This window comes from Coturnix japonica, chromosome Z, assembly GCF_054131305.1.
Source record: "Coturnix japonica strain WE chromosome Z, WE-NBRP24, whole genome shotgun sequence".
NCBI classification, from domain to species: Eukaryota; Metazoa; Chordata; class Aves; order Galliformes; family Phasianidae; genus Coturnix; species Coturnix japonica.
In genome coordinates, this window is record NC_140702.1 from 66,816,885 (window position 1) to 66,880,238 (window position 63,354).

General features: G+C 52.9%; 3 protein-coding genes across 7 annotated transcripts in view; 2 read left to right on the plus strand and 1 right to left on the minus strand.

Moving 5' to 3' along the window:
• LOC107305824 (C-C motif chemokine 21-like) overlaps nucleotides 1-2,696 on the plus strand; it is a 2,808-nt gene extending 112 nt beyond the window's left edge. The window contains exons 1-4 of the mRNA XM_015848430.3: nucleotides 1-79; nucleotides 769-889; nucleotides 974-1,127; nucleotides 1,334-2,696. The exon at nucleotides 1-79 is cut by the window's left edge and continues 112 nt beyond it. Of these exons, the coding sequence (XP_015703916.1) occupies nucleotides 13-79; nucleotides 769-889; nucleotides 974-1,112 (327 nt within the window). The 5' untranslated portion in view covers nucleotides 1-12 and the 3' untranslated portion in view covers nucleotides 1,113-1,127; nucleotides 1,334-2,696. The remainder of the gene's footprint in view (nucleotides 80-768; nucleotides 890-973; nucleotides 1,128-1,333) is intronic.
• Nucleotides 2,697-6,741: 4,045 nt separating this feature from the next.
• Nucleotides 6,742-9,146, plus strand: LOC107305825 (C-C motif chemokine 19). The gene is made up of 4 exons (XM_015848431.3): nucleotides 6,742-6,885; nucleotides 7,379-7,502; nucleotides 7,684-7,780; nucleotides 8,160-9,146. Exons 1-4 carry the CDS (start codon nucleotides 6,828-6,830, stop codon nucleotides 8,178-8,180), a joined length of 300 nt encoding a protein of 99 aa, XP_015703917.2. The 5' UTR covers nucleotides 6,742-6,827; the 3' UTR covers nucleotides 8,181-9,146.
• Nucleotides 9,147-23,365: 14,219 nt separating this feature from the next.
• IL11RA (interleukin 11 receptor subunit alpha) lies at nucleotides 23,366-43,778 on the minus strand. Of its 5 annotated transcripts, none has more exons than XM_015848449.3 (13): nucleotides 43,677-43,778; nucleotides 27,402-27,501; nucleotides 27,115-27,175; nucleotides 26,789-26,955; nucleotides 26,535-26,649; nucleotides 25,657-25,689; nucleotides 25,243-25,406; nucleotides 24,987-25,150; nucleotides 24,760-24,901; nucleotides 24,320-24,415; nucleotides 24,122-24,221; nucleotides 23,866-23,948; nucleotides 23,366-23,774 (listed from the first exon to the last, which is right to left on the minus strand). In XM_015848449.3, exons 2-13 carry the CDS (start codon nucleotides 27,499-27,501, stop codon nucleotides 23,755-23,757), a joined length of 1,245 nt encoding a protein of 414 aa, XP_015703935.2. In that variant the 5' UTR covers nucleotides 43,677-43,778; the 3' UTR covers nucleotides 23,366-23,754. The 5 variants fall into 5 exon arrangements, with proteins under 5 accessions (XP_015703935.2, XP_032297279.2, XP_015703932.2 ...); XM_032441388.2 differs by having other exon boundaries at nucleotides 43,563-43,778; XM_015848446.3 differs by lacking the exon at nucleotides 43,677-43,778 and adding an exon at nucleotides 34,318-34,490.
• Nucleotides 43,779-63,354: the final 19,576 nt, after the last annotated feature.

The following is a 63,354-nucleotide window of genomic DNA, read 5'->3' on the forward strand; positions in this document are numbered from 1 at the left end:
TCAGCACCCACCATGGCCCTGCGTGTCCTGCTGCCTCTGCTCCTGCTGGCGGCTGCTCTCCTGCTCCACCAGGCTGAAGGTGAGGGCTGCAGGTGAACGTGGGGCAGGAGTCAGGATAAGGGTGAGGGCTCTGCACAGAGTGCAGTGGCCCTGGGAGCACAGGGTGGTGGTGTAGCATAGGTGGGGTGTTTGGGTGTCAGGGTGGGGTGTCAGCACTCCAATCTTGGGGGCAAAGCAGGAAAATGAGGTCCTGTTGCAAGGAGCCCATCCCTGCCTCAGTTTCCCCCCAGTAGCAGCAGGGCAGGGGTGACATGTGAATCGCATACCCCTGCAGCAGGGCACTGGGGGGCAGAGCTCCCACCCTTGTTTTGATGCCCCAACATCACTCCCCTGCATTGCTCAGGGGAAGAGGTAGAAGAGGTTGGATGGGAGGAAGGGGGGTTTAATTTGCCTTTAGATTTTCCCAGCTCTAATCTGTTAGGAATAGGCAATAAACTGTACGAATCTCTCTTACATTGAGATGTTTTGCCCATGACTGTAAATAGCCACACTGTTCTTAACCCATGAGCCTTCTTTCATCCTGTTTTCTCCCCCTATACTTTTAAGGAGCAGTGTGTTGGAGCTGAGCTGCCCATCAGTGTGAAACAATCACAGCATCACTCCCAGGAGCACTGCCAAGCAGTCCCCTCACACCGTGCTCCCCTGGGGTGGGAAGATGCCTTGGATCAATGGGGGACCAAAATCTCATGTGCCCTCTCTATCCCACAGGAGTGGACAATCCAGCCTCAGACTGCTGCCTGAAGACTAGCCAGAGGACCATCCCCATCAAGTGGGTGAAGTCCTACAGCATCCAGGGCCCCGAGTCAGGATGCGTGCTGCGTGCTGTTGTGTAAGTGCTCCATTGTGGTCTGAGCCCTCCCTCCCTGTATGCTCCCTCTGATTCCACAGCAAACCCCTCTGCCCATACACCCAGGTTTACCACCAAGAAGAACAAGAAAATCTGCTTCTCTCCTACTGACCCCGCTGTCCAGAAGCTGATCAAGGACCTGAAGAACCCAAGAAGAAACACTTCCCAGGGCAAGCCCAAGAGGCAGAAGAGGAAGCAGGTCTAAGCCAGGCCTGGAGATGTAGGTGAGGGGCACCCGGGAGATGGAGGGAATCACAAGGTGGGGGAGGGATGGCAAGGATGCTATCCCACATCCCAAATCCACCCCCTTAGCAACCAGCTCCTGGGGATGAAGCTGGCAGCAGAAATGTCTGGGGACAGTGTCCCACAGCCGCAGGTTGGGGGGTGCTGAGACGCTCACTCTCTCCTTGCTCTCCTCTCCCCTAGGACAAACACTTCCCCAATGACCACCGCCCAGCAATGGACACCTGCAGCGCACTCACCTTCCAGCAATGGGGCAAGAGGGGACTGTGCTCTGCTCCATGTCCCCCTCCCCACTGCTGGCACCCCCTCTCCCCAGCAGGGAGCTGAGCCCCAGCAGTGAGCACCTTCGCCATGGTGGGGGCATTCCTGCAAAGCACCTGGTGGGATGGCAGCTTTATTTGGGGATATTATACATTTGTATTTATATTAAAGACTGCTTTACACAGAGGGCTCTGCTTTACAACCTGAAGGGCTCTGCTTGCAGCTTCACAGAGCACCCTTTATGCTGCAGACTGGCTTTTCTGGAAGATGGCTCTAATTTTTATACCAAATGAATGATGGCTGCATTTCATTCTCCTCTAGCCCTCTTGCTCCTTTGCAGCTTGCAGGCAGTGATGCCCAGGCAGGTTACTGCCTCCCACAAACACACACAGCAGCTGAGAGCATCATGGGGACTGCAGGTTATGCTTCAGTGCTGGGCTGGGGCTTATCTTTGGCTTTTACAACAAGCTGTTGCAGTATCACTTTTAGGAAGACAGGTTTTTTTCCCAAATATCCTTAGATTTATTATTTTTTTTCAATCCTTTTTAAATTTTTAAAAAATTTTTTAATTTTTTTTTTAATTTTTAATTTTTTTAGGTATAAAATTGCCATGAAGTCAAAGCAAAGTTTTCATTTTAGTGCAGTTTTACTGCTTTGTCCTCACTTGTTTTTGCTGTATTCAGAGATTCAGACATTATCAAGCAAACTGCTTTGCTTTCAGGAACGATAAAAGAAACTCTCTTAGGCTTTCTTCTCCAAAATGAAATGTGTGCACGGTGGAAATAGTGCACGGCAGGCTCTGCAGGTGCAGGAATAGAAAGATCTGCAGAATTCATTGCAGAGACGACGAGCAGCTCTATCAAACAAACTGAAAGGGGGGGCTGCAAGCAGGTGGATGGACAGATCTCCTGTCTGCAGCTCCCTGCTGTGCTGAGGAATGATGGAAAGTCTCTGCAAAAGCCACAGTGCCGTTTGCTTGTGGACTTCAGTCAGCAAGGGTCTATTAAGCAGTATGATTGCAGTAATAGGATTTGTGGGGCTTAACAATTTCAGCATAGGAAGTGTGCTGGCTGGGGAACACTTGTAGCTGAGTGCTTCTATTGCGTACATTTATATGGCTGATTGCTTTATCCAGCGCGTGTTGAGGTGTATTCCTTTAAGACTGTAAAGAAACTGTGAAGAACCCGATACCGACCCTGGGCACTGAGCCGGCCCAGTGCCACAGTGCGGCTGTGCGGGCTCCAGGCAGGATGCAAGGCAATAAAACATATCCTTCAAACACCAACACAGTCCTTCTGGTGCTTGTGATGGTCTTTGGGAAGAATGGAAAGGATGGGGAAGATGGGTTAGGGCGGAAGGCTGAACTGCATGTCATCCCTGCAGCCATGACTTTGACTCAGAGCAGTGCTCCTGCTGCTCTCTGGGGTGTTAAAGGAGTTATTAATGGGGCTGTGATCTGCTTTGGGTATATGCCATTGTCATGTGTAGGAATCTGGCTGGGGCTGACATGGCACTGCTGCAGGCACACAGCAGTGATGGCTTTCTGCAGGGGTGGCTCTTGTGCTGGCTGCAAAAGGGAGAATGATTGCAAAACACCCCGGTGGGGAGGGCTGGCCAAGTATGTCTGCAACCACAAAGGGCAAAGTGGGAGGAAATGGGTGGAGCTGGCTAACACATGAAGCGTAGCTCTTCTTCTCTGCGGTGATATATGCGTGTGGCTTTGGTCCCTTCTGGTGTGAGATGGGCATTGGGCTAAGACAGGTGAAAAGCATGGCCCTACAGGTGTCCTGTAGTGATTTACCCTAAAAGAAGAGCGTGTGGCAAAGCTGTAAGTGGACACAGATACCCAGGTAGCAAGGCATACATCAGCACAAACACAGCCTGCATGTGCCCCATACCTGCACATACACAGGCATTTGCATGCCATCTTCACTGCAAAACAGCGTTATAGAGGAAAACAAGGTGAAAAATGTAGCAGAATCCTCAGATGGGAGCAGACCAAAACTCTGCTGTCAAACATGTCAGGTGTGATGGCACCAGGGAGCACTCCAAGGATGCTCTGTGAGCAAAAGGCTGGAGTAACAGCACTAGGCTGGGGGGATTTCCAGGAGCTGGGCCACCCTGGAGCAGACAGGATTAGGTGACAAGAAGTAAGTAGCCAAGCAAGAGAGAAACCACAACCTGCAGCCAAAGGAAGGGAAGTCCTGAATGTGGGCCAAATGATCAGCTCAGCAATTATCCAGTACAGACATGGCTCCTGGCAGCACAGCGTGCTGGGCTGGGATGCTGGGCTGAGCTCCAGTGATGCTCACCTGGGGACACATGCCCAGGGATCAGCCCTCCATGCTGCACTGCTAACAACACATGGGAGCATGCACACTGCAGCTCTGCAGACTGGAGCTTCTGGGGCAACATGGGCACTAAAAGGGTGGCGATGTCCCAGACTGCAGTGTGTAGGTGTGCCTGCAGGAGAGTGGTTTCCTCTGGACCTTGTTTCCTTCCGTGTTAGAAACAGAAGAGGACTTTGGGTTGTTAAGTGGGAGATATCCTCATGGAGTGCCAGTGTTTCCAACCACACCACCCTCCTGGGCTCTGTCCTCCTGCTTCAGCATGGAGATGGAGAGGTGGATGGTGAGCAGCGGAGGCTCCCAGTCTCCCCAGTGTCCATCACTTAAGAACTGGTGCAGGACTGCATCCGCCTTAGCCAAGACCTCAAGACTCTCTTTGCTCTCTTCTGGCCAAAGTCAAGTGCTCACTGTTTTTTCCTTAATTCCATTTAAACCAGACAAAGTTCCCTCAGCTTGGAGATCCCAAGGAGATCCTGGGCACCATGCTGCAGTGGAACTGAGATGCTGTGGAAGACGTGGAAGCTTCCCATGTCATAAAGCAGAGGCATGGAAATCAAAGCAGCTGTGATGTAGTCTCGTATTTCAAAATGAGGTGTATTCAGCCAGGCCAGATGCTGCCACAGGGGCTGGCTGTGTCTGGAGCTTACTGGAATTCCCCCTTTGCCCTTTCTAGCTCCCTGGCTTGGAGATGGGGAGATGGGGATCAGAGCACTGCACAGCACCCTGGTGAGAGCTCAGAGGGTCTCAGGGAGAACAGCAGCATGGCTGGTGCATCCTGAACAGAGCTGAGGGATGGATGTGATGATGTATGATGGTAGGTTGTATTTCCTATGGGGCTCCCCATGCTCTCATGCATTGTTCCTGCTCTCATTAAGAAATTCTTCCTCAGGAGTGAGAGCTCAGGGATGCTTCTGCTGCCTGTGGTGTCTGGTGCTGGATGATGTTCAGATAGCTCAGTGCAAATGACATCCTGTCCTCTTCCCAAATCACACCAGAGTGGAGGTGGGGGGATGGTCGCTTGGATATTCTTTGTGGCTGACCACATTCTTCTTAGAAATCTCACTGACCCCAGCAGAGGGGGAAAACCGTCACATCCCCTTTTCCCAACGTGGAAAGCCCCTTTCCTCACTCTCTCAAGGCCCTCCTGGGGAGCAGAAGTGACTCCAGCAGCCATGCTTTCACCCACTTGGCACTGGGAAAGCTTCATGTCACACACAGGAACGCAGAGCCTCTGTGTCTCTCAGGGGCTGAGGGCTGCTGGGAGTGTTGCAGGAGTTAACACCCCCCCAGGATGCACTCCCAGCTCTTACATGCTACCTTCTACTCATATTCTGTCCTTTGTCTTGAGGTCAGGGTCCACAGAAGTGCCCAGATTTGGGGGGGGTCTCACAGGAGGGAACCTCCAGCACTCCCTGTTGATCCTGCACCACCATCCTCCTCTTTGCCAGCATCAAGGGAGAATGAGTGGAGATGAGGTTCCAGCACCAGCCTGCATCCACATGGGACTGATGAATGACGTTAATCCTCTGCTGCCTAAATTCTTCTTCCACCCACCAAGATTTCTTTGCAGTTAATAAGCTTGGAGAATGATGAAAGTGGGAGGGTCTGGCTGCAGCTATGCTTGCATGCCCTGTTTGCACTGCTCCTTCTGCCTGCCAGCTTCCTCCTGTCCCCTATGGCAGTACTGACATGCTGGGTATGGGTGCAGCTGGAGGCAGGGCTGTCCCGATGGAGAGCTCTGCTCTGTGCACAAGGTGGCACAGTAGCCACACAGGGATGAAGCACTTTGGCAGATGGCATGTCTTGAGCTTCCTCTTATTTCTTATCCTGGAGTATGGAAGGGGCAGTTCATTATCTCCTACTGCTGAGAGAAGCAGAGGGACCCAGGAGTTCCTGTCCACAAGAAGAAAATTGTCTCTGTGTAGTGACCTCCACTGAGGTGCAAGGAAGCACTGAGGCTGAAGCAATGGAGAGGGGAGAGGGGTGGAGATTTCAAAACAAGATTTGACTATCCTTGTGGGGAAAGATTTTTCCTGATATAAACGGGCATTTCCCTGAGTGCAGTTGGTGCTTCTCTCCCTGTCCTGAGCTCCCTCCAAGAGGATCCTGGCTCTACACCTTTCCACATGCCCATGGGGCAGGGGTGAGATCCCTTCCACCATCCCTCCCACACGTTGCATCCCTCATGCCATCCACCAGGGCTGGAGCAGGCTGCCGAGGGTGGTGGTTGCAGTGGCACCATCCTGATGGTGGCCTCAAGGAGGGACAGCCTCTGTCTCTGCTCTGCTGTGAAGGTTTGCAGTTCTTTTCTCACGTTTGCATGCTCTTTACTCCTGGTGATGCCTGCACGAGCAGTGAGTGCTGGCAGCCAAGCCTCCCTTTGGGGATTTCTGCTCGTGTGCTGAGAAAACACATTTGCAGAAAGATATGCAGCTCTCTTTGGCCATGAGCCCATTTGCTCCAGGGACACCTGGAATCCACACTGTCTTTTGGCATGTGAGCTGAGCCAGGCTCCATCGACCAGCACTGCACAGACGTTCCAAGCTCAGGCAGTTCTGAATGTGTCTGGCAATGGGGAGGGCACAGAGGTGGAGGGGCAGCCAGGATCCTACAGACAGGTTGGAGGCTTTAGGGGGAGTCAAGCAGCCCCAATATACACTCACAACTGGGTGATGAGCCTCATCCAGCGGGGATGTTCCAGAGAGGTCTTGGAGGAGGGAGTGGGAAATGCACAGGATGAGATCCCATAAGTTTTTTTCCCAGGGGCCAGGGGTGAGGATCCTGGCCACAGCCTCCATGCCCTGGAGGGTGCTTGGCTGTGAGGAGGCTGAACAGCTGGCTGCAGGGAAAGCTGACGGGATGTTCGGGAACTGCACAAAGATCAAAATGCTGCCTACTGTGATTTCCCACCCCTGTCTTCACTAAAAGAAAGTGAAAGCCAAAGGCTGGACAGATAAATAGGCAGTGGGGAACAGCAGCAGCAGAGCGCAGCAAGCTGTGCAGAGCTTACCTCTCCTGTACAGAGCACCACAGCCTGCAGCCCATCCTCTGCCTGACTCAGCGACACAATGCAGCAGCTGCGTCTTCTCTGGTTCAATCTCCTGGTGCTGGGATGTATCCTGCATGGTAAGAAGGAAAATTTACGAGTGCTTTTCTTGCAGAAGGGCTAGGAGACAGCTTCTTGTTTGCTTTCGCATTTGCAGAAGAAATACAGGGATTCAGTGCTGGGGCTTTGCAGCAGCTCTCTTGAATGCTCTGCTTGTAACCTGTCCCAGAGGGACTCTGTCCTGCCCAAAGTCCACAAAGGATCCTACACAGAAATCTGTGCTGGGAACAGGTGGTGGAGCATTCCTGCCCCCCAGTGCCCTAGCCTAGTCCATGCACAATGGATCTGCATGCTTCCTTTTGCCCATGTGCTTCCTTTTTCCCCTGTCTAAGAAGTCCCTACCACTACAGGGAGCATCCCTGGCACTTGGGGTACCACCCTGGGGACACGGGAGGGCTCCAGGCATGCGGGGTTGCCCACACCAAGTGGTCATTATTCAGCCCCACTTCATGGCCCCTGTGTCCATGGAGCCCAGGAGCGACCTCAAGAACTCACGTGTTGTTCCTCCTCCAGTGGACGCTGGCAACAACGTCCTTGACTGCTGCCTGCGGACAAGAGAGAAGCCCATCCCATGGCGGATAGTGCAGGACTACCGAATGCAGCTGGTGCAGGATGGCTGCGACATCCCTGCCACTGTGTAAGCCATAGGTCCTTGGGGGGTGAGGGATGGCGCATGCAGGAGGCTGGGAGGGAGGCAAAAATCAAGTCATCAAAAAGTGGACGTGGAGGAGGGCGGTGATGGAAGCAATGGGTGAGAACTCAAGCTGTGCAGGAACATCTTCAGGACATCTCTTTCTTTTCCCCTGTGGACCTGGCAGGTTCATCACTGCAAAGGGCAAGCAGCTCTGTGCCCCACCACAAGCTCCGTGGGTGCTGCGCCTCCGAGAGAAGCTGGATGCCAGCTCTGCCAGGAAGGTGGGAGCTGGGCCCTGCTCTGTGCATGCACTGGGAAATGGGAACAGTGTGGGGTGGGTTGGGTCTGCCCCTAGACAGGTTGTCCCAGTCCTATCGGGACTGCAAATTGCACTGGGAACAAAGCAGAGATCCCTGCTTCTGCCCTGCTGCCTTGGAGCTGGCAATGTGCACCTCCATGGGGAAGGTTTGGGATGAGGTTTGTGTGTGCTTTGCAAGCCCTCTTCTTGCCCAGAGAGGTGTTGGATGCCAGTCTCTGGAGACAGTCAAGGTGAGGCTCTGCCCATAGTCCTGGTAACTACTTCAGCTGCGGGGAAGGGGCATTGGGAAGGCTCCTGCCCCAGAATCCCACTCATCCCAGATGGGTTTTTCTCTTTCCCAGGTCCCAAATCAAAGCAATTAGGCTCTGCAGAAGTGTGTGCCCAGCCCCAGCACCCAGAGCAGGGCTGACTCCCAGCTTTGAATCTGAAGCTTGTGAAGCCATGAAGCCAACCCTGTTCTATGTCCTGCTGTGGTGCACAGGACCAACCCTCCTTGGGACCTGTGTCAGTGCACAGCGCTGGGCACAGATCTTCTGTTCTCTCTTCTCCCTTCTGCCACTGTTGTGACCGAGAAACCTGCATCCAGCTGAGCCAGGGGCTGCTTGACGGGAGCCTTGAAGGTTGTCAGCATCACCTCTGCCACCAACAAGGACAAGGAGCTGATCTGAGGAACTGATCTACAAATGAGTTTGTTGGGGTCTCAGCCTTCCTGTGATCTCATTTCCACCACTGTTCTGTTCCTTTGGGTTTCCATCATCAGCCTCAAGCCTGAGACCTTCTGTATCCCTGGGAAGGGCTGCTCAGTAAAGACTGCACAGGGATGAATGGGAGAGATGGGGATGTCCCTTGCCACCATGCTGATTCCATGCTGCCCTCAGGGAACTCATGATGTCGTTTCTTTCTTGAGCCCTGACTCCCTTGCAGCTTTCCCCTGGTGCACTTTCCTGACCAGGTGGAATGGAGCCATGGCCAGCATCTGGGACAGCCAGGCAAAGGTGCACTGGGGCAGATGTCCCATCCTGGCACTGCTGGGTGCTGTGGCACAACTGGTGTCCACTTGGCCAGGGCCTGGCCTGCAGGATGCAAGTGGTGATGGGTATCACTCAGGGATACTGCCATCCTTCTCGGTTCCTGAGCCTGCCACCATGGTCAAAAGCTGCTCTTGGCAATGACGTGGGAGCAGTACTCACACCATGCTCAGGTACTTGCTGCTAGGTCTATTCAGTGCAATAGTTACAGGCATTAGTTGCTTCCTTCCTTTCTTCTTAAGAAAATAAAATTTTAAAAAAAGCTGTAATTTTGTTAAATAATAATAATAATAATAAAAAGCCCATGGGTTGTTGGCTTGCTTTGTGTTTGAGCCTAAAGAACAGTGCAGAGTATGGGAGTGTGTGGAGCATAGGGTGATAAAAAGGGCTTTCAGGGGTGTGGGATGATTTCAGAGGGTGAAGGGTGGGAGGGAGCATGGAAGTAGTGCACCTCCCAGCCCAAACCACTTCAGTGCTGCCAGTACAGCTGCTGGGAATGCGAGCTTTGCCCTTGTGGTAGAGGGAAACTGAGGCACAGCATGCTCAGACTGGCCTGCATCTCTGTACCAGTGAGCAGCTGGACTGCACAAGAGAAAGAGCTTTTGGGGAAATGCAGCCTAGTGAAAATCCCAACGTTCCACTCCTAGGTGCATCCATGGGTAAGGCACAGCTTCTGCCCCTCAACACCAATCAACTAGGAACCCTGGGTTGCTTTGCTCTCAGGTCTGTGCACCAGCACTGTGTACAATCAAGTCTCTAAAACCGAGCTGGTCTGCCATAAGATTTGCTGCTCTAAAATGGTCTCATGTCCTCTTGGGAGCTGCCCTTTCACCCAAAACACAAGTCAGAATAAAACTGCTCTTTTCTGCAGAAGCATGGGACATACATACAGGTGCTATGTGGGGCAAGACCAAAAGCCAAGCACCATGCTCTTGCACATGACTGTTACTTGAACTGAACGCCTGGGAGACCTAGGGACCCTTTTTGAAGGCAGGAGGGATGTGGCCAACATCTTGTCCCAGGATGGTATCCATGGGGAGCAGCACTGGGATGCCTAGTCAGCTGGTGGCTGTTACCATCAAACCCTTTTACCCTCCTGTTCAGCTTCACCTTTAGCTGGAGGCTGGGGTTTCTTTTTCAGATGCTCTCCCCGCACCAGCGTCCTTCTGCTCCACGTGCACTTGCAGTGCCCCAGGCTTGGCTGTCTCTCACCGTAACTTTCCCAGAGCCCTTTCCCCTGCTCTGTCCCAGCTCATTAAGCACAGTGACAGCTCCAGCAATATAATCCTGAGGAGGAGGAGGAGGAAGGCTGGTATGGGAAGAGAGGCCAAGACAAGCAATATGAGTGGGAGGGGAGTGTAATTGGTGCTTTCTTTGGCAGAACCACACTGCTGCTCACTCCATGACCTGTGAGGGGCCGCAGCAGGGAGGAGGAGGATGCTCAGCATGGATTCATGCCCAGGCTGAGCTGCTGCAGCTGGTGGTTCAGCTTGAGATGGACCAAGTCTGTGCTTGTCTGGAGACACGGAGTCAAGGAGCACAGTGTCCTGGTTCCCACCTTTTGTGGACCTTGGGGGAAGGACAGGAGATGCTTCCCTGGGCAGCATGTGTGGTTCTGGTGGGGAGAACCCTGGAGCTCTCCATGCTCCTCAGCCAGTCTCTTGGGAATCTCTCCAAGCCAGCAATACTCTGCACTTGAAAAGAAACAACAGCACAGTGAGTTTTTCTGACATATATATATAAAAGTCAATGACTTTTCAGAGGTCATAGTCCTTGGAGAAAGCAGCAAAATGCTGGGTCGCAGCCAAAAAACAATTTCAGTACAAGTGCTCCAAGTCTTCTTGTTTGTCTCTTTCTCTCCAGTTGTGTTTTCCTGCTCTTTGTTTACCCTCTCTGCATCCACAGAGTGGAGAACTGTCACTGTGGGATGCAGACGTGCCCTCAGTAGGTTCAGGGTTTTGTTGCACACACCACTTTGATATTAAGTATTCTGGAGTGTCAACTGAGTCACCCAGGGTGCTTTATCAATTCCTGACAAAATTTTTCTCATGTTATGGACTCACAAGTCATTATAAATAGAAAGTTTGCCAAAACAGCCCTTCTTCTGGTTACTGCTCTCAAGGCCAGGAAAGAAAGGCAAGGCTATACCTATGCAAGCAAACCAAACATGTTCTGCATTGTTCTCTGCCCCAGGTCTCAATGCTGGGGTCATGAGAGCTTTCATAGAATCAAAGAATCAACCATAGAATGGCTTGGGTTGAAAAGGACCACACTGATCATCTGGTTTCAATCCCCCTGCTATGTGCAGGGTCGCCAACTGCCAGACCAGGCTGCCCAGAGGCACATCCAGCCTGGCCTTGAATTCTTCCAGGGATGAGGGAACTTTCCAGGCTTGGTGGAAGCTGCCTTAGATGCCTCCCAAATCAAGACAGATCAGGCATGATCTGCTGTGACCTTAGTGTCCAAGTGCAAGGACCAGCTGTTCACTGTGATGGTTGTATCCTCTACCTGGTGCCACAGAAAAGGGCTGCTCTCCACAGGCACAACTCCCTTGGCTCCAGCAGTGGACCCAGTTGACAGGTGCTCAGAAACTTGAAAGTTGTTTGGAGGGATGAGACTTGTGGACAGATGGGCAGAGTGGGAACCCAGGAGGAGAAAAGCCCTGCTGGTTCCTTTCCCTTGTGCTGTTAGCTCCTGCCTAATCAGCAACATGTGTGGGTGATGGAGAGGATCCGGATCTGGCATCTCTCCGACCCAGGCTCCTTCTGTCTCTTCATTCAATCCCAGAGCATCATCTCCGGTGCTGCTTGTCTGGACGCTTTCTGCTAGGCTTTGTCCTGTGGGAAGATGACAGCACCTTTGGCCAAGCTGTGGGGCTCTGAGCAGAACTGCTCCTCCCATGGGTGCTATACCTGAAACTTTATCCTGCAGCTGGGCTGTCCTAGTGGCATGATCCAGCCTACACCATCAGCAAACACCAAAATTGGTGTCTGCGAGCAGATCCAGCTCTCCTTGCTCAGGACAGGGGCTGGCTGGATGAATCCAACTCACCTTCACCAAAGTGCTGGGCCTGGGCTGCCCACTGCCTTCCTAGTTCCACAGAGAAGCAATCTCCAGCCCAGGGCTTTTAGTTTAGTTTCTCCATCTGCTTGTGTGCTTTGTTCTGACTTTTGTTACCTGAACGTACAGCCAGATCTTTCCAAACAACAACAACAAAAATCACAGCCCAACCAAAGGAAAGAGATGGGTTTCCAATCAAAACCAAGTTTTGACAGTAGGATTTGGGGTTCTCCCCCCAACATGCCTCACAGGCACTTCCTGAGCTTAGAAAGATATTGTGTGAATTGTCAAGAGATGATAGGAGTAGGGATGTGGCAGTTTTGGGGTACCTGAATACTGATCACCCAAAGCTTGACCTTCAGAGCTGGTCATACTTTTGGAGAGCAGGATAAAGCAGAGAGTATGCATCTACCAGAGGGCGGAAACAGCAGCGAAACCCTACCAGCCCTGAAAAGGGGGACAGGCTGGGATGTTCCCTTTTGTCCTTTACACCTGATGGTTTGTTCCTGGAGAACATGGTCTGTCCTGGAGAAATCATGGTCTGATTTCTAGGTTCTGAGCAGGGCTGGAGAAGGGGACCAAGTAGGCTGTTCTTCCTGGTCCAGGTTCCTGCAGTCAAATGAAGCCCAGCAGCTGTCTGACATGTGGACCTTTGTCCCCATGGTTTTACATGCAGAATAGGCTCAACCACCAGACAAATGCACCCTTACCCACTCCCAGAGCACTCTCTGGAAAGGGAGGGGAGGCCATCCTCTCTGCTCACAAATGCACCCATCTTCTTTTTTATGGATGGTAGCAGTAAAACCTGGAGATGAAAGAGAAAGCCCAGGAGGACAAACAAATAGTAAATCTGTCCTGTTGCCAGAAGCCTCTGGAAAGTACCTTCCACATGAGCCATCTCTCCTAGCAATGTGGTAGACATCAGTGAGGAGCTTAGTTCCATTTTCTGCGGCACTGTCCACCTCTCCTTCATGCTTTTCTTGTAGGAAAGGCTGTGACTGGTGTACCTTCCTGGCCAGGAGTCTGGGGAAAACTTCATTCTCTCATGTGCTCTGCAACATAAAGGCATATCTCTGTGATGCAGTGGCTCTGGGGCTGTAGGAGATAGGGAGCAGGTGGGCACCTCTGGCTTGGATGGGGCTGGAAGGAGATCAAGGATCAGCCAAGTGTTCCATGAGATCCACTTGGGAGCAGGTAGGAGGAAGAACCATAGGATAAGGACTGGAGAGTGGGGAAGACGAGTGTTCCCGTGTGCCACTGGGAGGGTCACCATCTGCAGCCCCATCTGCTGCCTCCTCCAGCACATCTCACTCTTCTCTGCTTTCCTACAGAAAAAAAAAAAAAAAAAAGGTTTCCTTCTTGCAGATGTGTTAGCTGGGAAAAACCCTCCTCTGCTGGGCTGTGCACTGAAAGTACAACTGTGTTTATATACATGTTCCTTAATCTTGTTTAAACTATCAAGCCGTGACTTTCCACTGTCTCTAGGAAGATGCTGCTCCAAATAAGCAGCACTGTCAAGTGCCTTCTGAGCCTCTGAGGTAATCCTTGGTGAAAAACAAACTTGGAAGAGTTTTCACTGCAGTGCTCTGCAAACTGTAGTTTCCCACCTTGCACTTGGATGCTGTGGTTTCTGGAAAGGCACTGACCAGTATATTAAAGGATAGATATCAGCCACTGCTTTACAAAGAATAAAAGCAGAAGTGTCTCAGATACACTGCAATTACAGATTCCTTGAGCACTCATAGTGCTTGGTTTCATTTCTCAGCCGGTGCAAAGTGCTTCAGAATTCGGAGCCAGCTGCCTGCAGGGAATTCCCAGTGCTGATGCCCATGGGGTTTCACTGCCTGTTCTGGGGGAGAGGCAGGGCTGAAGTCCACTGGGTTGAGCCCATGCTGTGCCACTGCTGTTTGCTGGGTTTGGTTGGCATGGGCAGGGCAGGTCCTGGAGATCTGCAGTTCACACCTTGGCTGGAGAACTATGCCTTCTTTTCATTGAGAAAGGGCTGGGAGCAGAAGGTATTTGCAGCATGATGGGGGATGGCAGGAGGGAAGCTCTCTCCACCTTGGCCTGGTTTCAAGCTAAACTGCTAACCAGTCCTGCTGACAGCAAATCAAATGCAGGTGGCTTGGTGCAAAAAATCACATCTCCTGGCATGCTTGTGTGCTGGAGCACCAGCGTTAAAAACAGTGTTTGTGCAGACTACAGCAAAAAATCCCTACAAAGAGCCATTTAGTCTAATACCACGAAGTGCTTGGCCCAGCAGCCCAGCTTGGCAGCAGGTGCAGTGGTAGTGGAGAAATGGGAACTGTGCTGTGGCTGCTGCATGAGGCCAGTCTGTGGGTGCTGAGAGGTGGAGACAGCATGTTGGGGGGACAGAATTACCATCCAGAGGGACCCAGACAGGTTGAGAGGTGGGCACATGTGAACCTCATAAAAGGGAAGTGCAAGGTACTGCACCTGGGCTAGAGCAAACCCAAAGATCAATACAGATTGGGTGATGGATAAATGGAGCACAGCACTGAGGAGAAGAATTTGGGTCTATTGGTTGAAGAGAAACACATAATGAGCTGACAAAGTGCTTGTAGCCCAGAAGATCAATCATGTCCTGGGCTGCATCAAAAGGAGCATGGACAGCAAGGTGAGGGAAGTGCTTTCCAGTGCCTAAGGGCACCTACACATAGCTGGGAGGAGACTCATTACCTGGGAGTGCAGTGATAGGGCAAGAGGCTATGGCTTCAGACTAAGAGAAAGTAATATAGATTAGATATTAGGAATAAATTATTTCCTATAAGAATGATGAGGTGCTGCAGCAGGTTACCTAGAGGATCTCTGAGTGCCCCATCTCTGGAGGTGCTCTAGGCCAGTTTGGATGGGTATCTGGGCAACCTGATCTGGTGGGAAATGTCCCTACCCATGGTAGTGGGCCTGGAACTGTATGATTTTTAAGGCCCCTTTCAACTCAACCCATTCTCTGATTCTGTGATGATAAGGGGCTACAGGTCTTCTGGATTTAAAGGAATGCACTCAGGCTCTGTTCCTTCTCTCCTGTAAAGATGACTGTTTTCTTTTTAATCTGAGCTATGTTCAGGAAGAATATTGGACATCATTTTGTTGGAGAGGTGGTTCTGGAGGAGAGCAAGGGATGGGTCTGGGCAGGTGGGCACCCAGTTGGGAGGGCTGTGAAGATGGGCAGTGAATTTGATTGGAGAGCAGTAGCAGTCTGAATGCTCTGACCTCCAAGCACTGACTGATGGAGCTTGGATATACCCAGCTTCCAGGAATGGACAAGATGGTCTCCAAATGCACAAAAGGCTGCTGCAAAAAGAAAGGGAAGAAGCTGTTTTCTGAGTTCACTTCTGGTAGGACAAGAAGTCACAGGAAACCTTGGGGTCAGATGTCGGGGGGAAATTCCACTTATCAAGAAGGGTCAGCTAAGGAAATGCTGAGGATTTTACAGTCAAAACCTCCTGAGTTGTGCTGGCTCTGGCTTTGCACAGGGTGGGTAGGATCGCCTGGGACAGCCATTCGAAGTCCTTTCTTTTTTGTATTTTTGTGGTCTGCCCAGCAGGTGAGGTGGGCTTCCTCTGCCTCGTGCTGTATGTGGAGCCATAGACACTATGAGATTCTTTACTCACAGGGCAGTGAGGCCCTGGCACAGCTGCCCAGAGAGCAGTGGTGCCTCATCCCTGGAGATGCTCAAGGCCAGGTTGGATGGGGCCCTGTGCACCCTGAGCTGGTGGGGGCAACCAGCCCATGGCAGGGGTTGGGGCTGGATGGGCTTCAAGGTCCCCTCCAAGATAAGCCAGATTGTGATTCTGTAATTCTAAAGAGTCTAAAGTAAGGGAACTGTAAACAAAATTGGCCCCAAAATGTCCATGCTCAGTGCTGTAAGAGAATGAGGAAAGGCTTTAGCAGAAAATATCTGGAATTGGATCAAGAGCCACACACACTCCTAAACAAAGCAGATACACGGTCTTGAAAGAAAAAGCAGATGTAAACAGAGATGAAAGGAGCAGACAGCAGGTTGGGTTTCTCTGGATCTCATTTGTCTTCCTTGTGCTGCAGCTGTCTCAAGTTGAGTGCTATGGGGCCGCAGTGTGCCAGGACACGCCAGGCCATCCATCATGGTTTTGCTGGCTGCCAGGGCAAGCCCGTGCCGAGCAGAAGCTCCCAGCTGTGCAATGGGGCTCTGCCTCATTTGATTCATCTGTGTGAAGGCTGCAGCCTTTCCCATACCTCATGCAGGCAAATGCAGGCACAGAACAACTTCTTCCAGCAAGGCCTTGACCCTTGCAAATGTGACCCCACAGGACTTTTCTACAAGAGCTCTGGCTGGGTTTCAGGGGGGTCATTGCTCTCCTGCTCCCAGAACCTCTTCATCTTCATCCGGGAAGGGATTTCTCCTGCTCCTTTTAAGGTATGGCTGGTTGCAGTAATACAAGGTTTCTAGGCCCAACAGCCAAATCATTCCCCTTTCTGGGCCAGTACTTGAACAGCCTCAGTCTGCTCAGTATTGCTGCTTTTCTTCCAGCAAAGCTGCTCTCAGTGCCAGACTGAGCATGAAGAGGAAGGACGGGTAATTCTGCAGTGCTTCAGCCTGAAACTGCTACGAAGGTCTTCCTCTGAAAGCCAAGGGTGTAAAGGCAGGTATCGGCTCTCATCTGAAGAGCCAGCAGCTCTGTGCCACCTTTACGTGAACCATCAGGGATAGAATGGACCGAGTCCAATTCAGAAGCTCCCAAGTGAGCCTTTTTCTCTGCTGCTTGCAAAGGAAGTGGCCATGGTGTCTGGGTCTTCGAGGGCTTCCCACAGGACAAGGGGGTCTGCACCTTCCTTCCTGGCATTCCTATGGGAAATCCTTGGGACCGAGGATTTCCAGGCAGAGTATGACCAAGGCCAGCAAAAAGTCATTAGAGGGAGCGAAGCTGGAAGGCAGAGCTGCCAAGAGTGCAAAGGCAGCAGAGGGTATGTGAGCTGGGGAAGTCTCCAAAGACAATACAGTGTACCAGGCTGGTATTCCTACCAGGGCACAGTAGCTAAGAGTGGAAAGTCCCTGGCTGGCTCTTCAGTGTCTGATAAGCCAGGCTGGCCCCATGCCCTGCTGAGGTGGGATGCGCTTGTGGATCCCTTGTTACAGGAAACAGAGGGGAGAGGACTCCGGGCATCAGTCAGCATGACAGGAAAGCAAAAGGCAGCCAGGTCTTCCTTTTGGCAGCTTTGAGCCCAGGTGATGAGAGAGGGGTCCCTGAAATCGCACAGGGACTGCAGGGAAGTGTGGGCAGCAAGTCCAGGCATCTTCCCACTTCTGGGCTGACTAGGTCTGCAACTGCAAGGGACAAGGCTGGCCTGCAGCATGTGCAAGCACTAAGTGCTGCCCAGCGAATGGAGGTGGTTGTTCAGGAGCTCCAAGCCACACACAGCAAATGCACTGCACTGACATCATTTACCTCCGCAGCAAAATCAGCTGTTGATTATGCAGCAGGAGATTAAAGGGCTCTTAATATCTTTATGGGGTACAAGATACACAAACTCAGCCTGGTAACCATCCTCAAGGTGGAAGGAAAAGGTGAAGGCAAATCTAAATGATCAAAGGAGAGCTTAGTGCTTTATCACCCTCTTTACAATCTGCTCAGACTTGTAAATTGCACAGCGCTGCATACATTTGTGTTCTTATTCGCAGCAATATAATATCCTTAAAGGGACACTTGCAGCTCTTGCCACCTCATCTTGACCCCTCTCTTCTTGCAGTGCACCAACCAGGCTGTAATTCAGTGCCTGCATTTTGCAAGAAGATTCCTCCTCTATTCTGAAGAGCACTTAAATGCCACCAGAGCTGCAGTGATTTTATGGGGAACTTCACATGCCGGCGGCATGAAGGTCAGGGTGAGGCAAGCCTCACCTCTGCAGGGGCTGATGGCAATTCATCCTTTGCTGCTGATGGATTAGAGGCACTTTATCACTGTGTCCTGCCTCCAGCATCAGTGGCAGTGCATGCTGCCCTGCAGCCTCCTTGTTACTCCTGGGACAGTCAAGAAGCATGGGATTGGGGGGCTGGGGAGGAGAAGAGGGGTTGGATACTTCCATACTTGCTGGCTCCCAGCTGGGTTCTGGGGAAGGGTACAGGGCTTATTGCTCCGGGGATCCACAGCTGTGGTCATGGTGGGCTGTGCTGGAGCCTGAGCTGGGAACTTTCACTTCCTTTCACAGGCAATGTGCTGGAAAAGGCGGCAGATCCACTCAGGGTCTTTTCTTCAAACTGTCTGCCTGCAGGAGGAAATGAAAGCACAGCCCTTCTGGCACTGGTACCATTCTGTTCATCTCCAGACCCTGGTCAGCGTTCAGGTCTCTTGTGGGCTTCCAGGCAGCTCTGCGGAGCAGGAAGCACTATGGGAGAAGTCAGGTCTAAGGGTCACCCACTACTTCTTTACCACAGCGTAGGAACTTCTGCATTAGCAGGAACGTGATGAAAGGAACAAAATGTTATCTACTGCAGAACTTCATCCTGGAGCAGAGCCAAAGTGCTTATACAAGAGGAACAAGCAAACCATTGAAATCCCACAGCTCCTTAGCTGGAGTAGTGTGGTGCAGCTCCTCTGGTGTTTCTGCTCTGCGGTGGAGGATGTTGGGGCAGAACATCTCCAGAGGTCTCTTCCAACCTCAGCCATTCTCTGATACTATGCTCTCTGCTGTCAGCAGCAGAAGGATGGGAATGGTCTCATAGCTTCAGGAGGAGTAGACATGGCTCTAGAGCCCCTGTCCTGCTGGTTGTCTTGGGACCACTTGAGCCCACGGCCTGAAAAGGCTCCAGCCTCCACAATCTGAAGACAAGTGGAAAAGCAAGGCTGGTGCATGCTGTCCATAGCAGCCAGGCACCCATCAGGTGCCACACATAGGCAGGAAGCATTTGTTTAGTGAAAACTACCCAGGATGAACAATCCCAGAACCTCCAGCCTACAGAAATGAACCAGAACCACTCCTAGGACCTGAGCTGGGGCCAGATACACATCATGGCAGCACCATGACATCCCTTGGTGTGCTCAGGTCAAAGGTGAAGCCAACAGCCAGGGGCAATAGGGTATCAGTTAGACTGGCGGGCACTGGGGAGCCCAGGTTGGGCAACCAAATATTTTTCCCTGTGTCAAACCCTCTTGGATCTGTATATCACACTGTGCAGCGTGACACAGCCAAATCCATGCTGAAATGCTGCTCTGCAGATTCTGGGGACAGAGGAACTGGGAAGCATTTGACCACCGGGACACACCAGAGCCCAGCACCATCCTTTTGCCACAGGCACTGTCTGGGAGCCCAGCTGTGGAGTGAGCCAGTAGGACTTCTGCTTGCTCTGCTTGTGGTCTGGTGGTGGCTGTGGTGGGGCAGTGGGTTTGGCTGCGCTGCCCTCGGCCACAGGCCGCTCACCAGATCCCTCAGTTTCTATTCCCCAATCACTCTCATCCTTTCATTTTCTACATTTTCCCTAGAGGGAATTCCCATCCTCAAGGACGAAGAGGCATTAACCTTTTCCAGTGAAAGTGTCCGGGAAGCCCAGAGGGCCCTTCTCGCCTGGGAATAAGCAATGTCAACTGATAACCCTGCACGGGAAACACTGGAAGCAGCGAATGGAGCTGGCAATGCCAGGAGCAGGGCTTTGAGCACCTCGTGGAGGAAATGCAGCAGCTGCTGCTTGTTCATTAACATCCTTCCCCAGTCCCTGTTCTCTGCATGGAGCTGACGTGACACGTTCCCCTCCTAGTGTTGTCTCACTGGTATGATTTGCCTGCATTAGATGTTTGCTGTCCACAGTTAGCTCCTTACTTAGCTATGACATGTCATGTTTAACTGCACAGGAATATTGCAGCAGTGCCAGGGCCAGTAGAAAACTCACAGAAATCTTCTGTGTGAGGTAAGTGTAGTGACTATGGGATGCTCCAGGGCTGAATTCAAGCAAACACACACAAGCCTGGAAACACATTTGAGCTGGGAGAAGATCTTGCATGAGCACACACATCCACCTGCACAGCCTTCATCCTTTATTTGTGCCTAGCATAATGGCTTGCACATGGAGCTGGAGGCTTGACCTCCGGCAAGCAGCCGTGAGCACAACTTCGGTTTGCAAACCACAGCGTGAATAATTCCTAGCAAAGCTTCTAGGTTTAGCTCTGTGGCTGCCCATGGTTCAGGGTGTTCCACAGGGTTGATCAGATGTCTCCTGTGCATGTCTGGGGCACTGAGACAGAGATGGATCTCCTCAGACTGGGGCAAAACCAAGAGAGTGGGAATGAAGGGCAATCAAAGGAATGGAAGGAAAGCAGAATATCTGTGGTATGGAGGACCATTGTGGGTTGCCCACCACCTCAGTTCCTCAGCAGGCTGGGGTGTCACACCCAACCTCAAGCTTCTGCTCTGAGGATGGATTTTCTCAGCCTCCCCTGCCGGAGGAAGTCATGTTCACTCACTGAAATACTGTTTTAAAGGCAGCGTTTGCCATCTAGTGGGAAAGTAAGGTCTGGGCATCCTTCTGTGCTTTGAGACTGGGGGGCTCCTGGCTGTGCTGGTACCCAGTGTACCTGGGGAGCTGAAGGAACTGCTTTGGAATAGGGGAGAAAGCACCATGTCCTGGACAAATGGTGTATTCCAGCCTGGCATCCTCACAGAGTCTGGTACCTTCCTGGTCAGCATCTTCCTGGGGGAGCAGGATGCAGCTGATAGGAGGCAAGGAGGTCAGAATGCACATTATCACTCCATGAAGGAAGCCCCAGAAATGTTTCCCTCCCTGCTTTGAACCACACAGCTCAGGAGGCAGATGGATGAGAGACGTGAACTCCAGCTTTGACACCAGTCCTGTTTTCTGTGCAAAACTAAAGCAGAGAGCTCAGTGGTTGGTGAGGTTATCCCAACTGATGCTGCTGGTTTGAGGATGGATACAGCCATTTCCTGGGAACATCAAGAGCACCTAAGCTGCGGGCTTCTGCCTCCCAGAACCTCTGCATCCCATATCTATTTGATATTTCTAGGCCATGAAAAACAATAAAGCATCCTGCTTAGGAAAGAAAGAAGCAACCTGTCTGCAGGGAGAAGCCCATGATGAGACAGTGAAAGTTGTTCTTGGAGTTTGCAGCTGCTAAGGGGGTAGGTGAAGATAAAAGAGTATGGGTGACGTCAGTAGACTCCCATGAACTGGGAACTTGGACCCTCCCTTAAAAGCTCAGGAAGAGGTGCCCTGCTGGCAGATGAACTGAAATCTACAGCCAGAGTGAATGTCCATCACTGGGTTTTAAAAGCATTTGTGTCTGGATTCACCGTGCCCCTGGGGTGGGATCCCTGCCCTGCTTACACTGTAAGGACAGCATGAAATAAGGGAGACTGAGATGTCACTTCTCTTCCTGGCACTGGGGCTGTATTTCTGGGACCTGCCTCAATATTGTTTCAGGCCGTGTCTCCTTGTGCAAGATATGATGCCACTTCCATGGGGACTGGTTGTGTAGGTCACCAGTGCAACCTGTCCCTACATTGTCCTTGCTCTCACTGTGGATCTTACGCACTTGGCCTCCCAGGCAATTTTACAAATCAATCCTTGCACAGTGAACATCTCTGATGCTTAGGATGGCATTTGGGTGTCCAAACTGTCCGTCCGTCCATCCATCCATCCATCCATCCATCCATCCATCCATCCATCCATCCATCCATCCATCCATCCACCCACCCATCCATCCCTTCCTCCCTCTGTCCAGCAGTCTCTGCACCACACTATAGATCTGTAAGACTCATTCTATGAATATATGCATTCTTCCCTTCCTGCTGAATCAATCTGTGTATGTACTAATTCCTTTATCCCATGCCCCAGAACATCTGTATGCCTGTGTTTTCTAGGATATTCTTGGGACTGCTTCTACCTCTTAGAGGAGAAGAATGCAGGAGAGCAAAGTGAGAGCTGCTTTGCAACCACCTCCCCTTGCTTAAAGTACACTCTGGTCCTGGCAGAGATGGTGGTGAGCAGTTGGGGCTCGAGGGCCAGCCCAGACATTTGGCAGGACCTGTGCCACCCGAGACAGCCAGGCACTGCACACAGCCACCCACCCGTGACCCATCAGGGCGAGGCTGGTTTGGCAGCACCTCCTGCCAGCTCTGCTGGAGCCACAGCCACCAAGGAGCCCCAGCCCCAAAGGAAGTGCCCTGGCCCAGCAGAGGGACAGGGAGGTGCCGGCACTGGGACTGCTCTCATGGTCCTTTCCTGTTTTTCTCCTCCACAGCTTGGAGGCAAAGTTGACTTTGGCATCCAGAGCCCTCTCCTTTATCCCAGATTGCTGCTCACCCCAGCCTCGCATCTCGCTGCTCCAGAGAGCCACATCCAACACCAGCTGAATCTCTGAGCACGCAGCCCCCAGCTCTGCGTACCTTTAGAACCCCAAGCACTGACTGCTTACTGGGCTCCCAGGCTGCTAAATGTCACATCTGGGGGCACGGCAAGGCATGGCACTAGATTAGGTGTGCAAGGTTCTGGAGGTCTCTGCTCTTCCCCAGCCAGCAAGCAGCAATTCTCTATTTTTTTTTTCCTTTTTTTTTTTTTTCCCTTGGTGTAAGCCCAGACTCTACATTTATAAGCAGGGCGGGATATGGGGGACACAGCTGTCAACACCTAAACCAGCACCAGGTGAATGCAACACACTGAGCTGTTTGCAGACACTGGAGTCACAGATACAGGGTTGGTGTTGCATGTGTTCAACAGCATCCTATGGACAACTGCAGCCCAGTGGTGCTGAAATGGGATCTGATGGTGCTAAGAGAGGTTTTCTAATTAGAAGGGGCTGTGCATGGCATGCTGAGGATCAAGGAGGATGAGGGTGACAGTGGCACATAAGGCATGGCTGGGCTGGGTACTGTAGGCTTCCATCCCAGTATGGAACAATTCCTGTAACATGCCAGAGACACTGGAACCTGCAAAGCCAAGCCCCAGCACATGCAGAGGGCAGAGCAGAGCTGATTAGCACACAGCAGGAGATAGGCAGACAACTGGTGGTGCCACTGCAAAGGGCACAAATCTGACTCCTTTCTTGCAATGTCTAGCTTTCTCTCTGCACAGATCTGGGGTCAGATCAGACCAGAGCCAGGTCCTAGTGCTGCCTAATGGTGCATGGGGAACAGTGTGATAAATCCTGTATAATGCAGAACCCCAGATCCTCCTCATGCTCCCCACACTGCTGCTGCCTACATTTCCACTCAGCCTCATATGGATCTGGTTGGGCACGAAGCCACTGGCGCCAACTACTGGGGCTGGGAGGTGCCAACACATGGAAGCGATTACAGGGGCTGGGTCAAAGTGGGGGTAGGGGGGTAGGCAGCACACACCAAGTGGGGGGCTCTGTAGAGGGTTCCATCCTTTGCTGGCATTCATCAAAAGCTGAACGGAGTGAGGGTTGCCAAGCTGTCACTGCTCCTCCTGCCCAGCATCTGGTGCAAAGGGGTCTTGTCTGGGCAGCACCAACACTGCCCTCTTTATTGAGATTACAGAAGGAGGGTTCCCTTCTGCCTGCTGACGGCTGGTGGGGGGCTCAGCGGTCACCAATGCCCAGCACCCCTGGGAGAAGCCTGTGCCCATGATCCCCATGGAGGCGGCATGCTGAGGTGATGAGGGGCTGGCTCGGTGCCCCATCCCCATGAGTCCAGCCGCTCCTGACAGGCACAGGCAGCCCAGAGATCCTGGGAGTGCAGCTTCTGTCCATAGGGTCCATCTCACACCCTGGGGGTGCTGAGGGCAATGCCCGAGGCTGCATGGCATGGGGCCCTTTGGGCCAACAGTGGTGTCATGTCCCGTACATGGTGAGCAGATGCACAGAGCAGGGTCAGCTGCAGCTCATGGCAGGATCTGGGTCCCTTCAGAGAAAGAAGGCAGACCGTCAGAGGCTCTGTCCTGAGCCTTTCCCTGAACCCCTTTGGCCTCATGCTCCCCTACCCCAGCACTCACTTGGCAGAGCCTTCAAGTGGGTGGCAGCAACCAAGAAGTTGTGGGCTTTGGTCTCATCTTTGCTGTGCTTCCTCACTCGGAGCCTGCGGACAGAACAACAGTTGTTGAGAACACTGAGCAGCTCTCCTTGGGCGCTGACACTGCTGGAGTGCCTCCACCGTGCACCCTTATCCAGCTGTGCCCAGCTGTGTTGGGGCCACAGGACAGAGCATCACGGGACACCAATGCTGGGAAGTCAGGACTAAATCCAACCTACCAGATGAGTATGGCAATGACAAGAACCGCAACCAGGACAAAGAAGGCGAAGATCCCAAGGGAGACCAGGATGGCTGTATTCTCCAGGGGGTCACTGCGGTCTGGGACAGAAGACTGTCACAGCCTCTGGCACTCAGAACGGACCCTATAGCGAGGCTTTGGAACCTGCTCCCACCCCACAACCCCCAGCTCTACTCACTGATGGGCTCAGGGTTGGGAGCCTGTGAGGGCTCTTCAGCCAGGCTCCCCAGGCTGACATCTGTAGTGGTTTCTTCACTCACCATGGTGGCTGGGTCTGGTACAGCAGAAGGGTTGGGAATTAGTCCACCCCAAACCATAGGCAGCGTGACATGAAGGAGTACAGAAGGGTGCCCTGGGCCACAGGGTCCTGGTAGCCCAAGGGTGCCCTGAAGGCCATGGTGGGGGCAATTCCCAAATCACACCCTGCCATGAGTTTCAATGGTCTGGGAGCTGCTGCCTCCCACTGTGGAATCAGTTTTTAGGCAACTTGAAGGGGCACCAGGAGCTAGGGCTTGCCCATGTGACACCCAAGGGATGGAAAGGGGCTACAGAGGTGCCCAGGGTGCTGGAGAGGCTATGGGAGGGATGCTCTCAGCCTGTAGGACCCCTGTCCCAGACCTCTGACCGGCGTGGCTCGTGCCTCTGCGCTCCACTCGCTCCAATTCCCCGCATCCAGGAAATCCTTTGCGCTCACTTGCACCACGTGCTCCAGACCCGCAAAAGCGTCTGTGATCACCTCAGACAAGTTCACCGTCTCCACCTGTGCAGCAGAAGACCTTTGGCATATGGACACCCCTACAGGAGGCCACCAACTCACTGTGAAACCCCTCCTGGCCTCTGCTTACCACGGACCAGGAGCGGTGGATGACGGGGCGGTACTGGAGGCGAAACCGCAGCTGGAAGTGGGGCTCCTTGGGCCAGGATGCAGGGTACTTCCAGCTGACGTGCAGCCGCCTTGGGGCCAGGGGGACAGGTTCTACCACCAAGCCCTCTGGAGGGTCCGGCTTAACTGCATGGGAGGGGATGCTCCATCACACTGTGTCACCCTTCTGCTGTGCCATGTGGATGGCTGGGTAGGCAGGCAGGGGGACAGGCACTCACTGATGGCCTGCATGGTGACATCCAGGAGGCGGAAGCTGGAGCCCAGTGGGTTCACCTCGGTGATGTTCAGCCGGTAGGAACTCCAGAACTCTGACCGGTGGACGGTGCAGGTGCCGCTGCGTGCTGGGTCCTGCAGGCATGGCCCCACGTGCCCACTCTTGTTTCTGCAGGACAGGGAGGTGGGGTGGTGGTACGTTTCCCCCTGACCATGCCAGGAACTCCATGGAACAGGCAGACCCCTTTACAGCTTCAGTAGGGTCTGGGCAGCTCCCATCATCCCCCCATATGACTCTCACAACCCCCACAAGCCTCATGACTTGTGTTTCTTCATGGGCTCCCCAGCCCTTGCCTCCAGGACCAGGAGGAAATGGGCAGAGATTTTGGAATGGGGAGTCAGGTGGAAGTGTACCTTACCTCCGCTTCTCTTCTCCTGTCAGCGACTTCTTCCTGCAGCAGAGACAGGAAAAGCAGATGCTGAGGACAGCAGGACAGGGGACAGGACAAAGCCAACCCAATCATGACCCAAAGAAGGGACAGGGGTCTCTGCACCAGCTGCTCTGCTGCACCCCACTCCCACCTTGCTGCCCATGGGCACTATGGCACAGGGATTAGCAGTAACATCATACCCAGTCCCACCAGCAGAGAACCTGGGGGTTCCACACTAACTTCATCAAGCAGCAGGAGCAAGCACACAGAGACACTAACAAAAGCAGCTCTGCAGGGATGCAGTGTTATTTTCCATTCCCCAGCAGCTGGCTCTGCTCTCACTCTATGCATCAGCCTCAAACCCCACCGCTTCTCATTGCCAGCTCTGCACAGCTCCAGCTCCAACCACCCTCTCCGTGCTGTGCCTACGCACCCAGAGATGCCTGGGGGGTGAGGTGAGCCCTGCATCCCCACTGTGCCTGCATGTTGTGGAGCTGAGCATTGCTGCAGGTTTTTATAGAATCTGGCTGACTTCAAAGCAGTCCCATAATTTGGCCTGCTGTGATAATTAGAAGCAGCGTTGTTTCCCTAACTCCTTTCATCTTGAAGCATGCTGAAGCACTTGGCAGCTTGCAGACGACCTGCTTCTCTTCTCCACCTCCTCCAGCACTGCAAAAAAGGGAGCCTGCCTGTGCTGGCCCCCAGTGCTGCTTAGAGGCCCCTTTCTGAACAGGAGCTGTGCTCCTGGCAACAGCCTACTCTTTGGCTGCTATGCTGTGGGACTCGATATGAATCCAGGGTGAAGGTCAGAGTGCAGGCAGGATAAGATGGGTTAAGCTCAGGAAGGCTCATACCGAAGGCCTCACCTATAGGTAGTGATGTATCTAGTAGGGAGGAAGGTCTCAAGGCTGGAGGTCCAGGAGCAGGAGAAGTTCTCATAGTCAGATGCTCTGCAGGACACAGAGGGGACCCCCGGCAGGTCTGGAGACCAAGGGGAGGAGACTGTCAGTGAGGGGTCCCCACAGAGTCACCCACCCTGCAACAGAGCCAGCACACAGGGACCCATGTGTCACCCCCTATGCCACCCCCATGCCACCCTGTCAAGGGACGTGCTACTCACGCCCCAGCTGCAGGGACACGGCATGCAGGAGGCTGCCATTCTCGTCGTGGCAGCTGTAGGTCCCAGCAGTAGCCAGGCTGGCGTGTGGCAGCACCAGGGCTCCCTGATGGATGGCTGAGCCCTCTGGCAGTGCCATAGCCCCATCTCGTCTCCATTGGACCAGAGAGCTGTAGGGGAGAGAGACAGAGTGTTAGGGGATGGGGATATGGGGACACCCTGTGAGCTGTAGTAGTGCAGAGCAGAAGGATGGGCAAAAATAGGGATGGAGACGTTGGCTTTGCTCCTGTATTTTTAGAGCTCACCCATTGTGCACATAAGACACCTACCCAGTGCGGGCACCGATGCATGATAAGGTCACGTCCGTCCCCAGCTGGCCGTACTGCACACCTGCAGGGGCACATAGAGGGGGTCACCCTGGGGTCCTGCTGCACTGGAGAGCAGGGAGGGTCTGGTCCTGGCTGGGGGTGGGCAGTGGGTGGTGGATGAGGAAATGAATTACAAATGAATTTAGGGAAGGAAGGGCATCTGTAGGGCAGGCACAGACACTGCTTGGTCCTTGCTTTTTTGAGGGAGCCACAGTGTCCCCACATCACAAGGGCTCTGCTTTGCTTACCTTCCTCTCCCCAGCCCTCGGGGATGGTGAGGGAGGCTGATGCCAAAGCTGCCGCGAGGAACACCATCACCCTGCCCAGGCCTTGGATGTGACTGTGCATCTGGGGAAAGCAGACAGGGAAAACAGAGCATGTTAACTCAGTGTCAGCATCCCTGTATCCTGTCCCACTGCTTTGCCCCATCCTGCTGTGAACCACACAGTGACTGGTGCCACTCTCACATCTGTACCCAGCGAGAGCAGTCCCAGTGCTTGGAATGGGAAGGTGACAGGCAAGCACCACTAAGGAGATCAGGGCTGCACAAAGTGGATGGATTGAAGGTTCTTTGCTGTTTCAGCCCTGTGCTGAGAGCCTTGGCTGTCTCCCTGTGACTAAACTAGGGTAGTCCACAGAACTGTGACAGTGCAGCTGGAGAGGCAAATGAACAAGGAGGGATCAAAGGAGATGCTGTGGTGCAGTCAGCATCACTCTGACCTTTGCAGCCAGCATTACCCCAACGTGTCTATTCCTGCCTTTCCTGTCCTATGAATCCCAGCCAGCATGGCCCCATCCATCCTGGCCAGCACTCCATCCCTTCCAGACAGCACTGTCCTGTCTATTACAGCCCTGGCTCAAACTGGTATAGAAACAGATGAACTATTTTTTCCCTGGAATACCTCCTGCTGCCTGTCTGATAACAAGAGGCAGGCACTATTGGGCTGGGTTGTTCATTCTCTCCCATATGGCCACAGGGGCTGCAGCAAACTCCCTGCCAGCCTCAGCACAGGGGCAGGTGCAAGCTGCAGCCCCGTGAGTGTGAATCCATGTCCTGCTGAGTCACCCAGGCTGACAGCTTAGAGGGGAATATCACAGCCCTGGAAACGTGCCACAGAGCAGCTGACAGTGTCCATTCTGCAGGCAGTACAGCAAGCTGGGGATGGTGCTGCTCACCGAGCCCAGAGAACTGGAAGCATCTTTGCACATTAAACCACGTAATACTGGGGTTATGAAAAATAAAAGAAATGAGTTGATGTGCTCAAACCCAGTGAGGTGAGGAGCTGGCCTCTGGATTCCTCTATGTAAGGGAAAAGGCATGTACTGCTCCTGCATTGCACCACAGTGCTCCTGCCTCACAACAAGGTAATCCTACATCACAACACAGTGCTCCTGAATCACCCCATGGTGCTCTTCCATCACACCATGATGACCCTCCATCATAACACGATGTCCTTGCATCACACTTCAAAGTCCCTGCATCACACTATTGATGCTTCCATAGCACACTGTGATGCTTCAGACACCTGAAGAAGCTGCTGTTCCCCATCCTCCCACACCCACCAGGCAGCCTCCAATGCAAGCCCCACACATAAATAACTTCATGAGACTGTCATAAGCTTTTCCTACTAAACCACACGGAGAAACGTTCCCAAGAAACATCAGTCAAAAGCACTCTGCCAAAACTATGCTGGTAACTGATACTGACTGGGAACACTAGGCCTAGAAGTAAAATATGTCAGTGATGGAAAAAAGACTTTAAATACACTTTAAAAGCAGCAACCCAAAATAACTCCAAGCACCGCATGAGCCAGAATTAATGGATGGTGCTGGAGGGGATCAGGGAGAAGGGAGAGTGCAGCAGCACAGACACACACAAAATGCTTTAAAGTAAAACAAGTTCTTCCCCTGATCGTCCTGCTCATCATGACCTTCCTGCCTGCTGCCAGAGCCTGGTCACAGCTGAACATCCTAAAGAGATGGGATGCAGGGCAATCCCTGCTCTGCAACCCAATGGCCAAGAGCAGAAGCCCACACACAGTGAAGCAGCATCCACAGCACTGTCCCACAGCAGGCAGGAGCCACAGAAAAGAGGAAGACCTGCAGACTGGTGTGAGCTGTTGAAGGTCTCCAGCTGCTCAGTGCAATCTGTCTAGAAACAATGCCCTGGTTTTCTGCTACCAAAATCCTGCACCGAGGTTAAAACGCATGCAAATGGATGCCCACACATGTGTACGGTCAGGCTGCTTCCCTCAGCCAAGCTGCCATCTCATGGATCCCCACACAGACGGAGAAAACATCCCTCTGTGCTGCACCAGCAGTGACACAGCTGGGGACAGGGAGTCCCGGCTCTATGGCCTGGAGCCAAACCAGAGGGAACAATCAGAGCCTTTCTTGCTCCCTGCGGGCTGGTCCCAGGCCGAGAGGCGGCTACTCCCTGCCAGGGCAGGGTGACTGTGGTGGCTGGGTCAGGGCTGGTGGCTCCCGCCCCACGAGATGCCCTCTTTACTCTCAGGGGCCAGCTAGAAATGCAAGATACCATCCTCCATCCCACACCATGCTGCCATCCTGCCCTGCTGTGAGCTCCTTCCAGTGGCATCCTTCTGAAAACTAAGCACTGCGAGCCAAGACGTCCTGCCCCCAAATCACACACACAGCGCCAATGCACATATGGGATGTGACAGTCCCCTCAGCACAGTCACACTGTGCCATGACCCACGGTGGCCTGGCAGAGCTGGGCGCAGATTCCTGGGGGACGCCAACTTTCCATTGCAGTCGGTGCTTTGAAAGACAGCGGTTATTGTTATTTTTTTTTTTTAAACTTTGCTTCATTTGAAGTTGCTCTTCAAAGAGAAAGAGACACATGCAGAGCCAGGGGAGCACATGCAGGCGGTGCCATGGGAACACAAGGGTGCTCCCAACTGAGCACACAAACCCGTAGTGCCTTCAAGCCTCCCCCAGGGTGGTCTGTGGGGCAGCACCACTGAAATGAAGGAAAATAAAACCAACTGTATTTGGCAGTTCTGTTCCGCTGGAGTCAACCACCTACAGAATGCCCATCTGCAGTGGGAAAGGTGTGACAACAGTGCCATGCTCATGCCATAGTGCTGTGCTTTTGGAGCATCCCTGCCCCTCTGCCCAGCCCTGCTCCCTGCCAGTGCCTGCTGTGGGAAACCAGTCCCACAGCCAAGGGCGGTGGCGCTTGGAAGCAGCAGGAAGTTCCCTCTTCAGCTTGCTTTCCTTCAGGGTTGGGAGGGAGTGCCTTGCTAACCCCCTCCTTGTCCTTTGCCATGCTGTGGGGTCTGGGGAACTGCAGTGTGGGCTTCACCAGTGACGGTGCTGCTGCTCTGCCCAGAAAGCTGGCAGCATCCTTGTCCTGCACATCTGGCACCATCTTCTCTCCATGTCAGCTGCGGTGCTTTGTGTACCCAACACTGACTTGGAGGTGGCACAAACCTGCAGCAACCACATCAACCCCACTGCCTCTTGCAGTTCCTCACGTGGCTGCAAGGCGCTGTATCCTGCATCTCGAACTACACCTCTGTGCCTCACCACTTGGGAAGTGATTGCCATGCACTCATTTTCAGTGCTTTTTATTTGCATTCATTCTTTCACTCAAGTCTAAGTGCAAGGAGGAGGATCGCAGGGCACCTGGAGAGCACACTGCAAGCACCCATCCTGCAGGCATTTAAACACTGAGTGCCACTGCTGATGGAGCTGTGCCCTCTGCTGTTTTTGGGGCCACCAGGGATAAATGCAGCTACCAAGACTGCTAGCATTGCCTGCAGCTTCTTCTTGCTAACATCTTTCCAATGCCGAGGAGTGACTCCTGCTCATCTCATGCCTCAGGGACACCAAAAAGCATTGTTTCCCGTTTCACCCCTTTGCACACACATACACAGTCCTGCACTCAGCATTGCACCCACTGTGGGAATACCCCTGAACAAAGCATTAAACCCACTGCAGGCTTGTCCTGAGAGAATGGTGGGGTTCAGGGACTACTGCTCAGCCCAAAATGAAGCTTAGACCCAGCACAGCCCAAATGTGCCTTATGCACCCCAAACACAGCATCCCAAACACAGGGTTAAATCCAACACGATCGAGAGAAAGGGTTCTGCTCCACGATCACCGCAAATACCCATCCCCATACAACTCAGTAAAAGCCCCCCAAACCCATCCATGCCCCACCACTCACAGCCCCGCCGATACCCAAACCCCAACCCCGCACCCAGGGACCACCCCTTGCACCTCGTTCCTTTGCAGGCCGGCAGCCACTAGCACGACCCAGTGCTTGGGGTCCCAAATCTCGGCATCGCGGCAGCTCGGATGCGGGGCGGCTCACTGCTCCAACCCTGGGAAACTCCCCCCCCCAACGCTGCGATTTCCGCCCGGCCCCTCGCTCGCACCCTCCCCTGCCCCATCCCGCGGAAGGCGAAGGCTCTGGCTCCCGGCTGTAACCTGAAGCATCAGCAGGGGCCAAACAGCAAGAGCTCTGTTAGCAGCCAGCAGCCCCAAGCCCTGCCAGCTGGCTGCATTTTATTCGGAGTGGGGGGGGCAAATGGAGCCCCCAACACCAGCCTCTCCTCCCCCGCCCCTGTCCCCCACCACCAACCTCCTCCCTAAGCCGCACACTGGAGAAATTCCTAAAAATAATCTTCTGGCTGCAAAGACAGCTGGCCAGCAGAGGGCAAGGGATGAAATGAAGACATGGGAGGGTGACCCCATGGAGGTAGCTGGGTCCGAGACAAGTGTGACCGACTGGGTTGGAGGGACCTTGGCAGGATAAAGGCTGGGAGGGAATGACTTCTCCCGTCCCAGTTAAGTTTCAGATTTGGGATATTTCTCTGCTCCAGAATGAATTTGGGTGCTGGAGGATGTGCAATGAGCTTTCCTTTAGAATGGGGAAGGGTTCTGCTGTGCATACCAGATAGTGTGCTCCCCAGGCAGCGCCTGGTCCCAGTTTAAAGTCCCTGGAGCAAGTGCTGAGGGGCAGAAGCTGGAGCTGTGATTAAGCGCATGCACAGCCCTACGTTACATCTGCACACTTGTGAGTGCCCCATGGCAAATGCAGCACCTTGGTGCTGGGGCTAATCAGGCTGCTCTTGATGAACTCCAGCCTGGAGCAGGGGCAACAGGGGCCTCTCAGTGCACAGCACAGCTCCATCCCATCCAGTGCTAGGGGGCTCAGCAGTGTCTGGGAGCAATTGGGCTCAGCTCCATCTGCAAGGCACGAAGGCGTGCGGGTCAGCCAAGACACCGCAGGGTGGCAGGTCCAAAATAAACATTTTGCTGTTACTGCCTGCTTTCAGGAGCTGCTAACGTTTCATTTCAATGGCTCAAATACTCCTGCAACTAGCAATTTACTGTCACTCTCCTGCAAGAAAAATAATAATCTCTTTTGGGCTGGATGGGGATTTCAGGTGCCTTTAGGGGCCACCTGGGGAGCCAAATAAAACCACTACAAGCTCATTAACTCTGCACGCTGTGGCTCCGGCATCCCTGCATGGTGGGACACCCAAAGTTGCACCCTTTTGCGCATACAACCAATGCAGCAGAATGGGAAGAACGCTTCCCTGCAGCTGCACTGATTAATTGTCACCTCCTACTGGCACAGGCAGTCATGGCACAGCAGTGACGCTGGAAAGTACGCGAGGAGGAGGCTGCTGCCAAGGACAGGGGGCTACAGAGCAGGGCCAGAGGGTGGGGGGGCTCTGAGTTGAGAAGGTTGGAAAAACACCGGCTGGATCATTTTGTGCTGGGGGAGGGGAAAAAAAAGAAAGTGCTCCTGAAGGATTGAGTGTGAGTGTATCCGAGCGGGGGGAATAGCAGGGCAAAGTTGGGAGCGTGCTGACACATCTCCTTCCACACTGCTGGAGGGATGCCTTGGCCCCGCTTGGGGACAGCTCTGTTTACAAGCTCCCATTGTCTCTTTTTCTCCTTTTTCTTTTCCACCTCCCCCCCCCCCCCCCCCCTGAAAAGTTATAGTTCAGAGTAAACAAAAGCAAACAGCCTCTCTCTCCAAACATTTCAACCATCCCAAACTTTCTTTGGAGGGGGGCTGCCCGTGGAATTTTCCTTATCCAAAAGAATTTCGAAATGTTCCCATTTCAGCCTGCCTTGACTCGAGGCCAGGACAGCTCTGAAATCCTTCGTGAAATGCTTGAGCTGCCCTCTGTGCAGCCTGGCTCCATCCACAGCCACTGCACCCTAAAATACCCATGCATGGCAAAACTGCAACCCTACTGGAGGGGGAAGGCAGACATGTCCCAGCCTGTGCAAATCCCTCCTGCCCAGCCCACCACCTGGAGGAATCCATCAGCTCCTTGCAGGGTTGGATCCAGCTTTTTGTGCTTTAATGATGGAGTGATTCTCTGCAGCATTTTGCAGCAGGTAATGTCTGCTCCATGCCTGCCTGTTTGCCACAGGGGGAGCAGGAGCAGATGCCATGCTGCATCCTTCCCTGTAGATGGAGAGGGTACCTTGCCTTGTCCCCTGCACACAAGGAAAGACTGCATATAGAGAGGAAGAGGAGAGTTCCTCCCAGTACAGGCCATAGTGGGTGACACCCAAAGGTGACCCACAGCACACGGTTGGGGTGTGCACCCCATTCCCTGCTTGGCACCAAGATTTAATCCCAAGAATTAGAGCATGGGCAAGCAGAGACCCCCAAGAGATTCCTCGGCTTGCTTGGCACCGTCATGGTGTAAGACCTCACTGCGCAGCTCAGCCACCCAGCCATGGTGACACCAGGGTGGCCCTGAAACAAAGGCAGTGAGGAAATTTCAGCTGAAAAGCCCACCCAAGAGAAGCCGACGAACCAGGGAACCAGAGTGCTAAACAAACACCGGGCTGGGATTTGGCTGTCAATGCAAGCCATTGTGGTGGCCTTGCACATGAATGTCCCCTCCTCATTTTCCCAAACACTCCTTGGATGGGTGTCACTGGGTAGGTGGCCCTGCAGCCCAAGAAACAGCAGGGCACAATAGAGACCCCCTGCATCCTTACCCCACTGCCATGACTCTCCCCTGGGGACACAGGAGACTCTAGAGGGGCTGCAACCCCTCGAATCACCCACACGGTCACCCCAGGAAGGCTAGTACCCACTCCACCACCCCCAAAGGCGCAGCGTCCCTCGCCACTGCCAGCACCCAAGTGGGGAGGTACCTCGGCTCCGGGTGAGGCGGGGGTCATGCCGTGAAAGGGGGGTCCCCTGCAGCTGCCTGCTGCCCCCCCAGCTCTGCACCATCTCCCGGGCAGCCTTGCCGGTGCAATGCTGCACTGCTTCCTCCTCCTGCGCAGGGGCTCCTGCACAGTCCCTGCTCAAAGGCAGCCCCCTCCCTATAAAGGGGCCAGGCAGCGGCTGTGTGGAGAGCAGAGCCTCTGGCACAGCAGATGGGGTCTGCAAGTCAAGCCTCCCTCAGGTGTGTTTGCCTTGGCTGCAGCTCAAGCCCATCCAATTAGAGCTACAGAAAACATATATTAAAAAGGAGGGGGAAAATAATACTCCCTCCTGCTCTGAGGCCCTGAGCTTGGCTGGGGTTTTTCGGTCGGCCAAGTGCAAGCGATGCAGGCTCTGCTGGCAACCGCCCGGGGAGGGAGGGGTGTTTGTGGATATTAAAACACAGTCGTAAAGGAGAATAAAAGGGCAGCCTTGTTTCTGAACGAGTCTCCGAGGCTTTCCCCTCTCCCGGCATGCTCAGCACCTGGCCTGCTTGCGAGCAGCTCTGTGGCAGCAGCCCCAGCACATGGCCATGGCCCTCAGCATGTCCTGAGGAGTGGAGGGACAGCACTGTGCCCTGAGCATCCATCTGGGCCATCCCTGTGCCTGCCATCAGCTGCACGAGGGACTGGATGGGGTGCTGCTGGAAGGATCCCCACCCCCTGCAGCCCTCAAGCAGTTGCTGGGGTATGGCACACAGCACCGTAGTTGCTGGGGCACAGTGAGGAACGTATGGCCGAGGCAAGCCTATATGGCACTTGTCACAACCCTGTTCAACAATGCTTGAGGCACTCAGCAAACACAGAGGCTGTGGGATGACACGGGTTTTGAAGCCCCCTGCAGAACCTGGCATAGTGTTAAAACCACCCATGCATATGCCACCCCCGCCCATTCCCAGTGCTGCCTGCAGGTCACCTTTTGGTATCGTGTCCCTGAAGGTGAAGGAGCAGCAGGTCAAGGGTGACTGCTCACACCTCCTGGCATCACGCCTGACTCTGGTGTTAACTATCACAGGAGGAGAAGAGATACAGATTGGGGGTGGCAAGGATTTGTTGCCCCCCACCAGTTTTTCCCTTGGTGTAGATCTGAGCGGGTATCCACCACTGTGAGGGGCGGCTTTGACCTCTGAGGTGAGTTGAGGGGCTCCTTCTACACCCCGCCATGGGATCACCTCCCCTGATCTACTCCCAACCAGGGGATGCTGTTCCCCTGTGGCACATCCTGTGCTCCCTCACTGCCATGCCCAGCAGCCAGCTCCTTGAGGAGTGTCCCTGGACGCCATCCCCATATCCCCACACAATCCCCACCTGCTTGCTCACACCTGGCTCCTGCCGCTGCCCTCTGCCCCCTCCCCAGGCAGCTCTCGGCCACGTGGCAGTGAGGAGGGGGCCGACAGGCGGCCTCCCCCCATCCCTCCCTCCTCTCCCCCTCCTTCCCTCCGCCTTCCCTGGCAGCTCCCCAGAACAAAACCACAGCCTTGCTGGGCCTCCATCCCCTCACCGCGCACGGACCCCGGGCACGCCCCGGCCCCTGGCCCCACTGAGTGACTAACGGGAGCCACCGGGGCGCCTGGGGCCGGTCCCTTGGCCGCGGGCCCTCCCTGCAGCAGTGAAATCACGTCTGGAGAAAGCACGCGTGGAGCCGTCCCCGGAGCGAGGAGGATCCTGCCCTGCCTGCTGGCTGCCTGCTGGCCGGCTGCCCCCTCCCCAGCAGTGCAAAACCCCCATCCCACGTCTTTCGGAGGGATGCACGGCCTATGTAGAGGGCTGGCAGCCTGCCCCCTATGCTCACAAAGCGCCCACTGGGAGCCCCTGTCCTGCCTCTCACCCCCGAACACACAGCAGGACCGCAGACGCACGGACCGGCCACCTCCGCTTGCCACCGGCACGTGGCACGTGGGTGACTAATGCAGGTCTTTAAACACCTCTGTGGAACGGGAGCGTGGCTCCGGGTGAGGGTTTAATTCCCTTCCTCCGCTGCCTGCGCTCTCCCCTTGCTGTAATGCCATAGGGACGGTGTTTGTGCCACCCGGAGCCAGTGAGGATGCAGCCGGGAGCGTGCCGGGGCTATAAAAAGCAGCGCTGTGGAATGCGCCGTTCGGGAGGAGAGGGGAAAAAATACAAATAAAATCAGGTGCTGAATGAGTCAGGAATCGCAGCGTGAACCTCTGGCTCAGCGCTGTCCCTTCCTCGCTGCTTTCACAGCCAGAAGCCTGGAGACGTCCCGGTAAGGCCAGGGAAAGCAGAGCGGAGCTTTGACACGGCCGGGAGGGCGGAGGACAGCAGTAGGGCTGGTACAGTCGGGGGGATGATGGGCACCTCACCCAGCCCAGAGGGGCCAGATCCAGGCACACGGCCGCCTGGCTGTTCCTTTGGCAGCTGGCTTTGGGCAGTGTTTGTCCAGAGGATTAACCGTGCCCTGCTTTATGGCTGGAGGCTCCATCCCTCTATGATGCTGCACCCATGGCAAGAATGGGTGCTCTGCTGTACCCCCAGCCCACAGCACACCATCAGGGACCTTACCCAGAGCCGGGGGAAAGCACATCGAAGGGAGCTCCCCGCCCCGGGACATGCAGTGTTTGTACAAGCCTGAGCGGGGGAAGGCCAGATTAATTTTAAACCTGAATAAACAAGGGGAGAAGGCAATGCCAGTGCTCACTTTTCCCTGCAGCTCCCTGAATCCAAGGATGCATCCACACACAGCCCGGTGTTCGGTCGCAGGACCCCAGGGACAGTCCCAAATCCTCCCCTGCCATGGGGCCTCCCTTGTTTCAAGGAGTTCCTGGCTGAGTCAGTGCTGGCAGCGGGATGTGCTCCCGAAATCCCTCCAGCTGCAGCGCTGGGTCTCCAACCCAGGTATCACACAGAAGCCCCCATTCCATGCCATGTCATCCTGCTGGGGACAGCTGTCCCCATGCCATGCACATCACAGCATCATCTTGGGAAACAACCAGGAGTGGAAAGAAATAAAAACAAAAATTAAAAAAAAAAAAAAAAGTTGTTTGTGGGTCAAGAGGAGAATGGAAAAAAAATCAAAAAAAACAACAAAAACCAACAAAACACATTTTGAACTTTCGTGCCAAAAGGAAAACGAAAACCAAAACATTTTGTTCTAAATGATAGGCCTTGTTTAGTTTTCAGCGGTTTTACTTTTTTAAAATGGTTCGAATTAAACCGAGCTAAATTTGGCTTCCAAACATTACCTTGGGGTGGGGAATAAAATAAAATCAAAACGTCTCATTTGGAAAATGTCAGAACGAAACGCCACGGCTTTTCCAGCCTGGCAAGAGCCCAGGCCAGGCGCTGAACCCAGCCTCAATTCACAGCGTGTGCCGGCCTCCCAAAAACTGCCTTTTTTTTTCACTTTTTCCCCTGCAAACAAAGCAGCTGCCCGATGTAACCTGGTGGGCGGCCGCTGGTGCTCCTGGCAGGGCCGTCCCTGTGCTGCACTGTGCTGATGTACAGACTGATTCCACTGCAGCCAGCAGCTTTGCACCCCAGTCCGACCCGTGCTGCTCTTTAAAACTTCTGTTTAAATGTCTTTTCTATTAGGTCAGCATTCCTCCTTCGCATAGGGAAGGTGGTTACGGGCTGCAGCCCGGCACACAAGCTCCTCAGTGCTGGCTGCTGGATCTCAGTCAGCCAGCAGACTGCCCACGCTATTAAATTACTAAGAAAAATGGATCGTTTCTCCAAGCATTAGGTGCATTAACCTCTCGTGGTGGTGAGACACGCTACAGGCGAGCTGTTAATTGGAAATTCATCGAGCTGGCCGCAAAAGTTTCCTTTGCCTCCCCTCCACCCTCCCTTCATTGAGGTGAAGGATGGAGGAAGGCATTTGCTGCCCCCCCGCAACACCGAGGAAAATAACTCCCAGGGATATTTCCAGGCACTGCAGGAAGCAAATGTACAGCTGGCAGGGTCTGGTCCTAGACCTGCTTGGTGCTAACCATGGCCTCATCCACTAGTGATACGTTTTAGGGGGACACTGCCTGCAGACAATGCCCCAGCACTGTTCCAGTTACATCTTGGGTGAAAACAGATCCACAGACCTTGCCTTGCTCACATCCTTCATCCTTATGCCCTTTATCCTTACATCCTAAGCACAGCATAAACACTAACAGTCATCTGAAGGTCTCCATCCCAGCCCAGCATCCTGTGCTGCTTGGGAGCCAAACCTCAGAGCCCTGCAAGACGTTCCTGGAACAGTCAGAGCTGCAGGGATCTCAGTGCCTGTATGAAGCCTACAGGGAGAGAGCAAGGAGGAGTTTGCAGCCAGTGTCAAGAGGATGCTCCAGGAACACATCCCCTCTGGAGTTCACACCTGGCACTGCTGCAAGGAGCCGCATCCTGCTCCTTGTGCTACAGGGAAGTGCAATGCTGCACATGGAGAGCCCCACGCACCCATGTTGCCTTTGAGTGCCATGGGTACAAGGACAACAGGCATTACTCTGGCCGCAGGAGATGAAAAGAACATCAGGGATGGCCAAAGGGAAAAGGATGCTTCCCCAGTGCTGTCATGCTCCAGCTGCAAGACTGCGAAACTCTAAGCTGTGATGGGGCAGAGCGGCCCCAGAGGAGCTGTGAAGCAGCCTCCTGGGAGCCTCGCAGGAGCTAAAAGTCAAAAGCAGCCTGAGGGCGGCCAAACCCTCTGGAGTTTTATGCTGGCCCTTGCAAGATGGTGATGGAGCAAGAGCTGGTTCAGCCCACCAGCTCATCCTAAGACTTGGCCCTTGGGCAAAACTCATGGAAAGCAAAGGACAGACTCCTGTGGACTTCCTCAGGGGCTCAGGGTCTGTCCTGGCTCTGCACGAAAGTATGGGGAGATGCCAGCTGGCCCAGGCACCGTGCGTGACAGTGGCTTTCGCAAAGCAATGCAAGGGACATGGCAGCTGGGCCAGCCCCAGGGGACCTTCGTGGGGCCGTTTCAGCACAGCTTTCTGTACTGCAGCTCCTCTGTTGCAATTTGACATGCCATGGGGTGACGCTCCAGCTGAGCCATGCAGCAGCCCCGTCACCCTTTTATTTTTTGTAGCTGCCTTTGCAGGAAGGCAAGGTCTGAATCACTCTTTTCATGGTATCACTGAATTCAAGAAGCATTGATGTTTGGGCTGACCATTGTCAAATAGGAGCTGGTGAAGTACCAGCTCCAGGGACTGAGATCTGGCCAGAATGGAGTGCACAGTCCCAAAGGAAAGGGCTGGCAAAAGGAAAGAGGAAGGCAAAGGAAACAGCTGAACCAGCTGTGCTAACCCTGTGGGCACAGGGACATGCCCTGCACAGGGACACTGAGTATTATGTGTTCTGCAGCAAATCCAAACCCCTGTGCCAAAACCAGGCACTTGGGGCCCACAGGATGCTACGCAGCATCCCCCAAATGGGTTGTGATCCAGGGGGTAAGCCAGCCCTGCCACTGTGGTGTACGGGGAGCTCTGCCTGCTTGTAGCTTCTCTGCCCCTGCCCCTTACTATGTCTCCAGCATTGTTCTGTAAACCAGGCTCGGCATCCCTTGTTTTCACTTTAATAGCTCGGGTAAAACAGAAAATGCCCAAACGACCTTCTTTCCACCATCAGGATTTCATTAGACGAAGGAGCCCTAAACTTTTCCACCCCTCCCTATAAGGAAATCTCTGCAGGGCCGTAACCATTTTTATTATGCTGTTTCTATTTCTGCCCTCTCCATATTGAGAGGAGAGGACCAGAACCTGGCAGCCACTGGGGAGTCCTGGAGTGGACTCTAAAACCCCACCAAACACTCTCAGCATCAGCCCTTCTCTGCACACCCAACCCTCTTGCCCACTGCCACAAATACCTCCACCACATTGTCCACAGCAAGGTCTACATAAATGTCCCCAGTGGCTACAGCCCACTGGAAACCCAAGGATTCATCACTTTTAATCTCTCCTCCCCAAGTGTGTTTTCCCACAGGTTCAGTGCATGACCCTACCTTTCACCCCCCTGCACAGCTCAGCAACTTATCCACCCATACCAGCTCTCACCAGTGGTCCATCCAGCCCGGCTGCCATCTCCATATGCATCTTCAGAAAATGTGTATGAACAGATGTGGCCTCCCCCCAGCCAGACCCTCCAGCAAACCCTTCCAAAATCCCTTGTAAGCTTTTTCTGCAATGACTGATCCCTGCTGGCCCCCGTCCAGGCTCCACTGGTCAGATGTGACCACAGCACAAAATCCTGCTGGGATGGAGGTGAATCAGGTCTTAGAGCATAGCTTAATTCTTTGCCTTTCTTATCCCAAGCCCTCCCTACCCCAAACAACAGATGCAGCAGAGATTAGGAGGTGGTTTCCCATTTTTTTCCCCCATTTCTAAAACTCACAGCCTGGAGGGGAGGTGGAATTGCAACTCAGCCTCCATCCTCCCTCACTCATCCATCCATCCTCCTCCTGACACTGCGGGTGATGGGACAGCCCCATGGAACCTGAAACTCACCCCATCCCAAGGCCATGCCAGGGCTGCCTCAATGACAGGGTGACTCAGAGACCTGGGAACCAGCCAGACTCAAGAGATAACTCCCACTAATGAGTTGATTTCTGACACAGCAAACCTGCTTCTAATTTCCAGAGGAATTTTTCTTTTTCCATGGAAATGGTCCACTGGAATGTGACTCTTAGGGAAGACAAGTAAACCATGACTCTAAGACACCATCACCCTTTTCCATCTCCACAGCCCAGCAGGAGGGCGCATCAGAGAAAAGCATCACTGGGAGGCATGGAGTTTGCTGGTAGGAACTGGGGTCACAGAGTCACTTTAAAGCTCTGACAGGAGAGACTTGGTGATTTTCACACATGAGATGCTTTCTTAATCACAGGAACACTTAGCAAAACCCAAAACTCTAAACATCCCAGCAAATCACCCCGGAGCTAATTCCTGATGCTGGTTTTGCATCAGCATTCCAAAAGCCAAAGAAGGCCCCAGTTCACTGCCCCAGGGGAAAGCTCCCACCCGAGACATTCTCTGTCCTTGGCTGTGGCTTTGGCATGGGTAGAGCCACCACATCCCATGACCGAGCAAGAAGAGAAGAAAGAAAGGCAGAAAGGTGCCAAATTTCCCTAATGATGCTGTACAGGAGGAAAGCAGAGCCATGAGCACCTACCCCTCCTCCAGGAAGCATCTCTCAAAGGGTTTTCCTTCACGGCAAGGCCTGCAGGAAGAGGACAGCCTCATGTGCCCACATGAAAGCACATTACACACACAGGCACACTGCCAGGCTCTGGGCACATTCTGCCCAACCCCACAGTGCACATCTCCAGCATGATGCTCACAGCCCGCTGCTCTGGGCATGCGGACACCTTGTCCCCAAGACAAATGTTCACCTGAATTCCAAGGTTCTGCCAATATAAAAATGAGCAACTTATAAACAGCGGGACCCACTTTGCAAAGGGACCACTGACACAGCAGGAGCCCTCTAGGGAATGTTGAATGGCTGAGGATGGACAGTGCAAGCCAGGGATAGAGATGGAGAGTGGAGGATGAAGTGAAGGCAACCCGGAGCTGATCCAGCACTAGGAGACAAGGATCTCTTGGCTCACTTGGCCATATAAAATAACGAAGATGCTATAAATACAGCAGGGTAAACACCGGAGAGGGAGAAGAGGTCTTGAACTAAAAGCACAATGTTGGCAGAAAGCCACATGGGAATAAACTCTCCAGGAATATACTCAGGCAGGAAAACAGAGGGAGGTTTAGTCCTGCGTGAGCAGGAAAAGCCTTGGAGTTGCCTTTGAACACAACTTGGAGCAGAAAGGAAGGGTTTGAAAGGAAAGCTTCTGGCAGATGAGGATGCCACACGCTGTCCCCAGCTGCATAGATTTCCCATCTCAAGGTCCAGGTGAGATGGCACAGAAGGCAGGGCCAGGTGGCATTAGGTACCTGCAGACAGGGGGACACAGGGTGGGTTCTGGGTGCCCACCCAGCACAGCAGCTTCTGCTAAACCAGGCAGCTGCAAAAGGGAAGTGGCAGCGCTTCCAGGCTGAATACAGTGGGGAGACTTGCAACGCAGTGAGTCATTCATTCATCCTTCATAAACAGGGCCTGCACCCAGCCAAGCATCCTCCTCCCCCCCGCTACCGTGACAGCCAGACTGCTTCTCTAGGACAGGGAAAAAGTGGCTTATCAGATAGGATCATGTTTTCCCCGCCCCACGAGGCTCCCAGCAGACTGCAGCAGTTCGTAGACAAGAGGAGGGCAAACCCTGTTCCTCTCTGAGCTGGGCTGTTGGAGAACAGCGGTGCACAGTACCGAGGACCAGGTGGCCATGTCCCATCCCAGCACTGGCCCAAGGAGGAGCCCTGCTGACTGCCAGCTCACAGCTCTGAGGCTGAGATGCCACAAGCTCCGTGCAGCCCCATGCGTAACCACACCATGACCTGCCCTCGGATAAACACAGACGGAGTGCAAACACCCCACCTCCTCCTCCAGCCAACGCCAGACGTGGCTGCAGCCTGCAGGAGCAGGTACCTCCTGGCACTCACTGGGACAGCCCCGCACAGCAGCAGCTGTGCCATCCGCACTGTTGCCTGGGGCACAGCGGCACGTCCCTGAATTGCTGTATCTCTGTGTTTCCTCTTGCAGAGATACAATTAAACTGAAGCATCATCACAGAAGGGGCCGGCAGCTGTGGCAGCAAAGTTCAAGCGAAACTCAGCTCCTTTCACACTGTTAACCCGTCTGCTGGCAGAAGTCAAGAAGAGACCCGGGGGTTGACACGGCCAGGGAAGGTGACACAAGCAGCACCAGAGCTGGGTGTCCGCAAGGGACTGAGAAGCCGTGATTGAGCCAGACAAGGGCAAGGAGGGACAAGGCAGGCTGAGCCCTTCTAATGCCTGCGCATGAGAAAGCAGCTCTTTCCGCGCCTCTCGTAATTAAGAACAGCTTTCTCCTCCCCAGACCCCCCAGGAGAAGAGAGGGCCCTGCCAGGGAGACCTGTGGCTCCGCAGGGGTGAGGGCACTTTGCCTGGTATTGTTCAAAACTTTTTCCAGAAAACTATCCCCGGAGCTTAGAGGGGGAACTGAGAGCAGATGATGGGGAAGGGGCTCAAAATTTCCACCCCAGCACTTCTTCCCACCCCCCAAGCATCTCCATGCGGGAGCTGAGCCCAGAAGGGCAGCAGTACCGGGTACCCGCATGCAGGGAAAACGCGGGGCTGCTCCCGGGCTGAGCGGGGAGTTACCTTTCCCCGAGCTTCGGGGCAAGCGGCAAAGCACGGCGCTCAGCCTCCTGCCTGCCTGCAACAGCCGGCAACCGGGCGGAGAGTCACCAACAGGAGAAGCGGGGCTGCTCCTACCTTCCTCCGCGCCTCCCGGGCTATGTGTCCATGGTGCTGAGCGAGCCGGGCCGGGACCGGCAACGGGTCCGCAGAGCTGCACCGACGGAGGGGAGCCCGCTCGGGGCCGGCTGGGGAGGCAACGCGGGCGGTGCGGGCCCGACGCCGCTCAATTGGAGCAGGGCGCTGCCAATCTGCCGCCGCCGCTCCGGGACGCTTCCTGTCTGCGAGCCGCGCCCGGCACCGGCACCGGCTCCCGCAGCTCCGCACCCTCCGATGTGCGGCTCCATCAGCCCGGGGCACGAACCCCTCGGGATCCCGATGGCTCCGGGGCACTTGGTTCGCCCAGCCGGTCCCGTCGGGGCTCACGGCTTGCGTGGGTCAGGGTCCCCCTGGGATGCAGAGCATCCTAGAAAGGGGTGATGCAGGTCTTGCCCATGCCTCAGTTTCCCTGCTCCTGTCATTTCCTTGTGGTTTGGGTGTTACAGGGGTTACAGCTTGTTAACTCGTAGGATGAAATCTGGCCCTCAGGCTCGTGTCCCTCAGCCATAAGGGAAAAAGAAAAATAAAAGCCTCTTTCCTCCTCATGTCCTTCAGTACTTTTGCATTCCTCTTTTCTAAAGAGCATCACCTCTTCACTGCCCTCCCTGATTTCCCTTGGAGTATATATATATATGTGTGTGTGTGTGTGTATGTATATATTCCATTTGAGTAAATATTTGCAGGAGGAGTAACCATGATGAAATTCTGCAGTGGGAAACCATCCGGTCAAAACCCACGGGGGCTTTTCCCCTGGTACCTGGGTCCAAGCACGGTCTGGGGTCTCCCAGGATGGGCTGAAGACCCCAGCTGAGGTCAGCAAAGCTGCAGCTAAGGGAGCCCCATGCAGACCCAGCACTTCTATACGCACGGGCACAGAGCCTGATAAGGGCCATGTGCCTGTGTTCGTGCAGCATCCACACAGCACAACTCCAGCTATCTTGCAATAACAGAGTGCACTGCAGCCCCCCTGGAATAAGCGAGGTGTGTTTGCATCACATCCCAACTTTGAAATCCCACAGTAACAAAACGTTCCTTGCCCGCATCACTGCATTCCTCTGCAACCACTCAACAGCACCCAACTACCTGCTCGTGCTCTGCAGCTCCACGATAACAAGCCCGTGAGTCACCTCACCTCCCATGTAATCCCGCAGTAACAAACTGGTGTTTTCCTTTGGGCCAACCTTCCTGTACAACTCTACAATAACTGCGTGCCCCGAGGCTGTGCACGCTGCCATTGCCGCAGCAGCACTGGTGCAAGCAGTGCACTGGGGAAGTGGTGTAACCCACAGGGAAACCCCTCCCTGTATGCAACCTCCTCCGCCTTCTGCCCTAGGGTATTAATATATGTAATGACTGGGATATGAGGTGTTAAGGAATTCAATGATCACGATCCAAGGGGCAAACTAAGCTTTCCCCTAGGGTGGCAGGGCTGGAAATGAGTGGTCCCTTCCCTTCAATTCTCCCATATGGTTGGGAGAAGCATGGTTTTTTGCAGTTCTTTGCACATTTTCCCAGTCTTTCCCCAGTCTAAAATGGGGACTTTGGGAGCAGTAGGGTGAGTGTGCCCAGCCCAGCACGCACACAGGCTCCTGGCCACGATGTGGGCATGCGCTTGGCTGCGGTTGAGGCTATGTGCCCACACTGCCCAAGGAATGTTGCAGCTCGGCACATCTGCTCGTGGCCTGGGCTGCAACCTCATTGGCCACATGTGGCCACATCTGCCCTGCCTGTGCCACAGCATGCTGGGGCCATGCCAGGGCTGGGGATGTCCCTCCCTGAGCCTCTCAGGTTCTTTGCTCACATCTGCTCATGTGGATTTTGGGTGCCTGGGGATGTAGGTGGAACTGCTCCTGGGAAGGGAGTTTTTCCCTCCATTCAACTTCTTGCTTTCCCCTTCCAACTCCACAATGCTGCTCTGCTCACATTCCCTGCAATGCTCACGAGTTGCAGCCTGCAGGATCAGCTCCTTAGGAAAGTCTGGGGCTGGGTGGGTGGCAGTAAGCATTTGGCTGTGGTTCCCAACTGGGAGCAGACCCTGGGCTTTCCCCAGTGCTTTGTGGGGTGCTGTGAGCTGAGAGCTGGTCTGCTTGGCGCCAGGACTGGCAGGGAGCCATGCATTGCTTTCTCTGCCACTGCAAAGCTGGAGAGCCCATCCACGCTGCAGATCCGGGGAATCCCCCGGCTCTGCCAGAAGTGAGGTTGGGAAGGCAAAAATGGGGATTGATTTTGAGGGGTCATGCAGTAGACAGTGCAGACAGACACTTGGCAGTAGGGTGTTGGGACACAGGGCCATGCTTAGGCACCAGCAGCATGCGGAGCCAGCAAGGAGAGACTGAAATGTTGAGTGAGGAAGGGGCATTCTTGGTGAGAGCAGGGTGGGATCTGCTCGGACAGTGGGGTGCTTATTAGGGCTGAGAGCAAAGACACACCAGGACCCTTGGGACAGGGCTGCTGTGGCACACATTGAGCAAAGCAGGCACAACCTACAGCTCTGACACTGCAGCTTCTGCTCTGCTCCATCCTCAGGCTCAGACTGCAACCTCCACATACATCCCACATCCCACAACCCAGACTGGCTGCTCCATCCCACTCAGCAGTGGGTCACCCACTTAGCACCCCAGAAGGGCAGAATCTGGGGCCTTTGGACTCCTCCTTCCCTCTCAGTTCTGAGCAGACACCAGCCCAGAGGGGGAACTACCAGTTCTTGTATAGGCAGGTCAGGACTTGAGCACATGAGCAGAATGGCTGGGGCTTAGGTTTCGCTATAATAGACTCACACAGGACCCCACCAACCTCCTGGGCTACACACTGCTCTCCCTTCCAGGCTATGATTTCACACTAAGCTCAAAGCAAGATGTATAAGGACACAGTGGAGGTGCTGCATCATGGTAGCAAGGGACAGGCCAGTGGTCCTCAGCAATCACCAGGTGCATTTGAGATCAATGGAATTCTGCCTGAAGGGAGCTGAGGGTAGGAGATGAATGCATGTGAACGCTGCAGTGTAACCCCATGATGTTTGTGCATTGCAATTCGTGCCCCCAAGCCCAGCCCCAGTGGCTGTACTTGGTGTCCCAAAGGCTTGGGTTCCTAATGGGCTGGACAAGGCAAGGGAAAGCCTGGTGTGGCCAGGCTCTGGCTGACGTGCACTGGGCATGGCCCTGCTCAAAGTGCAGGCTTGCTGTGTGTTTACCCTGGCCAGCCTGGAGTGTACAGGAAACCAGAGAGCTCTGCTCCCTGGCTGTCACTTTATTTATTATGGTCACAGCTCGGGCTGCTTGCAACTGCTGAAAGGAGGCAGTAAAAACCCCAAGTGGTGCTGCACAGCTCCTGCCCTGCCAGCTCTGCTTTGTACCAATTCATCTTGCTGTCCTGCAGCTGCAGCGGGATGGCAGGATGCTCCATGCCATGCAAAGCTCTGTTAGCAGCTTGTCTTGTCCCAGCTGTGGCCAGACACATCATGCAAGGAGAAACTGCTGGCAGATACCCAACCAGGTGCCACTCTACAGATACTACCCACAATGGCACATAGATTTCTTAGCAAGATCACACAGAATCATAGAATCCTTACAGTTAGAAGGGACACTTATAGGTCATCCAGTCAAACTTTTCTGCAATAGATAGAGACATGCACAGCTAGATCAGGTTGCTCAGCATCAGATCCAGCCCGGCCTTGAACGTCTCCAGGGACGTGGCATCCACCACCTCTTTGTGCAGCCTGTTCCAGTGCCTCCCCACCCTGACTGTAAAAGACTTTTTCCTTGTGTATAACATAAATCTGCCCTTTTTAAGCTTGAAACCATTTCTTGTTGTCCTATCACAACAGGCCCTGCTAAAGAGGCTGTCCCCTTCTTTCCTTTAGATCCACATCTTCCTCATTTCTTCACCTCTGCTCTGCAAAATTGCAATGAGCATTGTGCCTTGTCTCCAGAGCTGTTCTATATTGCTCCAGAACTTTTGCTTCATCTACCTCCATCACTCGAGAGAAGGAAGCATGCAGGACCCTGCAGCTCACTGCCCATGACCAGCAGTTCCACCTTCAGCCCTGCTGCTGTGGTAGGTTCTTGTCCTAGGGAGAACACCACAGCTGCTGTAAGGATGAGAGTAGAGTAAACCTGACTCTTTCCCCCAGCAGACTCAGCTGCTCCCACTGCTGTGCATGGCTGCACGCCAAATGTTGCGTACTGCAAACTGGGGGCAAGCTCACAGCTGAAGAGGGAAGAAGATATTGTGCACTCTGCTATTTATAGGGACTCCCCTTTGCCAGGGCTTGACCGGCAGCAGCAAGGGCTGGGCTGGCACGGAGGGACATCAGGGCAGAAACAACAGCCAGAAACCTGGGGATATGAGAGCAAAACTGCCAGCGCTTGGATGGGTCCTCATCTCTGCTCGCAAGTGGGGCCATGTGGCTCATTGGGCAGCTTGGCTATTAAAGGGGGAAAGCGCCAGAGAGGCAATAAACAAGGGGAGCCAAGCCAGTGCCTACAGTCCATGGTGATTTGGCAGCTCTCTTCCATTGCACAGCCTCCAGCTCCTTCCCCTTTGTTCTTCCTTCATCTCGTGTTTTGCTGAAGGCTCTGTGTGCCCATGCATTGGCCATTGGAATGGAAAAATCTGTGTAGGGCACGGAGAGAAGTGTGGAAGAAGGGCTTGTAGAGACTGATGTTAGTTTTGTTCAGTTTTGGCCTTCTGGCCTTTGTGTTTTCCACCAAAAGAACGTCCAAGGAAGAGTTCAGTGAAGGAACATGGCAATATTTGATTTTTACTTTCTGAAGACATGGTATTTATAGCGTGAGATAGCAAGCAACAACTGAAGAGAAGTGGAACATGAGAAATTATTTCCAAAGGAAAACTTGAATGTTTCCTTCCAGAAAGGCTGACCGTAATGCCTGGACGCTGCTGGACTCCACCTCTCCTCCCTCCTGTTGTGCAGGCTGGATTTCTCTCCTGGCAGCATCTCCCCCATACTGGGCCTCGGTGGCTGGATGCTGCACACAGAGCTACCCCAAGAGGCTCCTGCCCAGGGATGAGATTTGGCTGCTTCCCAAAGACACCAGTGACTACAAGTTGGCTTTTGATAATCTAAACCCAGAGATATGTCATTCAACTCCCTGTTCCTTAGTCACTCAGCAAAATAACCCTCAATTTCCCAAGCAAAATCTCAACACAATCAAAGGGATTCTGCTGTTCCTCAGACAAATGTGTTCTCTGGCAAAGGATACTTATACTGTGCCTTCCAACCAGCTCTGCTAATGTCCTGCCCATGCTGTGGCTGCTAGGAGGTGGGATCAAGAAGAGGCCTCCTTCCCCTTTACAGGATGGTGTAAAATCAGAGCAGGGAACTGCTACTGGCTGCAGATCAAGGATTTCTTCCCATGTCTGTGCCCCTAGATACTGCTCTTTATCATAATAGTGAGAGGAGAATGGAATGAAATGGAGTAGAGTAGAGAAAGACAGAATAGAATAGAATAGAATAGAATGGAATGGAATGGAATGGAATGGAATGGAATGGAATGGAATGGAATGGAATGGAATAGTTTAGTTGTTAGGGTCTTACAAAGATCAACTGCCTAACCACTTCAGGGCTAACCAAAAGTTAAAGCATGTTATTCAGGGTGTTATGTAAATATCTCTTCAACACTGCTGTGTAGGAACATCAACCACCTTTCCAGAATGCATTTTTTAAAGTGTTTGGCTACCCTTGCAGTAATAAATTTTTCCTGATGTCCATAATGAACCTCCCCTTGTGCAGCTTTGTGGCCATTTCCATGTATCATGGCATTGGTTCCCAGGGAGAAGAGACCACCAGCTCCATCTCCATTTTCCCCCCTTAGGAAGTTGCAGCAAGCTATGAGGTCACTGCTCAGTCTCCTTTTCTTCAGACCCAGAAGTCCTTAGCCCCTCCAGCCTTCCAGCTGGTTTACCAACTTTGTTGCCCTCCTTTGAACAATTTCAAAGACCTTAACATCATTTCAGAGGCCTTAACATGGAGAAAATTGAATGTATCAAGCCCACAGCAACACTAGATATAGTGTGAGAATTACTTTTGATCAACTGGCTGTTCTGTGTATCCTAAAAAGCAGTTTGCCCTAATAGATGCTGTGATTTAGTAGGAGGTTCCCCAATACCTGCTGCACCAGGGCATTGCTCATCCATCCTTGAACTTTCCTTGATATCCTGCTTAATTTTGCCAAAAGAGGTTGAAGAGGAATGAAATAAAACAGCCAAAGTGAAGAGAAGAGACAACCAGGGACTCCCACTTTTCCAGGTAGTGTTTTGTGGGCTAGCTCCAGATGCTATCAGAGGCTTTCCATAGATCTGTGGAACAGTTGGGTTTGGAATGGACCTTAAAGATTATCCAGTCCCACCCCCGCTGCCATGGGAAGAGTTGCCACCGACTAGATCAGGTTGTCCAGGGTCCCACTGAACCTGGCCTTGAACACCTCCAGTGATGGAGCTTCTCTGGGCAGCCTGTCAGTGCCTCACCAGCCTCTCAGGAAAAAAAATCTTGATCTAAGTCTGACTTAAGTCTCCTTTATTTTAATTTAAAGTTGTTAACCTCTGTCCTGTCACTGCAGTCCTTCACACCTCCCCATATTTCCAGTACCTAAAGTTCCCTTTAGGTACTGGAAGGCTGCAATGAGGTCTCCCCAGAGCCTTCTCTTCTCCAGGCTGATCAAGTTCAGTTCCCTCAGCCCATCTTCACAGGAGGGGTGCTCTGGCCCTCTAATCAATCTCATGGCCTTCCTCTGGACCCAATCCAACAGGTCCATGTCCTTCTTGTGCCGTGAGCCCCAGAGCTGGGTGCATTACTGCAGGTGGGACCTCATGAAAGAAGAGTAAAGGAGGACTGCTGATTACCCCTACCCAAGTGCAGCTCCTTGCAGTTGGCCTTGTTGAACTGCATGAGGTTTGCATGGTCCAATTGCTTGAGTCTGTCCATCCCCAGGCATCCCCTCTCTCAGGGATGTTGGACTCATCACACAGCTTGGTGTTATCCACAAAAGATGCACTCAGTCTCTCTGTCTGGGCCACCAACAGTGACATCAGTGGTCCCAGTATGGACCTCTAAGAAATCCCACTTGTCACTGCTCTCCATCTGGACCCTGAACCACTGACCACTCCGCATGCTGTGATGGAGTGAATACCCTTCATCCCGCTGCACCCTTTAGCATCGTGGCATTGCTGGAAGACGGTGACTGGCCTCTGCTATGGGCATGGAGCAGTAGACCCCCGTGGTGGACCCGAAGGTGCTCAGGGGTCCCGGGCGATGGGATCAGGAGCAGCCCCCGCAGTACCCGACGAACCGGCGGCTTTTCCGGCTGCGAGCTCGGGCTGCGGCTGCCCTCTGCCGGCAGCGGCCCCTGGATGCGTCCGGCTGATGGAGCTGCCCGCATCCCGAGCCTCGCATCCTCATAGTCTCATAGTCTCATAGTCTCGTGCGGGTTGGAAGGGACCTTAGAGATCATCCTTCCACTCCTTTGCTACAGCAGCTCCATAAACTTGGAGATTTTATTCCAGGAAAACACTCTCAAAAGTCTAGGTAGCATAAAAAGGAAGGGAAAGAGGAAAAAGAAAGGGAAGGTGCAAAGGAAGGGGAAGGGAGCCAACCAAAGCAAAAAACAGCATAACTAGAATATATGGCTAGACAGTTCTCCCCTGAACACCCTTTTCTCTGGGCTAAATAAACCCAGTTGCCTCAGCTCACCCCTTTGGGTGTCTGAAGCTGCTAGTTCCTCATCCTGATGCTGCCTACAGGCTATTGGTATGTGGATGCAGAGCCAGAGGTCCAAGAAGAAGTGGCATTCACTGCCTGACAAAGCCTCTTTGAGCTCCCTTTGAGACACTTCCATGCAGGGTCCTGGGATCACGCTTCAGTGCTGGCACACTGACAGCTGCCCTTCCTGCAACCCCTTCCTGCAACATGGTATTTGACAGCATCTCCCAAGGGCTGTGACTAAGGCTGGGAGAGGGACCACATGCTGCCCTGTGTTAGTTGAGGGGGCATCATGAGGCAGACTTCTGAGACACATTTCCAAAGCAGGGACAAACCACACACCATTGCCATTCAAACTCCTTCCATGCTTTGATAATTTTTCAGGCATGGCTGAAGGATAGTGCTTTGGGCAGCAGATTTTTATCTGGAAAAAGAAGTATCCAGCTCAATCAGTGCTTCTGAGCAGCCCGGAGCAGTGCTCCAAGCAGAATAGGATGCCTGGGACAGACGGAGAAGTGTGATAAGGGCATCTGACCACCAGAAAAAGATGGATCTTGAGCTGAGAGGTACCAGAGGAGATGAGGACCAGGTGAAAAACAGCAAGCACCCCTCACAGCAGAGCCAGGTGTGGATGGAGAGCACCCACCCATATGTAAACAGGGGGAGTGACAGCCACCCCTTGCACCAGGAGGAGCTGCTCTGGCTGTAGGATAACAAAGGAGACTTAGGTGAGATACAGGAAAAAGCTGATGCCTACACCTGGGCTCATCATTTAGGAATAAACACAGGCCCCATGTTCTCCACACTCTGTAGGATATGCTCAGAATAGTTTAGTGCCCTGCTGCCAGAGGAACAGTTGTCTATGGGCATTTGCAGGTTGTGGTTCAGAGGCAGACATCATATTTTCTGCTTAGACCATTTAGGATCACTGGGAAAGCAAAGACAGCTTGAGGGCACATGAAGTGCTGCTGGTACCAAAGTACCTGTACAACAGGAAGACAAACTGTGCACCTGGAGCAGTTTTTCTGAGCACAGCAGGTTTTGTTAAGCAGCATCTTGACAGTGGGTGCCATTCACAAGAGCACGAGCAGGTGGCTGTGAGCACTGTGAACACCCCAGTGTTCAGGGGTGTAATGCAGGCTTTACAACTGTCCTGTAGCACAGCCAAAATCTGTGGGTGCACATTATCTGTGAGGAGTGCACATTATCTGAGAAGGCTGCAGAAGTGCTGCTGGGGAGATATATGTCAGGACAGGACCGTGACCCATCGATGCAGGTGCTGCTGACTGAGGTGGGAGCTGCAGACCCCCCCTCTCCACAGCTGCCCCAGGGCCATGCAGCCTGACAGCAGCCCTGCAGCACCCAGACAGCAGCACAACCATGCGATGGCAGTGCAGACCGCTGCCAGCACTGCAGCAGAGCAGAGCAGGGCTTGTATGCTGCAGCCAGCCTCTGCAAACTGCTGCATGTCCTCCGTGCCAGAGTGGTGTCCTAGCTGAGCAAAGGACCAGATGAGGTGAAGATCTACAGCCTGAAATACCCTGTTTGCTCCATCTCATAAAGGCTGCATTTCTAGTGGGCACTGTGGCTTTTTGTTTCTAGCACTGCAGCTGTCCTATTGACTCCTCCACAGCCTGTAGAGCACTACTGCCTACATCTCTTTAGGTACTCCTGAGCAGTGTGTCTGTGCCATCACCTTACTGGGGCAGGGAGGGTTTGGTGTGGCAACCAGAGGCTCTCCTATGTGATGGGAGGCTGACTTTGCTCCCACAAGGGCTGAACCAGCTGGCACACACGAGGTGAATGCAGAGGGGTTGGTTTCTGCAGGACCCTGCTACTAATCTAGATATCATTCCTCACTGTGAACAACATTTGTTAGAAATAGAAATGCACAGGGCAATTTTCCATCGTTTCCAGGCAGCACTGGGGCGTTTCTTACTGGGGAAGACTCCACTGGGCACTGGAACATCTTTGGGAGAGGACCAGAATGAGAACCAAGGCTATGTGAGTAGGATGCCTCAGACACTCACTTCCCACCTCAGCACTCAGCTCCCAATGGGCTGTGAAAGGACAGAATCTGCTCTCTGCAACTGCGTTTGCCAAGGAGTATCTGAAAAAGTGCAAAGAAATTAAGTTCAGCTTTATCCTTGACTAAGCAACATGGAGACATTTGAGAAAGACCCATTCTATCCCCTGCAACAGTACACAGTGGCATCAGCAAGCTGTCATGTCCCAAGGACACCACTTACATCAAGGCTGCTCCATCCTTGGAGTGCAGGAAGAGCATCTACCCAGATAACCTTGGTACCTGTTCAGGTTATAAAGTTAGGTAGAACTGCAACCTCTCCTTTCTGGATTTGACCTTCTTTCCTTTATGTTTCCTGAATGCATTCATTCTCTTCAGAAAAAGGACTGTTGGGAATATGAAGGGCTTGGGGGCTGTGTGAATCTAAGAACCACAGCAAACAGAGCATTACCCTGGCACAGTGTGGTGCACAGATGGTGAATCACCAGACTCCCTGCTGAGATGTGCCACAGCAATCCCACAGCAGCTCCCAGCTGTTGGACTGCAGGCAATCACCTCTATTTGCTCAGGGATGGGGCATCAGGAGCTGCCAGCTTCAGGAAGCTTCAAGGAAGGCAGGACTGATGCTGCAGGCAAAGCTTGGATGGGTGAGCTGCGGGCACAGCTGTGGGACTGTGTTTTGTCTGGGATCTGGAAGAGGCTGCTGGTGGTTCCCATGCCATGATCCCACTATTCCTTGACATTTCTCAGGTCCTTGGCTCCAACAAAGCAGAACATAATGCCCCATCCTGGGAGCCCAAAGCAGTGAGGGAAGAGACATTTGCTCCTGTACCTAAGCCCCAGGCTTGTCCCTTCTAAAAGCTTCAAGGCCATTTGCACACAGGCTTCCCTGCAGTGCTGAGCAAGCAGTCACCCACTAATCCCAGGAAAGCTGGTGTAGTGCTTACAGGTTACCACTCTCCTGCTCAGGCACCTCACCACCTGGCACAGCCTGATAACACAGTTCAACCCTCAGTTCAACCTTCCATGCACCAGGCAAAGGGCGCAGACCTGGGGCTGCTGAGTGGGGGCTTTCATGTCTATCCCCAGCATGTATGAGGCCAGGAAAGCTGTGGGCTCCTCTGATTTGTCCTCCAAGGCAATTTGCAGATTGTGACAATAGAGAGGACAATTTATTCTCAGCTATCAGATGCTTTCTCGCCTGAGTGTACTCCCACACCAGGGGAGTGCTCAGCAAAACACACTTCTGGAGGAGTCTCCTGAGACTGCGAGAGTCCATGGGATTCATCTCTGCAACTTATAAAAGTTTTACTGCAAATCTTCTGGCCCAACTGAGCCAAGAGCTTGCTCCATAAATTATATCCAAGCCAGGGATTAGGAGCTCTAAAACAGACATACTTCGCAGCTAAAAATAAGGCACGGCACAAGCTTGAAGATTTGTTCTGCCTAGAAGTTTTATTACACCCAAACTGTATGAGATAATGTGCAACAAAGAAATGCTTAGCGGATCCATCTGCTTTTGGACACGTTTGCCTGTGCAATCACTCTGGAATGAGGCAGTGAAACTGTGAAAGAAAGCGGAGTGAGATGGTGTCATGGAGTGCAGTAAAACTTTCTTCAGACAAAGGAAAAGGTGACCCCATCCCCTCCTGGAGCTGTGCTTACCCTAATCCTGCAGCCCTAATGAAACTGCATTCCATATTCGCAGGGCTTGGAAATGTCTCTTCCATGTGCCCTGGCTTTGCAGCTGGAGAGCATCCAAGGAGCCTGGATGAGACCTCAAAGGGACCTTGTGGGTGACTGGAGCAGACACGGAGGGCACATCCTTGTGCATTTTCTGCCTCTACTGTGAGCTCAGCCAGCATTTGGGGTTGCCTGGAAAGGAGCAAACCCTACTGGCACTGGTGCTTGGTGTTTCTGCTGAAGGTGTCTGGGTTCCTGCTGTCCTGGGGATGGCAATGCACCTTGGTGTGCTGGGAGATGATCAGCATGGATCTAGCCTTGCTTGACTGTCTGGCATAGATATGACCCCAGCCAAGGGCATGCTGGAGGTCCCTTCCCTGGATGGGGACAAGTGCAGGAGCTATCAGCTGCTCCTTCAGTCCATCCCTGACTGCTGTAGGAGTCCAAGCAGACAGTTCTCTGCCATGCTGAGGCTGGGCTCTCTAAGGTCATAAAGAGGAATGGGCTTCAAGAAAGTTTTTTCTTTAGGACAGGGCCTGTTTTTGACTCCAGAGGTGCCCAGCTGTCACTGAGTGCAACCTAACATGGACACATGCAGAAAACTGTAGTGCAACCAAGATGTGAGCCAAAATGCACTGGAAACTACTTTTACTAGGAGTATTTTGAGCACTAATAGGGAGAACATCTCCTTCTCTCTCCAGAACATCTCCCCGGAGTCCCAACATCCTGTTCTGGTGCGTATGGCAGTACTGACACGTTGGTCATCATTTGGCATGGTGGCTTTGCAGAAGGATTTGGCCGGTGGAATGCAGAAAAGGGAAGAAAGCACCACAACCTGGCAACATCTTGCTGCTCTCCAGAACTTTGCAGGGCAAGCTATGGGGTGAATTGCTGGGTGAACCCCACCAAGCAATGGGGTGAATTGCTGGGTGAACCCCACCAAGCAATGGGGTGAATTGCTGGGTGAACCCCACCAAGCTATGGGGTGAATTGCTGGGTGAACCCCACCAAGCAATGGGGTGAATTGCTGGATGAACCCCACCAAGCAATGGGGTGAATTTCTGGGTGAACCCCACCAAGCTATGGGGTGAATTGCTGGGACTCCCCAGCTCTAGCTCAGCCACTAGGGTTAAGGGTATCACACTGGCAATACTAGGAGCAGAGCAGAAGGACCAAACTCAACCCCAGCGGTCCTTTGGGATGCACAAGGGCAGCAGTTCTGGAACAGAGGCAGTTTTGAGCCACCCCAACACCCATCTGCACAGCAGCACTCAATGCTGTTTAGCACTGGCTGGAGCTTTTGCTGCTGCTCCGGGGACCTGCAGCCTCAGGTGTGCCCAGGTGGCTGTCAGGGCCACCAGGAAAAGGCCATCCCTGGGAACATACCCCGCATTGAGAGCAAGCTGTGGCGTGCGGCGAAGCCATCTGTTTCCATCCTGCAGCTGCTGTCCTTCCCATTGCAATTTACTCTGCCTCCTATAATTTATTCATCCCAGGATGCAGCTTGTACATCTGCAGTATCATTACTGGAGACGCCATTAGCTTGAAAATGTTATAAACCTCTGTGCAGGTGATAAGTTGAAAAGTTAAAGAGGGTTATTGTGGCAGGAAAAAAGGGGTATTTTGCTCAGTGTTCATCTCACACCAGAGAGCCGGGCTCTGGGGGGCTGTGGAAGGAGATCAGCAGGCTGGTGTGAACGAGTAAACTGCTGCCAGCTCCCAGCCAGGTGCAAATCCCTCTCTGCTGGATCCACGTGCTGGCCAAGGGGCCTACAGGCATTTCCACATCTTTCTCCCCTCTTGCCTCCTCTGCTGCATTGTTTCCTCAAGCCAATGACAAGAGGGGCTGCAAATCCAGATGTTTGCAGCTGGACTTGTTACCCATGTTTCTACCAGCTCCAGCATTGCTGCCTGCCCGCTGACCTGACAGTTGACTGCAGCCTGGATATGGCAGGGCTGGATAGTCCAACTGGTATCTCCCCTGACTGTGCACCTAATCAGTCATTTTCACACTGTGTCATTCTGCCTCCTGTGGGTCACCATTCTGCAGCATGGGCTCACAGCAGACTGGTTAACTGCACCACCCAAGCTCTGTGCTTTGTCATCTCTCAGCAGCAGTCTAAGCTCAAGCTCCAGCCATCATTTCCCATATGCACAACCCTAACCACCCAAAATGCATCCTGAGTCTCATTCCAGAGCTGCCTTTGCCCAGAGTGCTCCAGGACTGCCCTGTAAGGATACAGGATCAGCTGGAGGGAATTGATAGACCCTAAGCAGCAGAACAGGAATGAAGTGTGGGGAGATCTGCAGGATACGTCAACCCAGCTGAGTATGAGTAGTTCCCAGCCTGCCTGGCTGTCCCAACACTGCCAGATTGTCTTCTCCCATTTCCTTCCCTAATGGACACCTACACATTAAGGTTTGTGCTCCTCATCCCTTTTCACTATCGACTCTGGTTTACTGTGGGAGATGGAGATGGAAGTAAGGATGAAAGAAGGGTGGGTTCATTCCATTGCCTGGCATAGGTAGCCCTTGCCTTCTGGGATGGCTTTGCCCCAGGGTAGCACCCCTGTGCTTTTTGCGGTGATACGTGGGCTTTGTGCATGATTTACCCCACTGGTGACATCTCAACAAGCCATGCTCCTCATCCCATCAAGTTCTGCTGCATAGTTCATCCAGAGACTTTCTCCACAGTGTTCCCTTCAAATTCCTGACTCCCGTGGAGCAGAATGTTGCCTCCTGGCAAGACCTGGTCATCTTCTGCAGATCTCAGGGTCCCTCATGACTCTCAGTATGCTTTAAGGCTCTGGATTGACTCCATGTATCATGGTCAACTGGGGCAATAAAGACATTCCTAGATTGCTGCTGTTGCTTCCCATGGACAGATTCTGGGGGACTTCCATTGCAGTGAGCTATGTCAGGGAGCTGTTGGCTGCCTGTCCAGAAGGCGTGCAAATAAGGATGCTTTAGAGACAGGTTTGCTGTCTGAGCAGATGATAGCAGGAGGGGGCTTTGTCCATAACGACCCCTTCTGGAGTGTGGAGACCAAGCAAGAATGCACCTGATGGCCAATAATGACAGCCAAAACCAGCTCCTCCTTGCTCCTCTGCTACACTGGCTTTCTTCCCCCCTGTGTAGCACAACTTCCAGCCACTGATACACGAGGAGAGTCTTTTCTAATTGTTCCTGGCTTCAGTCTGCTGCCAGGTAAACAGCACAAAAATTAGTGGAGACAAGTAAATAATTTGTAAATAATCATTTATTTATTACTTTTCCCTCCTTTTCCTGTGCAAGCAGATTGCAAGATGCCTCAGAAGTGCTTGCAATTTGGAGCGAGTTCTCTTGTGAAGCATTTCCCACACCCTATGAATAACTTATGAACAGATCAGAGTGAATATTAAAGGCCTGAAAATCCAGAGCCTTGTGCTGCTGAACTGAGTAAGTGCCGCTCCAGCTCCTCAAATAGATGAGCTATCCAACGAAACAGCATGAGGAGGCTTTGCAGTGCTGTAATTAAAGCATGCACGCATTTGTCAGTCAGTGGCTTGCTGGTGAGGCAGGGTAGGTGGTGTGCACTAAAGGGGTGGTTTACCTTGAGAAACGATGCCACCTTGCAGCCAAGGGTCCCCAAATGTGATTTGAATATCAAGGAAAACATTTTCTTTTGGATCTAGTTCATGCAATACCATGCTCCTGCAGAGCTCTTCATGGGAATCAAACATGACCCGGCCAGCTGGACCGGGCTGATGCTGGCTGTGTGCAGAGAAGTTTCTGGATAGCCTTCCAAGTCCATAAATTATCTACATGGTGGCAGAAGGAATGCACAGAGGGTCTGAGCCCCCAGACTGATGAGAACATGAAGATGCACTGACTTCAAAGAGTGCAACACTGGGCTCATGCTTGTCATTAGCCAGGTGCTCTGTGCTGGGCATTTATCCACCCTCAAGCTCAGCCACCTTCTTTGTGTTACTTAAAACAAAACAAACAAAACAACCAAAACCAACCAACCAAACAAAAAACGAAATATGATTATAATTCACTCAGAAAAAGGCTCCCTTCCCCCTGCTTTGCTCCTGAGCACTACATGAAATAGGAGGTGGGATGTGAACTGACATCCCAATTGCTCTTATAGAGCTCTCCATCCTGTTCTCAATAATTCCAGGTCCCAGCCTGGCCAGACGTACTGTCCGAGGTGTTACTGGATCATGGGCTGTATCTGCTTCTAGGCATCTTTATCAGTGCAGATCTCAATAGTTTCTCAAACACTGAGACACATGGAAATATGCATGAAGCAAAGGTGTGCCATTGAATTCCTCCCAGTGGGAAAAAATGGCACCCACTGATATTTGTTGATGCATGCTGAATGTTTGTGGAGACCAAACAGTGGATTTTAGCACAATGGTGCGTTTTAACAGTGGTGACAGCAAAGTGAAAGACAAGCCATGATCCAGATGGCCAAGCACAGCTGTCATACCATGAAATGAAGAGTGTTACAATCAGCTCATCAATGCAAATTGGCCAGCGGTGGTGATCATGTTGAAAAATAGTGTTTCGTAGCTGAGAATTTGCTGTATAAAGCAGTGCTATTGTGTTTTATGTTGTAATTTCCATAGGAGGCATTACTTTTAGAGCAACCTACTTAACAGCATGGTGCAGGTCTTTTGGCTCCCTGGGCCAAGTGCACCCGCAGAGCAATGCAGTGGGCTCCAGTGTGTATCTCTGCTGTAGAGTAAGCATTCCTAGAGACATCTTTGGGTATCAGACAGCTCCATCCCATCCCCACAGAGCCAGGGCTGCTTCCACCAGCCATGACGAGTTTTCAGTAAGTGCTGTGTCCTTCCCATCTCTCAGCTGTCCCGGTGCCCCCAGCCTTGCTCCCACTGCTCACCAGATGGAAGGGACTGTTCTCAGGGACGGACTTGAAGCACCGCATTGATCCCCCTTGCAGGGTCCCCCATGCATCTGCAGCCCTTCCCCTCTCTGTCAGCCCCATGCACCTGCACTCCAAGGCGGAGTGGGATTTATCCTGCCCCAGGCGCTCAGTGCGAGGGGTCAGACCTCATAAACCTCACCAGCACCGCAGCTTGGGCCAGCTGTCTTGCTTGTATCCATGGGGACAACATCCGCGTCCTGAGTGCGTCAGGATGGTGCCAGGACCATCCTTTGGACCAGTTCCCATCCTGATGTGACCTGGGTGTGGTGTGGTGGCAGCAGATGGGATGGTGAGGTGGGAAAAGATCTGAGTACTTCCCTCCCTGCAACAAGCCCTCTGGGTAACCTCAGACCGTGGGAGGTGGTGTGAAGTCATTCTGGTCCTCCACAAGCCCCTCCAGCTGTCTGCAGCCAACACAGATTGTGGGATGTGTCTGGTGACTGACGGGGCCTGAAATCCACATTTATGGGAGATGATATCGAGAGTTTCAATTTTTTTATGAGTGAGGGGCTGGGAGGGGAGGATTCCCAGGGCAGCTCAAAGGGGGAGCGAGGCCAGGGGCTGTGGGGGGATGTGCATGAGACATGTTTTGTCCAACTGAACCCCAGCTGCAGGAGTTCTTCATAGATAAAAACAACATTCCTCCACGTCCGGGCAATGGAAGCAGCCGAAGAGGAGGTGGTACAATGGCTGTCTGCCATTATGCTGGAGCAGGGATGTATCTGGAACCGGAATGTGGCAGCGGGACCAAGCCCTCGGCTCAGCCCACCCTGCACACTGCCAAGGTCCAGGCAGCGCCCTTTGTACTGTACCTTTGGGATTGCTCCAGTCTGAGTCTCTTCCCCAGCACACAAGTCTATGGAGAGTTCTACTGAGTGGGTTTCATCCTTTGCCAAAGGAAAGCCCATTTGATGCTCACATGATTGAGCATCTGAGTAGGAGTATACTGTTCAGAGCCCAGTGTTGGCCATGTTCAAACCCTGTTTTCTTCCTGGAGAAGCTCCTCTCTGGCCCCACAGATAGTATTGTGGATTTTGGTGATTTCCGCGTGGTGGATTTTGGTGATTTCCTTCTGCAAATTGCTCTTTCTGGGTTTAATCCATACAAACTGCAAAAACTCTGCCTAAAACCAAACCATGCCACCAAGGAAAGAGGCACTCACCACTGCTTTTTCTTTGGTCATAAAACAGCCTCATCCTCCAGTATCAAGCACCAAGACAGTAACTGAGCTGAAGTTGAATCTGAATACTGATTCCTCAGAGATCTGTACTTGCAGTGATAAAGCTGGGAAAAGATCTGGAGCAACCATTAAGGTAAAAAACCTTAAAAGAAGAGGACATTGGCCTGCCACATACTCAGGGTTGGTGACTAAACCTTCCCCCCAGGTGGTCATCGGATGGCTTTTGAATGTAAGATGATGATGACACATGCCATCAGCATCTCATGGTCTAGGCTTCGAGGTGGCATCAGTGTTGTCATCCTGACTTCCAGATGTTGCTCAGCTCATCAAGAGTGAAGACCTTGCAGATGGCGGGGATGGAGCAACCTCTCCTCAAACCGACTGGAGTGCCTGTGCGCAATGTCTCTCGCCCGGAAAGGAGGAGGGGGGCTGAGGCCTCTTTGTAACAGAATCTCGTCTACATGGGCCCCTTTGTTGTTATTACATTTATTTATTGATCCCCCTTGGGAAAACCTTAGCGGTGCCGGACTTGCTGGGGCTTTATTAGTGGGGGTGGGGGCTGAGGGAAAGAGAGGGGGGCTGAACTGAACGCTTGGACCATCTGTTCCCACCAAAGGGATGGAGCAACAATAGCCATGTTTATAAAACTCCTCTGCAACTCATTGTGTTTGCAAAAGCAGAGATTCTACATCAAAGGTTGCTTTCCTCTCCCTCTGCTCAGGGGCCGCTGCATCAGGGCCTCTTCTGACATCCTGCACAGATCACCTCATCTTGGACCCCTCCTACCCCCTCAGCCACAGGGTGAGGTGACCCCAAAGGGAATGTGCACACTCGGCTTGTGTTGGATGGTATGGGGGATTTTCCTTGAGGTTTTTTACCCAGAGTGACAAATCTCTACCTAAAGGCACTGGGTAGAGTCTAGCTGGTATTGGTGGTGGGAATGTGAATGTGACAAATGTAAGTGGACAAGAGACACATTCTCAGAGCGGTTTCCTTTGCTCTACAGTGTTCGTGAAGTTGCTTTGGTTTTCCTCATATTTCAGATGTGGAAAGAAAGGAAGAAAAACAAAAAACAAGGAAAGTGATGGGGCTTGGCCACGTCAAAATTGGCTGATGGGACCCCTCATCATGAAAGAACTCTGTGTTTGGCTTTGCTCTAGGGTTGTATTAGATTATCTGTTACAATCTGACATAAAATAAAGACTGTTAAACAACCGTGAAATATTTTGACTGAACCAATATGCTGGTTGTTGTTTTTTCTTTCTTTTTTCTTTTTCTTTTTTTAAAATTTTTTTTTCTTTTTCTTTTTTTTTTTTTTTTTTTTCCTAAACTGAACTTTATAACAAGCTGAGGATTTTGCTTTGGCTCAGATCAAAGCTGAACATCATCTTGGAGACCTGAAGATGTCAGCCACAGTTTGGTCCTGCAGAGGGCACAGCTGCTCTTTGCGGTGGGACAGAGGTCTGGAATGTATTTCAGGTTGGCACAAGAATCCAGTGAGCAGCACAAGTTGCTGATGACTGTGTTCCCTTAGCCCATTCTTGCCCACACTGATGGAGGAGACCTGAACACCATCCCTGGCCCCAGTGTTCTCTCCCAGCACCTAGCATCTTCCCTGAGAACCATGTGCTGGAGGAGAAAGGGAGCCCAGACTCCTGTGAGATGCTTGCATTTCATGCCTAAGCCACTGCTCTGCTGCTCAGCCACACAGCTCCATTAAGTCCTCTCCCGGCTGTCTTCTTCCCATCAATCATCCCTGTCTCTGCAAGCAGCCCAGACACCGGATCTGGGTTATAAATAAGACAATCAATCAGAGATGCTATTAGATAAACAGAGTGGCAGAAGCCAAATTAATGCTTGGCTTTTTCTTGAAAGGGAGGGGAAAAAAAGAGTCAATTGCTTATTAGGGGACGCTGGTGTGGTCTGGCCTGTGTGCTGCAGCTGAGCCACGCAAGCTGGGCCCGGCTGCTGTGTTCTCACATGGGGAGGCTTAGGAGTGTGCAGATGTACCCTGTAGGTCACCCTGATTAGGGCACTGGGACAGACCAAAAGCAAGCAGGGAGATGACATGGGGCAGCAGGAGGTGGGTGCTGGCCATCTGTGCTGCCTTTTGGGATGAGT

Excerpts from the sequence above, each read along its gene's own strand:
- LOC107305825 (XM_015848431.3), top strand. The coding sequence starts at position 6,828 with ATGCAGCAGCTGCGTCTTCTCTGGTTCAATCTCCTGGTGCTGGGATGT. Across the intron at positions 7,503-7,683 it reads TGCGACATCCCTGCCACTGT|GTTCATCACTGCAAAGGGCA; the intron begins GTAAGCCATAGG and ends TGGACCTGGCAG. Across the intron at positions 7,781-8,159 it reads ATGCCAGCTCTGCCAGGAAG|GTCCCAAATCAAAGCAATTA; the intron begins GTGGGAGCTGGG and ends TCTCTTTCCCAG.
- IL11RA (XM_015848446.3), bottom strand. The coding sequence starts at position 34,344 with ATGACCCCCGCCTCACCCGGAGCCGAG. Across the intron at positions 27,502-34,317 it reads CCGCCTCACCCGGAGCCGAG|ATGCACAGTCACATCCAAGG; the intron begins GTACCTCCCCAC and ends TGCTTTCCCCAG. Across the intron at positions 26,650-26,788 it reads CGTGTCCCTGCAGCTGGGGC|ACCTGCCGGGGGTCCCCTCT; the intron begins GTGAGTAGCACG and ends CTTGGTCTCCAG.